The sequence below is a fragment of the Sciurus vulgaris genome, assembly GCF_902686455.1.
Source record: "Sciurus vulgaris genome assembly, chromosome: 13".
Taxonomy (NCBI): domain Eukaryota; kingdom Metazoa; phylum Chordata; class Mammalia; order Rodentia; family Sciuridae; genus Sciurus; species Sciurus vulgaris.
The window spans coordinates 70,940,410-71,011,798 of record NC_136474.1 but is presented as its reverse complement, the minus strand read 5'-3'; the positions used below and the strand labels follow the sequence as shown (position 1 = coordinate 71,011,798).

The 71,389-nt window shown below is 42.1% G+C and overlaps 2 protein-coding genes, 1 long non-coding RNA gene and 1 pseudogene across 4 annotated transcripts in view; 2 read left to right on the top strand and 2 right to left on the bottom strand.

The window, feature by feature from the left end:
- Window positions 1-4,809, top strand: part of LOC306642952 — a 9,233-nt gene extending 4,424 nt beyond the window's left edge. The window contains exons 2-3 of the long non-coding RNA XR_013758734.1: window positions 2,147-2,210; window positions 4,660-4,809. This is a non-coding gene — a long non-coding RNA (uncharacterized lncRNA). The remainder of the gene's footprint in view (window positions 1-2,146; window positions 2,211-4,659) is intronic.
- Window positions 4,810-27,179: 22,370 nt separating this feature from the next.
- Window positions 27,180-53,146, bottom strand: HAUS1 (HAUS augmin like complex subunit 1). The gene is made up of 9 exons (XM_079108802.1): window positions 53,055-53,146; window positions 52,025-52,199; window positions 45,822-45,957; window positions 37,522-37,656; window positions 34,999-35,122; window positions 34,562-34,627; window positions 33,009-33,080; window positions 28,991-29,038; window positions 27,180-27,386 (listed from the first exon to the last, which is right to left on the bottom strand). Exons 1-9 carry the CDS (start codon window positions 53,082-53,084, stop codon window positions 27,336-27,338), a joined length of 837 nt encoding a protein of 278 aa, XP_078964928.1. The 5' UTR covers window positions 53,085-53,146; the 3' UTR covers window positions 27,180-27,335.
- On the bottom strand, window positions 30,260-32,765 carry LOC306643386 (twinkle mtDNA helicase-like; annotated as a pseudogene). The gene has a single exon. The product of its transcript is annotated as a twinkle mtDNA helicase-like (transcript).
- Window positions 53,147-55,491: 2,345 nt separating the features above from the next.
- ATP5F1A (ATP synthase F1 subunit alpha) lies at window positions 55,492-66,230 on the top strand. Its single transcript, XM_079108781.1, has 12 exons — window positions 55,492-55,646; window positions 57,629-57,707; window positions 59,253-59,422; window positions 61,723-61,896; window positions 62,131-62,297; window positions 62,489-62,637; window positions 63,285-63,436; window positions 63,542-63,766; window positions 64,472-64,579; window positions 64,703-64,847; window positions 65,725-65,875; window positions 66,011-66,230. Exons 1-12 carry the CDS (start codon window positions 55,587-55,589, stop codon window positions 66,090-66,092), a joined length of 1,662 nt encoding a protein of 553 aa, XP_078964907.1. The 5' UTR covers window positions 55,492-55,586; the 3' UTR covers window positions 66,093-66,230.
- Window positions 66,231-71,389: the final 5,159 nt, after the last annotated feature.

Genomic DNA, 71,389 nt, shown 5'->3' with positions numbered 1-71,389 from the left:
CAAGACAAAGAGATGTCACGAAAGTGGAGCCAGAAGGTGGTCGAGAGTGGCTGGAAAGAGCATCTCCCTGGGCTTCTCCTGTCCTCTGGGATGGATGATGGTGGCTCTGCTGTCTTGGGTAAAGTGCTCTGGGACTCAGCTCCAATGTCCTCTTTCCAATCAGTGGATCTCGCGAATTCCTGGTACATATGGAAAGTCTTTATCTTCTTCTTCCTTCTTCTTCTTCTTCTTTTTTTTATTTGTACTGGGATTGAACTCAGGGACACTTGACCACAGAGCTATATCCCCAGTCATTTTTATATTTTAATTTTGAGACAGGTTCTCACTAAGTCGCTTAAGGCCTCACTAAGTGCTGAGGCTGACCTTGAACTTGCAACCCTCCTGCCTCAGCCTCTGGAGTTGTTGGATTTACAGGCATACTTTTGCCACACCTGAAATTTCTAAAAAATAAATAAATAAATAAGTAAAAGTCTGTAATTTCTAAAAAATAAATAAGTAAATAAAGGTAAAAACAAATATAAAGGAGAGTTATAAATGAATCAACAAGTATGAATTCACCTCTCTTTTGGTTTTGCCTCTTTTTTCTTTTTTTTTTGATAGTACTGAGGATTGAAGCCAGTGCCTGTCCATGCTAGGCAAGCAATCTGCCAACTAAGCTGTACTGCTAGTGCCCACACACCTTTTTTTTTTTTTTTTTTTTGAGACAGGATCTCACTAAATTGTCCAAAGTAGCCTCAAATAAGATCCTCCTGCCTCAACTTCCTGTGAAGTTGGGATTATAGATGCAGAACACCGTAACTGGCTTCCTCTCATATATTTTAATGAAGGGATCACCCTATGTGATACTGTGCCTGACCCCTGACATCCCATCCAGACTAGCACCCAACTACCCATCACAGCACCCATGTGTTTATCTCCTAACATCCCCCCTCGTGTGTTCCCAGGGGGCATACCCTTTCTCATGCATCTGACAACCAGGGTACAGTCACACAGGACAGAGCCTCTTGTCCTGCTCTGGCCTTCACACCATGACCCCAAGAACATGGGTGGCCATCCGGTGAGTGAAGGAAATATGTTGGAGATTCAGAAACCTGCAAGGAGGAGCCAGGCACCACCACAGCAGGGGACAGAGGCGAGGCGGGAGGCAAGAGGATTGCAAGTTCTAGGTCAGCCTAGGCACCTTAGCAAGACCCTGTCTCAAAAATAAAAATGGAATGGCAGGGAATGCAGCTCAGTGGTAGTGCCCTTGCCTGATATGTATCTCTAGTACTGCAAAATAAAAGGAAAAAAAAAAAAAAAAGGAAGGAAGAAAAGAGACTCCAAGGGATTAAAAAAGAAAGAAAGAAAGAAAGAAAGAAACTCCAAGAATGTCAAAGCAAGGAGACAGTGCCAGGTGTCAAGTGGATGAGAAGCTGGTGGTGGGGACAGTGTGGGTAGACCCACCTGATTAAATGTGTCTAAAAAGGAGGAGGGGACTCTGCCCTCCTCGGCCCCTAGGTGTGCAGCACAGGACCTGGTGGAAAGGATACACTAAACTCATGATGGAGGAACACACATGCAGAGCAGCTGATTTCTTTAGGAGGCAGCAAGAGCCCCTGGGATATCTGGAGGACAAGGACCTAAGGGCCAGGCTGCCCATGGTGGAGCAGCGGAGCCAGTGTTACAGAGCTGGGACCTGCAGAGAAACTGAGGCAGAGCGAAGAATCCCCCTTCAAACCCCACTTACTGCGATCAAGTCAGAAAGATTTTAGATGTGCTGCTCAGAGTAACAGGAATGAATTATTGAAGGGCTAGGAGAAGGGGAAGGGGACTCTCTCAAGGGAAAGAAGGGGCCCTCTCAGAGAGGAAAGGGACCACATGCCTCTCCCACACTCCAGTTTTATTGGGATCCTAGAGAAGTTTTCCAGTGTCCTGCCCAGGACCACCTCTTAACTTTTGACTGGCAGCAAGGTGATGTCAGACTTTCAAATACCCACTGCCCTGACAACTTTAGGTCACTTTGGTTCATACTGACCCGTTCTAATTGGAACCGCAAATTCTTACAGATTTTGTGGTTAGGAGGAATCATCCTTATCTCCCTGAGTTTTGGAAGCTGGACTTAGCTTCCTCTTATCAACATTATTTCCGGTCTGCATTTCTCCTGCAGATTACAGGCCAGTTTGCTGAAGAATGTAACATATCCTGTCCACTTAAGCCTGGCAGGGCAGCAGGTAAATTGCTTCTTGGAAAATAAAGCATGTGGGGGTCAGCACAGTGGACCCATTTTATGGAATTATTCCCTTTATCTTGTGTTCCCTTCACTTATACCTGTCTATCCCCTAACAGGAGGAAAGAGAAGGTTGGAAGGGAAGTCTGGGGTCTGAATGTGAGCATAAAAAGTCTGGGCTTTATTTAACTAATTAATTTTTATTTCATTTTATTTGTTTGTTTGTTTGTTTATTTTTGTGCCGGACATTGAACCCAGGAACACTTAACCACTGAGCCACAGCTCCAGCCCTTTTTCATATTTTGAGACAAAGTCTCCCTGAGTTTCTTAGGGCATCCCTAAGTTGCTGAGGCTGTCTTTGAATTCGTGATCCTTCTGCCTCAGCCTCCAGAGCCGCTGGGATTACAGGTGTGTGCCAGTGGGCCCAGCTTTTATTTTATTTAAAAAAAAAATTTATGTTAATAGACCTTTATTTTATTCATTTACTTATATGTGGTGTTGAGAATTGAACCCAGTGATAGCACCCAGAAACCACTCCAGATGCGGGACTCACGCAAGAGATTTCATTAAGCGGACAGGCAGAGTGTTTGCCTGCAGGGTGAGAGAGAGAGAGAGAATCAGGGGAGCTATTCTTAAGTAGTGGGCTAATAACAACAGACCAATGGCTGGCGAAGAGGTTCTCAGGCTAAAACCCAGGTTGTAAAGTGGTGTGGGGGAGGCCGAATAATGGCAGCAGCAAAACAGCAGATCTCATGCCAACCCCCAGTGCCTCACACAAGAGTCAAGTGCTCTACCACTGAGCCACAACCCTAGCCCTTGATTTCATTTTTGATACTGGGGGTTGTGCCAAGGCCCCACGTATGCTAAGCAAGACTTCTACACAGAAGCAACCCCCACAGCCCCCAGGGCTTTCTTCTTTATTTCCAGTGCTGGACTGGGGACTGAACCGAGGCCCTTGCAGCCCAGGAGGCAAGCCCTGTACACTGAGCTACATCTGCCAGGTCCCTGAGCTTTCTTTTTTAAGCACTAGTGGAGAAGCAGCATGTGATACTTTTACTTAGACTTCCCCCTCGGCTGGGGATTGAACCCAAAAGTGCTCTACTACTGAGTCACATCCCCAGCTCTTTTTAATTTTTATTTGAGACAGGGCCTTGGTAGTTGCTGAGGTTGGCCCCCAACTTGTGATGCTCCTGCCTCAGCCTCCTAGGTATGCAGGATTACAAGTGTGTACCATAGGCAATTAGCCTTACCAAAACTTCCATCTGAGTGCCAAGGTCAAGACCAGCAGGAAAAGAGGTCCTCCCCCAGCCCACTGACAACCTGAAGAAGCAAAGGACTGCATGCTGACTACCCCAGGAGGCCAGAAGAAAAGGATAAAACTGAGGACTGGGGAAGCAGAGAATGGAAAACACTAGGAAGGAGGGAAGGGCCTTCGGCCCTGGACTGCTTCCACATGAGTAGCAGCAGGAGACACCTAGTTCAAGTTCTAGCTCCTATTCACTTTAAAGCCCTTGAACAACCAGGCCTCCACCTCCCACCTCCATCTCCAACAACTATGGTATTTAAATAAGGAAGTCAGAGGCTCTGTGGTAGAACCTAAAAATTATTTACAAGTGAACTTTATCCCAGTTGCTGGCACGTGCTTCTCACACCCTAGGAATTTCCTGATGGGAGTCTTGTGATTCATTAGAAGCCCCTTTTAACCACTTCAGTGTTGATGCTAATGAGGTGATTCTTGGAGGGTTCCCGCCAAGTTCAGAAGAGGGGAGGGTCACCAGAGGATCCCATAGCCTGCCTAGAGGGTTGGGATTTGCAGCCCCACCCTTCTCCCCCATCTCCAGCCCCAAACCTGCCTGATGGGATAGAGCAAAGGGGCTGGAGATGGAATTCAATCACCAAAGGTTAGTGATTCAGCCATGCATACCTGTGTCACGGAACTTGAATAAACTCCCCAAAAGGACAGGAATTGGGGAACTTCCTGCTGTAAACGTGGTGAGGACGTGCTGAAGTGCTGGGAGGGTGGTGTGCGTGGTGTCAGGTAGAACTTGACATGGGCAACGCCATTTTGAAATATATCCTCTGTCTTAGAACAAGAGTCACCTCTTGGGCACTCTGACTCAACCTGACCTAAACCCCAGACAATGTTCCATCACCATGCAAATAAACCCCAAACAGACCATCGCCATAAGAAAGGAAATTGTTATGGAGGACTAAATCCTGAAAACACCCAGTTCATGAAGAAGGTAACACCACAAGGACCCTTTCCTGCCTACTACCCCAGCAGTGACCTAGCCGCCCCACCACCACCCTCCACTCCCCTTTATCTACCTCAGATTGTAAGCAGAAGACGGGTCCAGTGTCTCCAGGCCCCCTCCGCAGCTTTGAATAAACCTGCGTTACCGATGGGCAGCCTCTCCTCTCCTCATTTCCGTGGTTTGCTTTTTTCCTTACAGGTGGAGCGCACATCCATACCTCATTCATCTCTTCAGTGTGGGTTCCTGAGTGGTGTCCTTTGTAATAAACTGGTAGGCCTGAGGATGTGACCCCGTGATAGAGCACTTGCCAAGTGTGCATGAAGCCCTGGGATTGATCTTCAGCACTACAAAAAATAAGTACATAAATAAAAGTATAATAAATGGGTGGGAATAAGTAAAGTGCTTCCCTGAGTTCTGGGAGAGATTGTAGGGAATTTAGCATGGACAAGGCCCTGGGTTACATTTCCAGTGCTGGGGGTAAAAAAGGTTGAATTTTCAAATTTGAGAGGACAGTCATGGAAACCCCAAGATTTACAGTCTGCCGGACATAATTATAATCTGGAGACCCTGCCTGTGGCAGGTGTGGAAGCAGGGGCAGCTTTGGGGATTGATTTGTGAAATTTGCCCTGACTGAGTAAACAGTGTCACAGCATCAGAATGATTTTTCATTTGTTTGTTTTTTGTATCAGGGATTTAATTCAGGAGACCTTTACCACTAAGCCACATCCCCAGCCATTTTTAAATTTTTGATCAAGACTTTCATGGTGGTCTGGCATTCTCTGGGATCTTCAGGTTGGCATTGTCCTCTCTATCTAGGTATTATTTAGCATGTGCCTATATTATGAAGTTTCTTAAAATACATCTCCTTTATTTTATCTAATCTGAAAATATATTGTGTAAGTGAACATTGCACATAAGCTTTAATCAAAATAAGGCAATTTTAGCTGGGCGCCGTGACACAGCCTGTAATTCCAAATACTTGGAGGCTGAGGCAGGAGGATTGCAAGTTCAAGAACAGGCTGAGCAAGACCCTGACTCAAAATAAAAGATAAAAAGGGCTGAGAGTAAAGCAGTGGCAGAGCATCCTTGGGCTCAATCCCCAGTACCGCAAAAAAAAAAAAAAAAAAAAAAAAAAAAAAAAAAAAAAAAAAAAAAAAAAATTGTCGGGGGGGATAATTTTCATAAACGAGTGATTTCACAGTAACTCTAAGATTTGTAGATTTTCCAAGAAATTTGAGAGTGACTGGCCTGGAGGAAAATCAGGTTTGAAGAATGAGTCTGATCATGGGGCTTATGGGGCTTTTAGATTTCCAGTTAGTACTCCTTCCCTTTTGCTGTCTTCTACCTGTTCTTTCTTCTATCCTGCTTCAAATGGGTGAATGGTTGACTTGTCCAGGGCCACCAGCACTAAAAAGAAGAGTTAGTTTTTCTCTTGTGCCTCCAAATTCCAAATCGTTTCTGCTACAGAATACATCTGTGGGTAGCCAGGAGTAGTGGCACATGCTATAATCCCAGTGACTTGGGAGGCCAAGGCAGGAGGATTGCCACTTCAAAGTCAGGCTTAGCAATTTAGTGAGGCCCTAAGCAAACGTAAAAAGGGCTGAGGATGTGGCTCAGTGGTTAAGTGCCCTGGGTTCCTGGGTTCTATCCCTGGGACCAAAAAAAAAAAAAAAAAATATATATATATATATATATGTTATTTATATATACATACATTTGAGGGATTTAGCAATGCCATAGCATGTGTGTGTTGTGAGGCTGGGAATTAAACTCATTATTATGTTTTATAATATGTTGATCATTTCAAAGAACTGGCATGAAAACAATTCAAGCATTCATTAAAGTACTTCAATAAACTGAAAACAGCAACAATGACCTAAAATTAAAAAGTCAAATATTTCATGTGAGCCCTCTCTTGAAGACTTGGTGCAAAGGCATCAGGCCTGGGGGAAAGAGGATGGGCTCTCCAGGAGAAGGATGAAGCAGGGGTTTACAGAGCTGGGGGAGGCAGCAGGGTGGGCGAAGGGGCCCCTAGCCAGCTGGGCAGGCCTGGAGGACCACAGGACACCAGTCAACTTTGAGAGGCCTCCTTCCCTAGAGACCCTCAGTAACCAGGAGGCCTAGAAGTGGACCTTAGAGTCGCTCTCTTATTTTGCCAAAGAGAACACCAAGGTCAAGTAATGGTATCTTTTTACTAACTTCTCTTTTTGGAGAAATATATCCCCGAAGTGTTTAGTAGAACTGCTCCTGTCTGTTAATTCTGCTTGTGGTTTATTCTGTTAGTTCGTCAAGTCACCAGAAGGGCAAAAGACCCATTTCAAAAAGGAGGCATCTCAAAAATCCCTCCCTGGGCTCACAGGGAGACCTCACCACAGGCCAGGATACACATAAAGCTGGTGGTGAGGGCTGGGGATATACCCAGTTGGTCGAGTGCTTGCTTTGCATGCACGAGGCCCTGGGTTCAATTCCTGACACCACCACCAAAATAAAAATAAAAATAAAAACTGGTGGGTGAGCTCCAAAGCTGAACCTGCTACCAGAAAGAAAACACACTCATGAAAACTTGGTATCACATTAAAGGACATTCAAAATGTATAAGGGCCAGTCCTTGCCCTCAGAGAACTATAATGAAATAGAACATTGTCTCCTAAACGAGTTGCCTTCACTCAAGGAATCCTTATCCAAGGCAAAACTATGAAATCAAAGTTTTTCCTGAGTGTATGTTTCCCCACTATGCTCAAGACCCAGCCAATACCTTCTCTTCTCATTTAAGGCCCTAGAACTTCAATCTTCTTGCCGTTCCTCCTTTCAATAACCAAACCTTCCTGGCCTATGACTCAATCTCTAAGCCTGCCAGTCTCCATATTTTAGCATTGATTTATTATGGAAACTAATTCTTACTAGAATGATAACTGACTAATATATTAGCCTCTCATGATGGAATACTTTCCTCCAACTAATACAAACACATCTCTGAAATATATCAAAGAGTGACATACAAGGTAGGAATTTCACATAACAAGACAGGTCAGCTAGGCAGAGTTAGATGTTTTTCTTAGCCAGTTTTACAGAATCCTCAAATCACAGGCTGGGCGTGGTGGCACATGCCTCTAATCCCAGCAGCTCAGGAGGCTGAGGCAGGAGGATCACAAGTTCAAAGCCAGCATCATCAATTTCAAGAGACCCTAAGTAACTTAGTGAGACCCTGTCTGTAAATAAAAATACAAAAAAAGGACTGAGGATGTGGCTCAGTGGTTAAGCACTCCAAAGTTCAATCCCCGGTGCCCCCCAAAAATCCCTCAAATCCTAACATTCTGATGGCATAGAAAGACCAGTTTAACACACAGTCCTCTGTATATTCACATTAATCCTTAATCCCAACTCTTCCAAACCTGGGAAATGCCAATTTCCAGAAACCTGGGAAATAACAAGAAGCTCTAGGATTTACAATCTAAGAAGGCAAGACTAACTTAAAAAAAAAAAAAAACAAAAACAATAAAACAGCTAAATCTGTGCTATAAATTATTAATGTCATAATAATTTAGAGACAGAAAAGATTGCTGTTGTGGGGGGAAGTTTCCCTCTATGAAGGGATAAGACTAGGGTGAAAGTGTAGATAAAGTGAGCATGGTGGTACTGCCTATAATCCCATATACTTGGGAGGCCGAGGCAGGGAGGATTGTAAGTTCGAGGCCAGCCTCAGAAAATTAGTGAGACCCTGTCTCAAAATAAAAAAATAAAATGGGCTGGGTTGTGGCTCAGTGGTAGAATGCCCTTGTGTTTAATCCCCAGTGCTGCCGAAACTAAATAAAATAACAATAGATTATAGTTAGAATCCAAATATAGAATGTTTAGGCCTTTTCAAAAAGTACTGAAAAAGTTTCCCTGGAACACTTACTTGTCCAAAAATTTTCCCAGAGACCTTTAAGACCCTATCTGAAGTCCACCTAAGGATGAGGGCTGTCGGGAGGGGCAACCATAACTCAAACTGGCCCTTTGCTGCAGGACTGCAGGAAGCTGCTCCTGTCCTGGCAGATTCTGATCCTTTCCTGTAATGATGTGTCTTCACATCTGTCCCTTCAGAGAGGTGTGTCCTCAGTCAGAAAAACTCCAGCGATGTTGTTGAACTGGAAGAGCCAGGAATGTCAAGGAAACAGTTTGTCTTCCTGGAGGCCTCAAAGACACTGCCCCCCAGCTACAAAGGGGTGGGACTGTGCATCACTGCCAAGGTTAACCATCCCTGCCTGTGGGCATATGCCAGAGACGCAGGAAAGTCACCGTGACAAGGACTTGCCCCAGCCAGTCAGCAAGCTCTTCTCACATTCTGCTTCTGAGGGACCCCAAAGTGACGGCTGTCCCCCAAATGACAGATCTCCTTCTTCTCTCCTTTTGTCCTGGTTTTCGCTCTTCTCTTTGCGGCTCAGTGCAGTTCTTCTCCTTGGTCTACTAGGAGACAGACCGCGTGGGAAGAAGAGGGAGATTCCATCCCCATCTGGTTCCCTGGGACCTTTGTTCTCACCTTGAGGGCACCAAGGACAGAGTGAGGCTAAAGAGAAGAGGGAAGGGGATGCTCATTGTTTCTAAGGCTTCCCTGGGAGAGAGGAGGTAATTAGTCAAGCCTCAGAAAGATATTGGCCTGTTGCCCTTCCTGGCACATGTTTCCTTCCTTCCTTCCTTCCTTCCTTCCTTCCTTCCTTCCTTCCTTCCTTCCTTCCTTCCTTCCTTCCTTCCTTCCTTCCTTCCCTCCCTCCCTCCCTCCCTCCCTCCCTCCCTGGAAATTGAACCCGGGGGCCCTTTACCACTGAGCTTCCTCCCAGCCCTTTTAATTTTCATTTTGAGACAAGGTGTTGTTAAACTGCCCAGGCTGGCCTTGAACTTGGGATCCTCCTGCCTCAGCATCTCAAGTAGCTGGGATAATAGGCATGTGCCACCACGCCTGACTAGTGGCATCATCCTGCAGGCTGGAGGGATCCTTCTTTCTCTGCAGAGCCCCACCTGGGGTTATTTCTGTGTGGGACTTCTTCCTCAGTCTCCCAGGGGTAGAACTTGACCTTAAGCAGCACCTCCGCTCTCTACTTTCACTGAGGGAATGTAGAATTTTATTTCCTGGGACCTTTGGTCTCTGGGAGGAAGCATCCATTCACTGAAGGGTTCCCCCCAATGCCAGGCTTGCCCCGGGCTGCTATGAGAATACATCTTCAGAATGAAAAAACATTCCCCAAATGACCACATTCCAATCAAGAAGTGAGGGAATAAAATGTTCTGAACCAGTTCAAGATTTGGCAAAATTGAGCCAGCTGTGGTGGTACATACATGTAAATCCCAGTGACTCTGCAGGCTGAGGCAGGAGGATTGCAAATTTGAGGCCAGCCTTAGCAAATTTAGCAAGACCTTAAGCAATTTAATGAGATTCTGTCCCAAAATAAATTTTTAAAAAAGGGCTGGGGATGTGACTCAGTGGTATAGTGCCCCTCAGGTTTAATCTTTGGCAAAACTGGGGGAGATGGGGAGTGAGGGCAGCATTTCAGGAACTAAACAAGGGATTCAGAACTCATTTGTAGTGAATAATCTAATCCTCTAACTCAAATATGCAAGAAATAGTACTTTCTTGGGCTGGGCATGGTGGCATATGCCTGTGATCCCAGCGGCTCAGAGGCTAAGGCAGGAGGATTGCGAGTTCAAAAACCAGCCTCAGCAACAGCAAGGCACTAAGCAACTCGGTGAGACCCTATCTCTAAATAAAATACCAAACAGAACTGGGGATGTGGCTCAGTGATCGAGTGCTCCTGAGTTCAATCCCCGGTACCCAAAAAGAAAAAAAAAAGCATTTTCTTTATTTGCTATAAATCTGTTTCTATTTATTTATGTATTTTGCAATGCTGGAAATCAAGCCCAGGTAAGTACCTGCTCTACCATTGAGTTACATCCCCAACCAAGTCAATTTAGCTTCTACTCCTAAGTTTCCTGTTGTGGGACACAATTTTAAGAACAGACCATCACTACTGAGAAGTCCAAATCTGAGAGTCTTATTAGCCTGCAGACTGACTGTCTCACACAATGCCCAAAGTGGCTATTTGGAGAACAGCCCCATCATAGGGATGCAAGGGTTTTTATACCCTAAGTCAGTACATCAATCATAAGTGTCTGTTGCTATGATTCAAAACTACAAACTAACATCATGAGATCTAAAATTGTAAGCAGAAGGGGAAGTGGGTCAAAATGATCTTAGCTGAGTACAAGTTAAAGAATGGTTACTAATATCTAGACAATCACTGTTGACACGGTACATTGTCTAAGATAAATAGGAATCAAAAAGAGAACAATTTTACATTATATAAAAATTGCCATTTTGTGTTGCCAAACATGCTATGCTAAGCAACTGTTGACGGGTACAGAGGCAGGGTGTTCACATGGGAGAAGCATTTCCTACCTGACATGGAGTCTCAGGGTAAAATGGAGTCTGTTTTGTCATTGCCCATATAGTGTGGCCTGTAACATTTCCATGGAGTCAAATATGTCAACCCGTCGCAGTTCCCACTTGGCAGAGGAGTCCATCTGGGCATTCAGTGCTGAGGCCTTATTCCGCTCCCCTCTCCCTGCCAGGCACCCCCAGAATCCAGGTGCCCAGGAAGTTATGAGGTCTCTAGTCCTCCCTCTGTCCATGTAGATTCCTCATTTTCCAAAACCCAATGATGCACTGTAGCTGGGCTCTGTTTTCATACCATGTGTGAGGAACAGAATTCTTTGCCAAGGCATGAAACCCCGTTGAGGATTTTTACCCATTTATTTATTTGTGGTGCTGGGGATCAAACGCAGGGCCTCCCACATGCGAGGCAAGCACTCCCCACTGAGCTACATCCTCAGCCCTAGTTTTTGTTTTGTTTTGTACCAGGGATTGAACCCAGGGGCATTTAACCACTGAGTCACATCCCCAGCCATTTTTATTTTTTGAGACAAGGTCTTGCTTAAGTTACTTAGGGTTTTGCTAAACTGCTGAGGCTGGCTTTGAACTCATGATCCTCCTGCCTCAGCCTCCTGAGTCTCTGGGATTACAGGTGTGGGCCACCATGCAAGGCCCTAGTTGTGTTTTGTTTTCTTTCTTTCTTTCTTTTTCTAAAGGACAAGAAAAATCATCGGTTTCTTCTGCTTTGTACCAAGCCCAAATCCCTGACACAAGGAATGACCTGCCTGGGAGGACGGTTGAAATAGAAGGAGTAGGGCAGAATATTGTGAGAAAAACACAGTTTAATATGTCAAAATTATATCCCGCCACTCGTTCATCGAAGCAGGAATTTCAGGGCACCTGCTTTGGAGTCAAGCACCATGTTAGTCACCAGGGATACACATGTGACCAAAGGAAGTCCTTCCTCAACCTGGCCTGCCCTAGTGGGGAAGACAGGCATGAAGTCACCTAACATGAGGACTATAATGACAGCACAATAGAAATATGCAACCAGAATCTTAGCAACAGAGACAAGGAAGCTGCAGGTGCAGCCTGGGCCGTTCAGGGAGGACTCGCCCAGGAGGAGGGCTCGGAGCCAGGACTCCAAGAATGAAGAGAATTTGGCAGCACAGAAGAGGGGAACCTGGAAAGAGTCACAAGGAACGAGAGAGTCAGGCCATTCTGGAAATGAGTGCGCCTTCCTCTGGGAATGAGTGGTAGGAGGCACCTGTGAGAGAGGAGTTTCAAAAAAAGAATGAACTCCCCAGGGAAGGCTCACTGGCAACGTGGACTACGATGGGTTGTATTTCTTTTCTCCTTGCTGGGCTGGAAGGGTGTGGAATAAATAACCCTCTCTCTTCCTCTCCTCAAGTTTGCAACCAATGGAGAAATAAGGCAGAGGAAACAGTGGACTTTTAATTTTTTTAAATTTTCACTTATTTATTTATTGGTGCTGAGGATTGAACCTAGGGGCGCTTAGCCCCTGCCCTTTTGAAAATGTTTTATTCAGAGACAGGTTCTTACTCAGTGGCTTAGGGCCCTTGCTAAGTTGCTAAGGTTGGCTTTGACTCTAGATCCTCCTTGCTTCAGCCTTCCCAGCTGCTGGGATTACAGGTGTGTGCCACCTTGCCTGGCTACAGGTGGATATTTAAACTTTATGGCAGATACAGTTCCACTGGAGGACACAGTGTAGATATACAGTACCCAGGGACTTCCTGTTCTGTCATTGCTAAAGCAGACAGACTACTCAGGTACTGGGAGTGCTGAACACCAGCCCTCCCACAAAGGGCAGGTGTTTTGCCTGGCGAGAACATACCCTCTTTTAGAAGCAAGCCCTAAAAGGGTAAAGCAAAGTTTAAGTGAGCACAGTTCCTTCCTGGCAACTTTCCAATTAGGAGAGTCATTCTTCTTCCCAAGAGAGGCCAAGAGAGATTTCAGGAGTGGGACTCAAACAAAACCCTCTCTACAGGAGTCAGGAATGGAGGTTCCATGTCATAATCCACATCAGGAACTCACATTGTTATTTTTTCCTGAAATAGAGAATCACCCCACATTTACTTAAAAAAAATCAAACTTTTTTTTTTTTTTTTTTTTTTTTGCTGGTGCTTGAAATTGAACCCAGGTTTTTGTGCATGCTAAACTCACTACCACTGAGCTGGACTGCCACCCCCAACCTGAAACCAAACTCTATTTGTTTTCTCTTAATTTTTTGGTACTGGGGATTGAATCCAGTTGCTGAGGCTGGTTTTGATCTTTTTTTTGTATGTGTGTGTGGTGCTGGGGATTGAACCCAGGGACTTGTGCATGCAAGGGCAGGCATGCTACCAACTGAGCTATATCCCCAGCTCTAGTTTTGAACTTTTGATCCTGCTGTTTCAGCTCCCAAGTCTCTGGGATTATAGGCATGTACCACCAAATCTGACTTCCTGAAAACAAACTTTATAAGGCACTTTAACATCCTTAGAATAAGAGCATAGAAAGAAAAGGTAGCCAGGAGCAGTGGCGCAGACCTGTGATCTCAGCAACTCAGGAGGGTGAGGCAGAAGAATCGCCAAGTCTGAGGGCCACCTGGGCAACTTCATGACACCCTGTTCAAAAATAAAAAAATAAACAGTGCTGAGGATGTAGCTCTTGCCTAACATGACTGAGTTCCTGGATTCAATACCCTCTTTTCAAACAGTTGTGCTAAACTGTAGGAGAACTAATGTAGAGGAAAGAATACAAAGATGAATAAAGCTTTGGGTTGGGGGCCTTTAAGTCAAATGAATTTGTGACTTTGGGTAGTACCAGAGGACAAGTAAGAGATGCTGAGAGCAACTAACTACTCTGAACGAACTAAGGTGCTTGGTCCAAGAAATGTATTTGTTAGTATTTGCCAGGGTTCAGCCCTTTCATAGACCGCCTGGTGGTCTTACCTTCCATAGGTCAGTTTCTTTGGGTTGAACATACACATGAATAAATGAATCAGGAAAGAGCTGGAAAATGGCAGAAAGGGAAATTTTTGGTTTTAAACTAGTGAAGAGGAATTCTTGAAACAGAGCAGTAGACTTGGCATTGATCTGAGGCTTCTGTTGGGCTTGTATTGTGGCACCAATCTCCATTCTCCAGGGATCTTTAAAGGTCATCTTGGGCTCTTTCCTCTCCATCATCCTCATATCAAATTTGTTTCCAAGTTCTCTTATATCTCCTTCTTTCCATCACTGTGGCCACATCCTGGCCCAGGCCCTTATCACTTGGCGCTGGTCTGGACTCATGTGTCTGGGCAGGGGTGAGCACAGAGTCCTGGGAGGCAGCTGCAATGCTACCTCAGTGGATCAGGCTGCAAGTGGCACTGGGTTTGACCCCCTCCCCCTCCAAGGCCTGGGTCTTTTTCCTTATCAGCTCCGCTCACAGGTACCCCAGCCTCCTCCTTCCAACCAGCACCCAGCTCCTGGCTGGGCCAGACACTCCTCACACTTTCAGGCTTTCTCTGTCACCTCACTGGGGCTCCCCTCCCCCCAACCCCTTCTTCAGGTTTCAATTAACTAGCTGCCCATAGATTGCAGCACATTTATTCTCCCTGAAATAGAAGTGACCCATAACAAGGCTTAATGAGATCATCCCCCAAGGAATTTAATAAGGGACAATTCCTTTAGACAGTCAGATGAGAGCGGCAGCTGTGAGGGAGGATTTGGGGGAGGGAGGACAGAACATGGATGCTCCAGCTTGGGGTGCATGGGGGTCTGGGACCCCTGCAGATGGTGAGAGACACAGGAAGCAAGGAGGCTTGGCAGACTGACTGGGTGGGAAAAACAGAAGCACAACCTCGCTTGCTTTCCAAATTTGCCAAAAGCCAGAAGGAAACCTAATGCCCTCCCTGACTCAGCTCCCCATGAGGTCCCCAGGTTCTAGAGGTCACAAGCCCAAGAGCTGCAGATGCCTGAAGATGAAGATTGCCAAGAGGGGACTCTTCCCCACGCCTAAATTCAAAGAGGCAGGGCAAATGTCCAGCATGGTGGAGCTTGCCTTACAAGCTGGGAAAAGAGAACGTTTGTTTTTCCTGCTCTTGAAAGCTGATCGCCTCTGCAGCCAGGACTGGTGCCAGCTGTGATCAGTGTCCAGCCTGGCAAATGGGTCACTGGAGACTCGAGTCCTTGGCTGCATGCATTTTTCTGTCTGTGCACTAGCCGCCTTAACAGCACACCTCCTTGGCACCCACAAAACCAGGCCCGTCTGCTCGCCCACCCAGGGGAGGCCTGTTCTCCCTTCCCCAACACTACAGCACACAGCATCTGCCACCTACATACAGTCTGCAAAAGCTAGAACCTGAATGGTTCCTAGGTAGACCTAGTCCAGCCATCTCCCTGATGTACAGAGGAGCACCTGGGGCCCAGGGAGGCTAAGGGACATCTCTAAAGTAGTAGTTCTCCATGTTGCTGACAATTATCACCATCTAGCAGATAAAAACAACACACCCATGGCTAGCATGCACAAGACCCTGGGCTCCATCGTTAGCACTGCAAAAAAATAAATAAAACTAACACACACTTAGCTTGGTGTTGTGAACAGGGAGCCTGAGGCAGTGGCTAACTTTGCTCCCAGTTTCACCAGATTGCAATCCAAGTGTCGGCTGGGGCTGCAGGCTCTCCAGAGGCTGACTTGGGGGAACATCTCCTCCCAGGCTCCCTCAGGCTGTTGGCAGAATTCATCTTCTTGCAGTTCTAGGACTGTTTCCTTGCTGGTGCTCACTGGATGGAGTCACAGCTGAAGGTGGCCCACAGTTCCTTGCCAATGGCCTCTCCATTGGTCTTGTACAGCATGGCAACTTCCACAAAGCCAACAACTAAAAGTCTGACCTCAGAAAGGGGTCTGACCCTTCTCTTGAAGTTTTTTGACTGATTAAATCAGGTTCATTTTTTTTTTTTTTGGAGGGGGCAATGTTAAGGAATCAAACCTGGGGCCTTATGCATGCTAGGCAAGCGCTCTGTCATTGGCATTGGATTACATTCTCAGTTCCTTTTATCTTATTTTGAGACTGGGTCTCACTAAGTTGCCGAGGCTGTCCTTGAACCAGCAATCCTGTTACAGTTAGAGCCCTGAGTAGCTGGGAATATAGGTTTTGGGGAATATGCCACCATCCCCAGGTAGATGAGGGGATTTATTAGGGAAATTGACTCAAGTGATTATGGAGGCTGAGAATTCCCACAACAGACCCTGAGATCCCAGTAGCTTTTTCCAAGTTGGAAAGCCTCCAAACCAGGGTAGCTGATGGTGTAACTTTCAGCTCAAGGCCGAGGGTCTGACGACACTGGTGTGAGAGCCTGGACTCCTGCGAGGGCAAGAGGACAAGAGTGCCCTGGCTCAGGAAGGAAGGGCGGGAGGGAGAAGAGGAGGGCCAGAGTTGCCTCCTCTAATTTTTTGTTCTATCTGGATCCTCAGTGGATTGAATGGGATCAATCCCACCCACAATGAGGGCCAACCCCACCTCACATGCCAGTCTTCCCGGGAGACTGTCCTCACAGACACAACCAGAAAGAAAGCTCTACCAGTTCTCTAGGTGCCCCTTAATCTAGCCAAGTCAACTCCTAAAATGAACTACCCCAAGGACCAACTAACACTCAAAAGGAAGGGGTTGGTTATACTGGCATGAGCAGCAGGGGACCTGGACTTTACTACGGACACCCTGGAATCTGTCCACCACATCTAGCGTCGCACGCTAGGTAATAGCAGAAATAAGACAGAGAACCCAGATTTCGTATAGAAGCAGGTACCCAGGGCTAGCTGTGTTTCAGAGCTCAGAATGTTCCAGATTCTAGAAAGCAGGTGATTATTCCAGAAACTCATACCCCTCGACATTTGGGAGGGCACCAGTCCTCCTCCCACGCCTTAGATTCTGGAGTTGACCAAATGGTGGTTCAGGTAAGGTTTTGTTTCCAATGAATTCAGGTCAGATCAGATTTTGCCAACTGAATTATGAAAAACCTTTGGGTTTTAGAGCTTTGGGAGCTTTGGAAATTCCAATAAGGAACTGTGAGCCTGTAATAACTGATGTTCATAGAGTTCACATGCTAGAATTGGGCCAAGGAGCTGCTTACTCACAGCCCTGTGGGGGATAAGATTTTGGACGAATGAACCACTTTCCTCCCTTTATCTCCGCCCCCCTCCCTCCCTCTCGTCTAAGTAGGCTCTGCACCATTGACAGAGGTGAGAGGAGGCTGGGTGGAGCCTGAGTCTCTTGCTTGCTTTTTTTTTTTTTTTTTTTTTTTGAGATAAGCTTTTGCTACTTTGCAAAGGCAGCAAAACTGGAACTCTTGAGCCCAACTGATCCTCCTTCCTCAGCCTCCTGAGTGCTGGAATTAGAGACATGCACACAATCAGGCCCTGTCTGGAGATTGTAACCAGAGCCACTCCAGCACTCAGTTACATCCCCAGCCCACCCCTACTTTTTTAAGACAGGGTCTCCCTCAGTTGCCCAGGCCTCCAACTTGTGATCCTCATACCTCAGCCTCCTGAGTCGGTGGGACTACAGGCATGCTCCGTGAAGCCTGGTTGACAAAACACTTTGGACAAGGTAACAGCAAGCCATCAACCAACTCACCAACCAACCAAAAACTGAAAGTCGATCCCTCCACACCAGCCAAGGAAGTGGAAGGAGAGGAAGGCACTCCTCAGCTGGCAGGACCCCACGGGTGAGGGCTGCTTCTGCTACTTGGACCGGCTGGGGTCTTGGGCGTCCCCCGACTTGCTCACCCTGGAATGGAGGGAAGGGACATCCTGCTGGGTGCTCAGGGCTCAGGCCCTCCTTAGCACTTTCTCATAATGTTCTGCGAGCCAGTCTTCTCTTTGTAGCCAGAACAAATTTATTTGTCTCCAGCCCAATGTCAGAACTGGTTGTTGATTAGAGTAGCTATTGCTCAGTACATGCTCCCTGACCAACGCTTGAGTGTGTGTTTGATGGGTGGCAGGTCTGTGGTGTCCTCGGCCCCCTCCAGGGGTTCCTGTGCAGTTAACTTCCTTGGAAATTGTTTGATTTGGGAGACCCTCTGATCTAGTTCCTCATGGTCCATATCGTGTTTCATTACATCACCCTCCATTTTTTGAGAGAGCAGAACCTCATGACAAATTGGTACAGTCCCAGGCCTGAGTAGGGCAGTTTGGGTACTGGGCTTGTGTCCCTCTAGTAGTGAGTCTCCTCACTGATTTGACTTTGGCTCCAGATCCCCAAGGCACTGGGTTTGTCCTCCCGCTACCCTCTTTGAAAGTATTTTAAAGATATGACTGCCCTCTAGTGGCTAAAATTATACAAGTCGTTGCCCCTACCTTTCAAACATGATTTGGAGGAGTGATCACCATCTGACTGAGAGACTTGCTAGGGAAGGTTACTGAGTTATTTAGGAACTGGGGTGACAAAGTGGGTGGTAAGACTTTTCTCCAAGCCAGGCATGGTGGCACATGCCTGTGATTCCAGGACTCAGGAGGCTGAGGCAGGAGGATCGCAAGTTTGAGGCTAGTCTCAGCAATTTACTAAGAACCTGTCTCAAAATAAAACAATTTGCAAAAGTAGCTCAGTGGTAGAGAGGCTGTCTAGCATGTGTGAAGAACTGGGCTCACTCTCTGGTACAAAAAATAAATGAATGAATGAATGAATGAATGAACTACTCCCTCAAAGGGAACCCCATTCATTTATTTTTACCTTATTTTGCTGTCTCTATGTATACTTCATATATGCTAAAAAGACATTTGAAAAATTCACTGTATGTTATTATTATTATTATTAGTAGTAGTAGTAGTAGTACTAGTAGTAGTAGAAATAGTACTGGGGATTTAACCCAGGGGTGCTTTACCATTGAGCTACATTCCCAGCCCTTCTTATTTTTTATTTTGAGATAAAGATCTCTCTAAGTTGCTTAGGACCTCACTAAGGTGCTGAGGCTGGCTTTGAACTTGTGATCCTCCTGCCTCAGTCTTCGAAATCACTGGGATTATAGGCATGCTGCACCATGCCTCGCTGTATACTTAACTTTTTTTAACTCAAAATTATACCTAGCCCATGCAAGGCCCTGGGTTCAATCCTCCAGCACCAAACAAGCAAAACAAAAACAAACAAGAAACCAGGCACATGCCCATAATCCCAGCTACTGAGGAGAATGGGAATCTCAAATTCAAAGCAGCCCGAGCAACTTAATGAGACCCTGTCTCAAAATAAAATTTTATAAAGGGCTCTGGTAGAGCTCTTGCCTGGTATGTGCCAGGCCCTGGCTCTATCACTGAAAGCTAAAAACAAAATAAAACTTGATAAAAATTAAATTAGATGAACTTCCTTGATAGGATAAATAGACCTGAAGCCAGTATAAAAGGCAAACTTCTTTAGTAGAAGAATTCCACTCAATTCAGGGTGCCATAGACTGTTCCCTTTGACAAACTGTGTTTTCCAAGGTGATCACATTGCTCTTGCAATGTAACACTGACAATCACCCATTGGTGGGGAATCTCTTCAAATTAAGACTATGGACACTACAACATCTACAGAATGTTTTTAAAAAAATTTTTGTTTTGTACCTGGAATTGAACCCAGGGGTGCTTTACCACTGGGCTATAACCCCAATCCTTCCTTCCTTCCTTCTTTCCTTTTTTTTTTTTTTTGTCTTTAAGACAGGGTCTTGCTAAATTTTCCCAGGCTGGCCTCCAAATTATTATTCTCCTGCTGGAGCCTCTCTAGAGTCACTTGGAATTATAGGCATGGGCCACCACATCCTACTGAGAATGGTTTAAACTTTTTAAAAGGATGATACCAAAGATTTTTTGAGGTTGTGGAGCAACTGGAACTCTTACACACAGCTGGTAAGAGTATAAATTAATACGATCTTTTTGAAAATGTTTTGGTAGAATTTTCTAAAGTTATACCAGCAATTTTAGTCTTGAATGAATATACATATGATACGTATATATTATATATAACATATATTATATATATATATATATATATTAATGACATGTGTAAGAATGTATAGTTGGGGGCTGGGGATGTAGTTTAGAGGCAGAGTGCTTGCCTAACATGCACAAGGCCCTGGTTTCCATCGATCAGCACTGCGAAACATAAAAAAAGTACAGGTGCTCCTCCATATCTGCAGGTTCCCATCTGCAAATTCAACCAATCACAGAAAATATTTGTGGAAAGAAGTTGTATTTGTATTGGAAATGTACACCTTTTTCCTTTGTCATTATTCTGTATACAATACAGTATAATAGCTATTCACATAGCACTTGTATTGAGTTTTATAAGTAATCTAGGGACCATTTAAAGTATATGGGAGCATGTATATGGGTCATATGGAAATACTGTACAGATCAGCTTTATTCATAGGAACCCCAGATTAAAATAAAAAAACATTGGGCTGGGATGTAGCTCAGTGGCAAAGCATCTGCCTTGCATTCGCAAAGCCCTGGGTTTGACACCCAGTTCAAAAAAAAAAAGACTAAAAAATAAAAAACATTGGAGAAATGACAGCCTTATTAACACATAGTGCTGGGAAAACTCGTTATCCAGTTATCCCGAAGTGTGGGGGTCCTCTCTGCCATATCCCACATGGGTGAGAAAAGGGTTAACTGCTGGAGGAGGATGTTGGCAGTTTTTCTATCTATTATCCAAAAAACTTATCTACTCAGTGAATACAGAAGAGACAATACTCTTTTTAAATGAGTGAGGGCCTGGGGGGTCTGACCATACCAGCTCTGGCCTCTTAGAACAACTCGCCCAACTCTCTTTTATTTATAACATACAGGTAAAGGGGGCAAGAACCAGGAGCTTCTTCTGTGATGGACAGGATAGGGTGAAGTTAGGGGAGCCATTCTCTTAAGGGAGAATATTCCAGAAGGAGACAGAGAGCACTCCCATGCAGCTCCACATGCTTCCCGGCCATTCCTAAGAAGCCAGGCCTCTGCATCCCATGGCTCAACCCAGTCTGATTCTGCTAAATAAGGATGACTTCCCACACAGAAAAATGAAACTAGATCATTATTTCTCACCCTACACAAAAATCAACTCAAAATGGGTCAAAGACCTAAGAATTACAGCAGAAACTATGCAGCTCCTAGAAGAAAAGTAGGGTCAACACTCAAATATATAAGTACAGGCAACAACTTTCTCAGTAAGACCCCTAAAGCTCAGGAAGTAATGCCACAAGTTAATAAATGGGATGGCCTCAAATTAAAAAGCTTCTGCAAAGCAAAAGAAACCATTAGGAATGTGAAGAGAGAACCTATAGAATGGGAGAAAATCTTTGCTAGCTACTTTTTAATTTTTTCAGGGAGGTCCTGGGATTGAACTAAGGGTCACTCAGCCACTGAGCCACATCCCCAGCCCTGTACTGTATTTTATTAAAGACAGGGTCTCACTGAATTGCTTAGCACCTTGCTCTTGCTGCGGCTGACTTTGAAATCACAATCCTCCTGCCTCAACCTCCTGAGTCACTGGGATTACAGGCGTGCACCACTGCACCTAACTGCTAGCTACTTTTCTGACAGGATTAATAGCTAGAATATATTAAGAACTTAAAAATACTTTACACCAAAAAAATCAAATAACCCAATTAACATATGGGGAAAGAATTAGACATTCTCAAAAGAAGAATTCAAATGGCCAACAATATATGAAAAAAACTTTCAGCATCATTAGCAATTAGGGAAATGCAAATCAAAACTACCCTGAAGATAGTAGAATGAAACACTATTACCCTATGTATGTTTATGATTACATGAATGGTGTGAATCTACATTGTGTACAACCATAGAAATGAAAAGTTGTACCCCATTTGTGTACGATGAATCAAAATGCGGTCTGTAAAAATAAGATTTTAATAAAAAAAAAGCACTGAGATTTCATCTCACATGAGTTAGAATGGCAGTCATCAAGAATACAAATAGGGCTGGGGAGATAACTCAGTTGGCAGAGTTCTTGAGTTACAAGCACAAGTCCCTGGGTTCAATCCCCAGCACTGCAAAAAAAAAAACAAAACAAAAAAAAAACAAATAATAGCCGGGCGTGGTGGTGAACACCTGTAATCCCAGTGGCTTGGGAGGCTGAGGCAGGAGAATCTCAAGTTCAAAGCCAGCCTCAGTAACTTAGAAAGGCCCTAAGCAACTCAATGAGACCTGTCTCTAAATAAAATACAAAAAAGGGCTGGAGATGTGGCTCAGTGGTTAAGTGTCCCTGGGTTCAACCTCCAGTACTAAAAGTCAGAAGATCAAGGGTCTTATGTTTTCTCTCATATGTGGAAGCTAGAAAGGAAAAAGGAAAGATGGGGGCAGGTCTCATGAAAATCAAAGGGAGATCAGTAAAGGAAAGGGACCTAGGAATGGAAGGGATGGAGGGAGGGGGGACATGCTGGGGCATGATATTGGCCAAATTATATTGTTGTATCGCGTGCAATATTGTAAAAGAAAATTCTACCATTAGCTGGGCATATTGGCGCATGCCTATAATCCCAGTGACTTGAAGGCTGAGGCAGGAGGATTTTCAGTTCAAAGCCAGCCTCAGCAATTTAGTGAGGCACTAAAAGACTCAGTGAGATCTTGTCTCAAAATAAAACTTTAAAAAGGGCTGGGGATGTGGCTCAAAGCCTAAGTGCCCCTGGGTTCAATCTCTGTATCAAAAAATTTTTAAAATCTATTATTGTGTACAACTATAATGCACCAATAAAAAATGTGGAAAAAAAATCAAATAGTATAAGCCTGTGATCACAGTTACTTGGAAGGTTGAGGCAGGAGGATGGCGTTTTTGTTTTTTGTTTTTGGTACCAGGGATTGAACCCAGGGGGATTTAACCCCTGAGCCACATCCCCAGTCCGTGTTTTATATTTTATTTAGAGACAGGGTCTTGCTAAGTTGCTGAGGCTGACTTTGAACTGGCAATCTTCCTGCCTCAGCCTCCCCATTGGCTGAGATTACAGTCAGGTGCCACTGTGCCCAGTACTGAATAGTATTTTAATGAGCATTTTTACTGCTGTGACCAAAAGACCCGACAGAACAATTAGAGGAGGAAAAGTATATTTGGGGGCTCGTGGTTTCAGAGGTCTCAATGCATAGATCATTGCTCTGAGGCAGGACACGTGGCAGAACAGGGCAATAGAGGAAAGCAGGTCAGGACATGGCCACCAAGAAGCAGACTGCTCCACTCACCTGGGACAAAATACATCCTCCAAAGGCATGCCCCCAATGATCTACCTCCTCCAGCCTACAGTTATCCTCCCTACCTACCTACAGTTACCACCCAGTTAATCCATCCAATTAGATCAATGCACTGATTAGGTTAAGGCTATCATAACCTAATTGTTTTACCCCTAAACTTTCTTGCACTGTCAAACACAGGGGCTGTGGTGGGACACCCAATCTCTAAATGCCATAACAGGTGGCAAATTTGAGACTAGACTGGATGACTCAGCGAGTCTCTGTCTCACAGTAAAAAACAGAAGGGTTTGGGGCTGTAGCTCAGTGGTAGAGCACTTGCCTACCTTTCTGTGAGGCCCTGGGTTACTCTGGGTTCACTCCCCAGGACCACAGGGGGCAAAAAGAATAGTTGAGAGTTTATGTATTTACTTTTTTGGGCGCTGGGGATTAAACCTGGGTATTCACACATCCAAGCAGGTTCTCTTCCACTGAGCTATACCCCTAGCTCCACTGCTATTTTTTTCTTTAGTATTATTTGTTTGACTGTTTTTACACTTGAGGAGCTTGGACAACCCCGGTTCACTTAACCACTTAGCCACTTCCCTAGCCCTTTTTGTATTTTATTTAGAGACGGGGTCTCACCGAGTTGCTTAGGGTCTCATTAAATTGCTGAGGCTGGCTTTGAACTCTCGATCCTCCTGCCTCAGCCTCCTGAGCCACTGGGATTACAGGCATGGACCACTGTGCCTGGCTCCCAGTCAAGGTTTCTAAAGTAGTTTAAAGCTAACTAGGATGACTGAGACATTATAGGTTAGTCAAAAGCAAGTAATACAGAAGGAAGATCTTTGGGCTGGGAAACAAGCAATCCAGGTTGGGTGTGATGTCTAGGCACTCATTTTCCTCCTTCAAGCCTTCATTTCCTGCCCTAGGACACTAAATTTTGAACTGGACAGTCCCTTCTGATCCAGTAGTCTGTGAACTTACAAAGCAACTCTCTGAGATTGAGGGGAAATTCTTATTTATCCTATAACCCCATTAGCTAACACGTAGTGTTCAGTAATGTTAAGGAACCTGTGAGGGAGGGGTGAGGGAGTGGGGCAGCTGTGCTTTCTATTTGACACCTGGCAGTTTAGCTGATGTCTTTAAGGTCACATTGCTAGGTAGCATTAGGGCTAACTCCCATGCTCAGTGTCTGAACACGATGCAGAAAATCTGGATTCTGAAGAGGTAGAGAGAGCAGCTCTCCTCCCCACACTGTGGAGGAGGCTGTCAGCCCACAACTGCTGCTGCAGAATTTAAAGAAAACTGTAAACGTGGGAGCTGGGCACTGCGAGATAAGGCTAAAAATACACACCTGCACACTGGGAGAGGAAGCTGCGCTCGGATCAGAAGGACGTGTGTGCGTGATGATCCCAAATAAAGCTGGCAGATTGGCCTCTCTGGGCGGTGTCCCATGCAACCCACAACAGCAGCAGTCCAGGCACAGGGCCATAGTCAGCCTGGGGTGAGCCATCTGTCACGTGCTCCTGTGACAACCCACAAGAAAAATTTCCCTGGCAACCAAACAGGCTCCAAGGACATCCACATACAATCCTCGGTCTACTCTTAAAATAGCAGCAGACATACTTTCACGTGGAACATCTCATTCATGCTGCATGTCTTACCCAATATCCAGCTTTACTTGCTTCCCCAGGAGCACAAGCTGTCAGCTGGTTCCATTCTGCCGGTAACCCGAGCCCCTGCCTAGGTCAGTGTTCTTAACTTAGTGTAGGCAAAGGCAAATTTATTTATTTATTTATTTGGTATCAGGGATTGAACTCAGGGGTACTTGACCACCAAGCCACATCCCCAGCCCTATTTTGTATTTTATTTAGAGACAGGATCTCACTGAGTTGCTCAGCGTAGAGCTTTTGCTGAGGCTGAGCTTTGAATTCGCAATCCTCTGCCTCAGCCTCCCGAGCTGCTGGGATTACAGGTGTGTGCACCTTGCTCGGCTTCTAAGCTTTTTTTATCTGGAATCATTTTCAGTTCACTGGGTAGAGGACTCCTGAACCAGGCCTGAGGTTCAACTGCCAAAAAACAAAACTCAAAAATAAGAGACAAAACAAAATATGACCAGAAGCCAGCCCAGTACAGTAGCACAGACCTGTTTTAATTCCACCTTCTCAGGGACTGAAAAAGGACGACTAAAAATTGAAGTCCACCCTATCCTGGTTGCACACTCCTTTAATCCCAGTGACTCCAGAGGCTGAGGCAGGATTGCAGGTTTGAAGCTAGCTTCAACAATTTACTGAGGCCCTAAGCAATTTGGTGAGATCCTGTCTCAAAAAAAAAAAAAAAAAAAAATAATAATAATAATAATAATAAAAAGGGGTGGGGATGTAGGGAAGTAGTAAAGTACCCTGGGATTCAGTTCCTAGTCCCAAGTTCAAGGCCAGTTTCAGTGACTTAGACCTTGTCTCAGAAAAAAATCAAAAAGGGGCTAAAGATGTAGTATAGTGGTATAGCACTTGCCTAACATGTGTGAGCTCCTGATTTCAAGTCCCCAGACTGAAACCAAAACAAAACTGACTTTGCAACTAATACATATTTGGCTAAGGAAAATGGACAGTTTCCAAAAGGATGTAAAAATGTCTTTTTTTGGTTGAAAGTATAGGAAAGGAGGAGGGATCATTTTAATGTTATTTGGATAATTTTTTTTTTTTTGAGACAGGGTCTAAGTTGCTGAGGTTGGCCTCAAACTTGAAATCCTTCTACCTCAGTCTGCCAAGTCTTTGGGGTTACAAACATGCACCTCCACACCCACTCTTTTTAGATAATCATTTAAAAAATGAATTATTTTTTGAATTGCATAGTATAAAATTTAAAATCAAACAAACAAGCATACAGTGAAAAATCTCTTTTCCTTCTTCACTTTACCACATTTGTCATGTACTTGATTTAAATATGAAAGATTTCGCCATGTGGGAATTTTTAATTTCAAAGCAATAGAATAATTCAATTGCTTCAATTACTGCTCCTGGGTTTTGGTCATATGTTTCTTTTCTTTTTTTTTAATATTTTTAGTTGTTGATGGACACAATATCTTCATTTTATTTTATTTTTATGTGGTGCTGAGAATCGAACCCAGTGCCCTACACATGCTAGGCAAGCGCTGTACCACTGAGCCACAACTCCAGCCCCTGGTCATATGTTTCTGACTTTGATTATTTAAAAATCAAAACATTAAAACTATATTGACTTCTTTCAGTATGTTATTTTACTTTTCTATGGCACTGGTGATTGAACCCAGGGGCGCTCTATCTCTGAGCTACATCACCACTAAATTGCCCAAGTTGGCCTTAAACTTGTGATCCTCCATCTCTGAGCTACATCACCACTAAATTGCCCAAGTTGGCCTTAAACTTGTGATCCTCCTGCCTCAGCTTCCCAAACAGCTGAAATGACAGGTGTGGGCCATCCATGCCCGGTTAATACCTTCATTTATTTACTTACTTATTTTGGGTACCAGATATTAAACCTGGGGCGCTTAACCACTTAGTCACATCCCCAGCCCTTTTTATTTTTTATTTTTAAAACTTTGAGACAGGGTCTTGCTTAGAGCCTTGCTAAGTCACTGAGGCTGGTTTGAACTTGTGATCCTTCTGCCTCAGCCTCCTGAGCCACTGGGATCACAGGTGTGTGCCATTTTGCCCAGCCTGGTTAGTACTATTATTAAATTTTTTTTATATCTAAATTTTTGGTCCTTTGGATTATCCTAACATAAAACAAGAAGTACAGATCTCTAGCATCATGTGGTGAACTGTTCATCTTTCTACCACTGATACAAAAGGTCACTTTTTTCATAAACTAAATTCTGCATATTATTAACATTTGGAGGTAGGCAGGTGAGCTGATTAGCAAGAAGAGCAGCAAACCCCCGAGAAGGAAGACAGTAGGCGAAGAAGAACTGGATCTTCATAACCTTCTCCTTTCACTCTAGCTGACCCAAAGAGTGCATGCATGGCTGCTCTCACAGTGCTCTCGGAACAGAGCTCCTGAAGAGTTCCTAACTGCCAACCACAACCACACAGAAAGCAACAGCTGACAGAAATGCTTTTAGTATAAAACAGTGTTTTGGCACAAAAATACTATGCATAACCAAAGCCATTATTCTCTTAATAAGGACATTATTCTTTTATTTAAGAACACAGAAATTATGTTATTAAGGCACAACAAGAGGGAAGAAATTTTTTAAAGTCCTACTCAATTTACTTTGTTAGGAAATAGGATGTTTATTTGGCTGTGGTCACAGTTCCATCATGTCTACTTTCTTTGTAAGTTCTGCTTCAATGGTATCCTAAAGGAAGAAAGAAATCACATAAATAAAGATAAAAGACTGATGCTATAACTTCTAATGTGATTTAAAGTCGGGTAAGCAAAAAAGAAAACCATTAAAACAGATTTTGAAAAATGCCATCATATCAAATATGCTTTGAGACATTCCCATTCCCTTGCTTTTACATTTCCCTTCTCCCTCCCAGGCTCCAAGGCCCAGTTTTCAGATTCCTAATGATTTCATACACCTGAAGGAGGAAGAACCTCTAGAGAGATGCGGTAGTACAGAGGTTCATGAATAGAACAGACTTTTCAGACCTTCCCCCTAAAGCAGCATTCCTCCAGGGTCTCTCCCATAACCTCTTCTCCATTCTCACTGCACGACCTTACTGCTTCTCATCGGGCCTAAATGGGCCAATTGGTTTCTGCAATTTTCTTTCTCTCTCCAATGCATCTTATAACTGGTTAAAGAACAATCTTCCTAAAGCATTGGCCTGATCAAAAAGCTCAGTTTCTTTGTTTTGTTTTTGATACTGGGGATTGAACCCAGGGGCTCTTTACCACTGAGCTATGTCCCCACAGTCCTTTTTTTTCTTTTCCTGTTTTTTTTTTTTTTTTTTTTTGAGACAGGGTCTTACTAAGTTGCTGAAGCTGGCCTTCTGATTCGGCCTCCAACATAGCTGTGATTACATGCAAGCAGCACTATACCAGGCTAAAAAATCACAGTTTTGATAACATTTTTTCTTGAACTTAAGAAACAAGAAGTAACCTTCATTAGCTCCCTACAGCTTCCTCTTTATATTTAGGACCCTTTAGCTCCTGATCCCTTTTATTTTGGGGGGATGGGTGGGGTATTGGGGATTGAACTCAGAGGTACTTAACCAGAGAGCCCATCTCTAGCCCTTTTTATTTTTGATTTTGAGACGGTTTCACTAAGTTGCTGAGGCTGGTTTTGAATTTTTGATCCTCCTGCCTCACTACTCCCAAGTCACTGGGATTGCAGGAGTGTGCCAGGCTTTCAACACTTTTGTTTTGTTTTGTTTTTTCCTCCTGCGATGCTGGGGATTGAACCTAGGGCCTTGTGCTTGCCAGGCAAGCACTCTATCAACTGAGCTATATCCCCAGCTCCCAACCCTATTTTAAGTTGCATACTCCTAAGCAGCTGGACTTCATCACTTGCCACAGCTGGGAAAATTCTTCCAGTTCTTAAGTCTATAGCTGGAACAATAGGCAGGTGCCACAAAAAAGTGCTGTTTTTTTTTTTTTTTTTCGGTGGTGCTGGGGATCAAACAACCCAGGACCCTGCATGTACTGGGTAAGCACTCTGCCACTGTGCCACACCCCCAGCCTGCCATTGCTAGTTCTTTTTGCCAAATACTCTATATCTCTGAATCCCTCTTCTCCACGAGGAAAATCTATGGAAAAACTTAAAAAACAAAAACTGCCACTATGTATTTTTTATGGAAACAAATACACACATATGCACACCAAAAAAATATTAAAAGATGCATGGCAATGACACAGCAACTTTGGGAGGAGGAAAGAAAAGAGTATGAAAGGGGGGCTAGCTATATTGACATGTATTTCTTCTTAAGAAATCTTAAGAAAAAAGTGGGAAGTACTTACTAATTCTCTTTTTGCTTCTTCAATTTTCACTTGAGCAAGTGATGGATTCTTTCAAAGAAAAATAAAACAAGGAAAGGTTATAATGTTTCAATTCAAATGAGGGGGGAAAACGTATAATGATCCCTTTCAAAAAGCAAAAGAAACTACAGAGGAAATATCCAACATACATATAATCCTGAAATTCACCAATGACTCTAAATCCTTAAATATAAACCCACTATTATAACTATTCAGTGCCTTTTTTTTCATGAAAAAAAATTTTTTTTCACTAAAACTTGAAAAAGGCTCTATATTTAAATAAAGTCCTAACTCCAGCTGCTCATTTGAAGTAGCACACAATGGAAACAGTGTCCAGGTGGTGGTCACTCTGGGCTCACAATTTCCTATCATGGCTCCATGACCAAGCAATCAAGCAGGAGGAAGCTCCCATTTCAATTTGAGGTCCTGATATTACAGAGTTAAGCACATAGGATCAATTTTAGCAGGTGCCTCCTCATGCCTGACTGTACAAAGAGCAGGGGGACTTGGTATCCACGTCACCCTTTGACTCTGAAAGCCTAACGGACGCAGTTTCAGCAAGAAGTCTCCTATCCCATTCTAGGTTCAGGGGGTCTGACCTCACTACCTTGAATTGACTTGCTCATTCCCATCTCAGGGTTCTGTGCTTTTCTCTTTGCCTGGATCCTTCTCTCAAGATGCTCACATGATCCACTCCTAGTTCTTGAGGCCCCAGGTCACATGTAGTCTGCTGACCTTTGTAGGCCACCTCATCTATATAAGCCTATGAGCACTCTATCACATTACTATTTTCTTTATAACATTTTTACTAACTAAAACTTTTTTTTTATTTATTCATTGCTTGTTTAGAACACTGGTTCTGTGGAAACACAGACCTTATTTTCCTTTTCAGTACTATATATTCAGGGCCTTGAGAAAAGCCTAGAACACAGTAGTTGTTGGAAGTAGCAGCAATTTCCTCACCATGAAACCCTGCCCTAGGCTGAAAAGGGCCCAAAGCTCAGGGACTACAGGATAGAGAAGTTCTACCAGAGGGCCAAGAAAGCGTCTATGGCCCAGCCTGTCCCACTGAGCTCATTTCAGTGACTGTTCTGCCTTTACTTAAAGGCTTAGAAGTGTCTGGCTGGGAGGGATTGGGGCCCTGGCCTAAGTTAAGTCTCTAAGTTTTGGGGCACAGACCCTTTTTTTGCCAGAGAGCGTTTTTTGGCCACCAGTCCACTGTCATCCTTGATGTTCTTGAGCTGGGCTTTGTTCTTTGGAGGGATGGAGAAAGTGAGAGAGCTCCTGTTGAACTCAAGTGGGAAGACACCCACGTCTCTTTCAGAGTGGTTCTTGGACACCTGCAGATACTGTTTCCCTGGCCCAGTTACTAGTTTCCTGTCCTGTAGGATCAGAACATTCTCTGCTTCTTGGCTTGCTTTGGCTGAGTCAAAAGTGGATGCTGGGGCTGGGGCGATAGCTCAGTTGGTAGAGTGCTTGCCTTGCAAGCACAAGGCCCTGGGTTCAATCCCCAGCACTGAAAAAAAAAAAACAAAGTGGATGCTGTTTGCAGTTCCTTGTCATCACCCTCCTTCCCGGAGTGAATGGTCAGTGTAACGTGGCAGTTGTTGTCTGTTTCAAACTTCTGAAAGGCCCCAATGATGTAGTTTTGAGCTGCAATCCTGTCTATAGATAGCTTTTTGTGACACATCATGAACTGCAAGTTGTTGATGACCATGTGACAAACATCATAGACACAGACTGTATGCTGCATTGTGTCTATTACAGACCTGATGCTTTGCTGCCCGTGGAAAGTCATGAAATAGAGGGGCTAGTCCTCAAAGCAGTCAGTCCACTCTTCACATTTGTCCAGTTGTTCTTCCAGCTGTCCCACAGCAAACTGGGTCAGCATGACCTGGGCTAGTCTCACATTGCTGATCTCAAAGCTATCCCGTAGTGTATACCACCAGGGTACACAAATTCAGGGCATACTCACTGAAGAATGTCACCTTTCCACTGCTTGTTGGCCCAGTGAAGACTGTCAGCTCACCCTTTCAGTGCCCCTTCAAGAGATGATTGAGGTCTGGGAAGTGGCTCCAGTGGACCCCAGCTGCTTGCTCCACATTTGACAGTCCTCCTAGCACTTCTTCCCGAAGCTGCTGGGAAGACACAATAGATTTGTGCCAGGCAGGCAGGGCAGGATGAAGAATATGAGAAAGAGTTAAGCCTTGGTTCATGGCCTTGAGAGGATGGGGCTATTGGTTTCCAGGATGCACCAAGGAGTAACACTTGGGGTTCAGTTTTCTGGCAAACAATCTAGCAGCTTCCCATGACTGAAGGTCATCCCCTAACCAGAAGGTGACTTGTCAGAACTGTTCAAGGTAAGGGAGTAAAGCAGGGGGTAAGCAGACAGTTGTTTGTGGGAGGGCAAGAGTGGGCAGCTCCACAGACTGGTTCAAGACCAGGGTGTCCAGCTCATGACTGGTCAGGACCACCTCAACATCTCAACAGCTGATCAGTGATAATCCAAACAGGTTGTGGTAGGCACCACGCTGGGGAACAGTGGTTTCCATGTAGTGCACTCCATCTCCCTGGCCTTCAGCCCCCAGAAGCTTCAGGGCTCATAATCCTAAATCCAGGGGGAGAACCAAGGGAAGACCATGTTGCGAGCAGGTCATAGATATTGAACACCAAAACACAAGTGTGTCATCTGTCACTTTGGTAAGGCCAAACATTAAACAAGCCAACTGGGCTTCTTCTGGGTCAGGCAGCTCCCAGAGAAATATTGCTTGGCCAGATCCTTCATACCTCTGTATTGTCCTTAGCTTCTGGGGCCTGACGAAGCAGGGCCCCCTTTGGCCCCATTTCTTTGTCCCTCCATGCTGGCCTGGAAGTCTGTCCAGCTGCCCTCTGCTAGGCTCCAGTCATGCAGAGAAGGCAACGTGTGGTCTTGTCAGTGAAGAGGCTGAAGGAAGTGGCATCACCAGTCTGATCCTTGAACTCTGAAGACCCCAGAAAGGAGCATGGTATTCAAAGGCAACCGTAGCCATCCTGGAAGGGGATTCCATGTGCCCACAAGTACTGCCAGAATTTGGATGTAGTTCTAGGCAACACTGGTACCTCCAAGGCTGGGAGACCTTCCTTCCTATACTTGCAACGAGGAGAGCCTGGGACTAAACTTGGGGCAAACCCCTCTGACCCATCCACTCCCCATGCAGGAACAGCAAGATCCAGAGCAGGTATGCCCCTTGGAGAAGGACCCACAGTCCTAGGAGAGTAGGAAGTCACTACTTGAAAAGCCTTAAATGCCTGGTTTGGGTGCCTTCAATAGGTCAACCCTAGGGAGCACTCCACAGAGTGTACTTTAGTTGCCTTGTCTTCCCTAAAACTTGTCAGAAATATTCCCCTGAATCTTCCTCAGTCTTTTCGCATTGCCACTTCACATCTCTGCCCATCTATATGACCTTTCATATGTGTCCCTCTATAAAGGCTCCCTTACCTCTAGTGTTCTTTAACAGTTTCTCTCCACCACCACCTCTGTGACCCTCTACTCGGTCCTTGCTGCTATGGTTTCTCTGTAACCATTTCCTCATATACCACCCCCCATGCTGTGCTCATCTCTACCGTCATAGTCATCTGCATCCTTTTTGTGGTCTCTCTGTTCTAGGACCTAAGCGGAGACCCTCTTCGCAGCTCCTTCCCTTTCACTAGGACCCTCCACACAGCTGGGATGCTACCCTATGATTCCTGCCAGTCCCAGAAGAACATGCCCCCTTCCACTCTCCCTGTGTCCTTCCTCTGTTGTTTCCAGAAGGTCCACGGTCCGGCCCCTGGCCAGGCATTATGCCTCATCTCTCCCCTTTCGTCTACAACGTGGGTTGTCTGCAGACGCCACTCGTGGTAACCTCAGAAGCAAAACTTCCGATCTGGTGCTTTTGGTGAATGTTAAAGACAATCACTTAGCACGGGCACTACACACACACACACACACACACACACACACACACACACGAATAATTACCGGCATTAAATCTAAATAGGACTCCAACTTTTTCTTCAAAGGTACAGTCTGTCGTTTTAGTTCTGCCAGTTTCTGGGAGTGAAATAACAGAGTCACAGTGTAACACAGGCATTCACACTGCAAAGAGACACTGCCAGTTTCTATGTATTTATTTATCTGGTACTGGGGATTGAACCCAGGGCACTCTATCACTGAACTACATCCCCAGTATTTTTTTTTTTTTCATATAGAGATAAGGCCTTGTTAAATTGCTTAGGCTAGCATCTGACTTGTCATCCTCCTGTCTTAGCCTCTCTCTCTTTTTTTTTTTTGCGGTGGTGGGGATCGAATCCAGGGCCTTGTGCATGCAAGGCAAGCACTCTACCGACTGAGCTATCTCCCCAGCCCCTGTCTTAGCCTCTCGAGTACCTGGAATTATTGGGCCTGTGCCATCACTCCTGGCACAATGTCCTTTTCTGAAATAAAATACAATACAGCATTAACATTGGGATGTTCTATTTACTTATTTGGTGGTGATGAACATTAAACCCAGGACCTTATACATGCTAAGTAAGTGCTCTATAACTGAGCCACACCCCCAGTCTAAGGATATTTTAAATAAAATTACCAAAGAGGTTGACATAGATAAACTCACTTCCAGTGGAAACAATACTTACAAGATGCTTAATATAGGAAAGTTCTACTCCACTCCCATTTATTAAGAATAGGACTTTAGTATGCTGCCTAGAAACACCAAAGAGTGTAATTAAAAGGAATCACAATGTAAAGGAACAACTAGAGTCTCAAATACATATTTATGAGTTGTCAACTTTAGATTCCAAGGAACAGGGCATGGTAGCATAGGCCTGTAATCCCAGCTACTTAGGAGGCTAAGGTAAGAGGTTCACAAATTTAAAGATCATCTGAACAACTTAGAAAAAGGTTGAGTCAAAATTTTTAAAAAATTTAAGAAGGGCTAGGGGTGTAGCTTAGTGGTAGAACACTTGCCACAATGTGGAAGCCTTGGGGTTTGATCCTCAGCACCACACGCATACAAAAAATGCTATGAGCTGGGCATGGTGACACATCTACAATCCCAGCTACTCAGAAGGTTGAGGCAGGAGGATTGATGGAATCCAGGAATTCAAGACCAGGCTGGGCAACATGGCAAGACCGTGTCTTAAAAATAAATAATTAAATCATATAAAATAAATAAACAAATGCTGTGGTTTGACTGGGTCCTCCAAAACGTAAGCTGAAATCTGACTGCCATTATAATGATATCAAGTGGTAGAAAACTTTAGAAGTGATTAGGTCATGTTCTCATGAGGGACTAAAGTCATTATGGTGGCAGTAGTTTCCCAATGAAAAGGACAAGCTCAGCTTTTTTCCTTCTCTGACTCCTGCTTACTTGCCCTTCTGCCATCTTATGATACAGCAGAAGGCCCTCACCAGAGGTAGCCCTCTCTGATCTTGTACTTCTCAGCCTCCAAATAAGTTTCTATTATGTATAAATTACCCATCTGTGGCATTCTGTTACAGCAGCAGATAACAGACGAAGACAAGAAGCTCACCTCTGACAGTGCTAGCAGTGACTGATGAGACAGAGAAGCATCCATGCCCCTAGCTGAAAGTTGTTCCTATAGTTACAAAAGAAGGAATTTGGGTAAGAAAATAATTCTGAAAATGATCATCATGAAGTATTTTTAATACATAATACAGTGAAGAGAAGCTACACACCACAGATGAAAAATTACACATGCATCTAAGCCTTCTGTTACGTGTGAATCCTTTCCACACTCATAAATGTGACAAGATGGATACAGGGTTCAAAGGCCTTTGTGCTTCAGTGTCTGAATGCCTGACTGAATCTGGATCCACTGCTAAGTAATTATGCAACCTTGGGCAAGTTACCTATCTTCTCTGTACATACATAAAAACTGACTAATATACTGCCTAGTTGTAAAAATGAAGTTCAAAGAGAGCTAGCTCTATTTGGTCCTTCACAAACCTCTGTAGCTTTGATTCCAAATCTGAACTCCTCTGACTTGGCTTTTAGGAAATCCATGTTCTGAAGACGATTGTCAACTTTGGCCCTTTCAGTAGACAGATGCAGTTCTGCCTTCTTGAGATCCCTTTAAGAAACAAAATTAAAAGCATTTCTCCTCATCCTCAATGAAATAATTATTTAAAAAAAAAAAAAAAAACCCAAACTTTTTGGATTCAACACTGGCTTAGCCAATAATAGCTAGCCTACTTGCTGGATTTTCGACCATAAATCTTATATCCCAGACTAGTATACATTCTTTCAGGGCACCTTCCTCACTATACTGCCACAAGATTTTTTTTTCAGGAAATACTACATAATTTTAAGGTTAACTTATGCTAATTATTCACTGAGATAGTAAATCTGCTACTCAAAAAAAAAAAAAAAGAAAATAGCTTGTATGGTGTTGCATGCTGTAATCCAGCTACTAAGGGACTGAGGTAGGAGGAATGAAAGTTTGGGGTCACATCAACAACTTAAGGAGACCCAGTCTCAAAATAAAAATTTAAAAAGGGCCAAGGATTTGTTTCAGTGGGAGAGTGCCCCTGGGTTCAATCCCTGGTGACATGCTATACACAAAGAAAAAGAGAAAAAGTGACAATAAATCCTAAAGTCAACATTGTGTTCTGGGAGTCCCAGACTCAGTGTGGGAGGGGCAGGTCTCCACTACCCACAGGCTGCTCTAGAGTGTTTTTTGGTCAGGGGATGCTGGTCTGGTTCCTGTAAGGAGGCATCCTCCCTTCAGTTTCAGACTCAAATTCTTTTCACCAGTCTTCCACAGCTACTGGACAGTTCTGTTTTGTTCACATACTTTTTTTTGTGGGGAGGGGGATCAAAATCATTAAAATCAAATGAACTCAGTTACATTTCCATTTCTACTCCTTTAATCTTGTTGCTAAAACTTGAGCAAATGTCTGTCTACAGTTAATATTAGACAGTTATGACAGGTGCTTGCTAAACGTTCTCTTGAACCCGGGAAACTGCCAGCCAGAAATTAAAAATGTAGATTCCCAAACTGGGAGCCCTGTCAATGAAGCGAACCCTAGATGCCAAGGTCACTGGGGCCAGGGCACTCAGTTCTCTGCACCTGGGCCATCACTCAATCTTTTAACTATTAGTTGGTCTGAGAGAAGGGGATCATTAAAAAAAAAAAAAAAAAAGAAAGAAAGAAAGAAATACACACACAACCACACACACCCTAAAGCCCATTTGATTTTTTTTTTTTGCGGTGCTGGGGATTGAACCCAGGGCCTTGTGCTTGGGAGGAAAGCCCTCTGCCAACTGAGCTATATCCCCAGCCCTAAAGCCCATTTGAAACATGAGGTCCCAAAGTCCTTTATACTAAATGTGATTATGACACAGTGCCTTGCATATACATTGTCAATGTTTGAGTATTTTCACATACCACCAATTACTTGTGTGTTTATATACATAATCTTTATTCACAGGCCCAAATCTCTGGGGCAACAAGGACCTTAAGAAGGACCACAGCATCAAAGAAGGACATCAATCCCATAGTAAAAAAGTTCAACAAAATACAATGTGACTTTAAGCTGTATGGTAGTTTGTAAATTAAAAAAAAAAAAAAAAAAAAAAAAAAAAAAAAACATATACAGCTGAGTGTGGTAGTGTAAGCCTGTAATCCCACTGATTTAGGAGGCTGAGGCAGGAAGAATCCAAGTTCAATGACAGCCTGGGCAACTTAGCAAGAGCCTGTCTCCAAATAAATATTTTCTTTCTTTTCTTTTTTTTTTTTTTTTGCGGTGCTGGGGATCAAACCCAGGGCCTCATGCTTGCGAGGCAAGCACTCTACCAACCGAGCTACATCCCCAGCCCCTAAAATAAATAATTTTTTAAAAAGGGCTGTGTGGGGCTGGGGAGATAGGTCAGTCGGTAGAGTGCTTGCCTTGTTCAATCCCCAGCACCGAAAAAAAAAAAAAAAAAAAAAAAGGGCTGTGGATATAGCTCAGTAGTAGAGCACCCCAGGGTTCAATATGCAGTACCAAATGAAAAAAAAAAGTACATTTTGAAAATTATAAAACCTACAATATTTGTAAAACAAAAACAAAGGTAATAAATTATATAAAGTAGAAGGTAAAAATTTGCATATGACCATTCCACACCTCCATTAAAGTTATTTTCTACTAAAAAGAAAAATGTTTTATGGATCTCATTTTCTCATGTAGTTTTTTTGGTCCTAGGGAAGAAGTGCTTCACCACGGAGTCACATCCCCAGCCCTTTTTATCTCTTTGAGACAAGGTCTTACTAATTTGCTTAGGGCTTTGCTAAATTGCTAAGGCTGGCTTTGAACTTGAGATCCTCCTGCCCAGCCTCCCAAGTTTCAGATTATAGGCATGTTCCACAGTGTCTGGCTTCCCTCATAGTTTTGAAAATCATACCTACTGTCAAAACTAAGTCTCATAATGTTCCATTCCATTACTGTCTTTATAATCAAAACTGTCAACACTTTCAACTCATTTACTTACTCTTGAAGACATTTTTCTAATACTAAAGTTGCAGTTAGATTTTTTTCAAGTTTTCCCAATTCAAGCTTTATCTCTTCATTTTTGGATTTGGTACGAAAAAGATCAGAGGTCAAATCATTCACTGCAGGGATAAAACTAAAAGAAGAATCTGGTTACATCATAAGTTGAGAAAATAATGATACATATTTATCATTAAAAATGATCTTATCTCTATGTAGGTTCTGATATAATCACACTGTTTCATATCTTTATGCATTTTTTTTTTTTTTTTGCTGTGCAGGGGATTGAATCCAGGGCATTGTGCTTGTGAGGCAAACACTCTACCAACTGAGTTATATCCCCAGCCCTCTTTAAAACACACTCCTCAGCATGTTTTGCAGGTTGTTTCCATTGCCTGGAATGATCTTCTTCAGCTGGCAAAGTTCTATTTGTCTTTCAAAACTCTGCTGATCAGCCTACATGTTCTTACACCTAAAATGCTGCTCTGAGCATTTATTTACCTTGGTAATTAAACAGAACAACTGTGTAAATCACTGATTATGATAAGTTGTAATGGTAGTCCTAGCTGAGAAATGACCACCAGTGAGAGTCAGATGAACTTTGGAGACTGGGTTAGGATCCCAATTTGCTATTTACTAGTTTGGAGAAGCTTTTACCTACCCCTTCTGATCCTCAGTTTCCTCTTAGGGTTGCTGAATCATGTGTATACATGTATAGGCAACTGTCAAAAAGAATGAAGGTCTCTACCTTATTCTACTCAATAGAACAATAGGTACAGACCAAGATTTACCATGCTTGGGCTGGGGAGGTAGCTTAGTGTAAAGTGCTTGCATAGCACGTGCAAGGCTTTGGGTTCAATCCTCGGTGCTGCATAATATAAAACAAAATTTATGCTGTCAGACCACATTATTTAGCCACACTTTCTTATTGTTTATAGGGAACAGCGTAAATTATACCTAATCCTTCTCCAAATAAACATGCAAGCCAACCTTTGCAACCTAATCCTAAAAGAAGAAAATATCAAAAATTTACCCATGACAGGCCCTGGGTCCTGGGTTCAATCCCCAGCATCACCAAAATAAATAAATAAATAAATAAATAAGAGAGGTTTCAAGATGGCGGCCTAGAGGGTGGCTGCATTTCATGTTGCTCCAGGACTCAGGACTCAAAAGAGGAGATATTGAGACGCTTGGGACCAACTCAAAGCAGCCGGGTGACTCTCACCCGTTGGGAAGGCGTCCCGGATGGGATGGTGGTCCCGGAACGCAGGAAACTTTGTGAAGTAGAACTGCCGGCGAGACGCCCCTCCCCCCGCTGGAGCAGTGAACTCGGACAGCTGGGAGTGCCGTAAAGGAGGCCGCTCAGCACAGCGCTGGGACTCGGAGCAACCACTGGGGCTCCGGCGGCTGCCCAGGGGAAGAGTGGCGAGGAGAGCTGTGTGGACTCAGGACACCGGGGCCTGCCCTGAGGAGGAGGAGGAGGAACGTGGCCACTTGGATTCGGAGTGACTGCACCAGAGCTACAGGCAGTTGCCAGAGGAGAAGCCGCGCGGCGAGCTGTTTGGACTCAGAACGACGCTTCTGAACCCCGGGGCCTGCCCTGAGGACGAGGAGGAGGAAGAGGAGCGCGGCCGCTTGGATTCGGGGTGACTACACCAGAGCTACAGGCGGTTGCCAGAGAAGGGGCTGCGTGGCGAGCTGTTTGGACTCAGACCACTTCTGAACCCCGGGGCCTGCCCGGAGGAGTAGGAGGAGGAGGAGGAGGAGCGCGGCGGGTCCTTTGGACTCGCAGTGGCTGCATTAGCGCTCCAGGCGGCTGCTCAGAGGAGAAGGCGAGTGGTGAGTTGTTTGGACTTAAAGTGACAGCTCCTGAACACAGGGGCGCTGCCTGGAGGAGAAGCGTGGTGGGACGCTTGGTCTTGAGTGGCTGCACCAGAGCTCCGGGCGGTTGCCCAGAGGACCCGTGCTGCGGGTCACGTGGACTCAGAGCCACTCAGAGCGACCGCTCCTGAACACCCCGGGGGTTATCTGGAGAAGGAGGAGGAACGGGGAGGGTCACTTCGACTCGGAGTGATTGATTGCCCAGGGCTACGGGTGGTTGGTGGAGGTGGAGGCACGCAGTGAGTTTCTTGGACTCCTAGTGACCCCACCGGAATACTGGGTGGTTGTCTGGAGGAAGAGGCGTGTGGCGGGTCTCTGGGATTCAGAGCGATTGTACAGGGCCCCAGGTGGCTGCTCAGAGGAGGGGCCGCATAGCCAGGCGATTAGGTGCAGAGCAGGGTCCCAGGATCTAGGAGGCTTCTTGGTGGAAGAGCCGCACAGAGACAGGCTTAGGGCGGAGCGAAGGTTCCAGGCCTGCGGGCAGATTCTCTGAGGAAGGGCAGCCTAAGGAGAGTCATCTGCAAAGGGTGAGGCTCCCAGGCCCAGGAGGTAGGGCCGGGCCCCTGGGAACTTTGCAGAGGAAGGCAGCCCAGCCCAGGCGGTAGCTGTAAATTGAGGGGAACCTCTAGGAGGGAACTGACCAGTGAAACCTCCCCACCGGGTGAGTCTTCCCTGCTGGGTGAGGTTTCCCCACAAGGACGGTAAAACCAGAGACTCAGGCCCAAACAGGCCTTGCCTCAGCCCACAGCCTAGGTCCCCTTTGGATGACCATTGGTCAACAAGTGGAGGCACCTCTGCCCACTAGCAGGGATTATACCCCACCTGAAGGCCACCACTCCTAGAGAGGCAGCTTCCTTGTGGAGCACCGCATTATCAACTTCCTCCAAGACTTCAGCCTACTGAAGGCTAAGGGGGGATATATATAGAAATCTTCAGGGACATTGTAAGTCAATAGAGGAAATCTGCAATATCTCAGCGGTCCTCTGATACCTGAACAATATGAGAAAACAAGGAAAGAAAATGCTGCAAACAAATCTAGATGTTACATCAATAAAACCCAGTGACAGCATGGCAGAAGAAATGACAGAAAAGGAGTTCAGAATGTACATAATTAAAATGATCAGAGAAGCAAACGAGGAGATGAAAGAGCAAATGCACGCACTGAATGATGAGATGAAAGAGCAAATGCAAGCATTGATTGATCGCACCAATCGACAGTTAAAGAGCAAATACAGGAAGCAAAAGATCATTTCAATAAAGAGTTAGAGATATTGAAAAAAAACCAAACAGAAATCCTTGACATGAAGGAAACAATAAACCAAATTAAGAACTCCATAGAAAGCATATCCAATAGGATAGAACACCTGGAAGACAGAACCTCAGACATTGAAGACAAAATATTTAACCTTGAAAACAAAGTTGAACAAACAGAGAAGATGGTAAGAAATCATGAACAGAATCTACAAGAACTATGGGATATCATGAAAAGGCCAAATTTAAGAATTATTGGGATTGAGGAAGGCCTAGAGAAACAAGCCAAAGGAATGAACAACCTATTCAATGAAATAATATCAGAAAATTTCCCAAATCTGAAGAATGAAATGGAAAATCAAGTTCAAGAGGCTTATAGAACTCCAAATACACAAAATTACAACAGACCCACACCAAGGCACATTATAATGAAAATTCCAAACATACAAAATAAAGACAGAATTTTAAAGGCTGTGAGAGAAAAGAACCAAATTACATTCAGGGGGAAACCAATACGGATATCAGCAGATTTTTCAATCCAGACCCTAAAAGCTAGAAGGGCCTGGAACAACATTTTTCAAGCCCTGAAAGAAAATGGATGCCAACCAAGAATCTTATACCCAGCAAAACTTACCTTCAAATTTGACGATGAAATAAAATCCTTCCATGATAAACAAAAGCTAAAAGAATTGACAAAAAGAAAGCCAGCATTACAGAACATTCTCAGCAAAATATTCCATGAGGAAGAGATGAAAAACAAAGAAGCAAATCAGCAAAGGGAGGAATTATCCTAAAGGAATTGTCAAATAAAGGAGGAAACAAGTTGTGTCAAACAAACAAATAAATAAAATTTAAAAAATGAACCAAATGACCGGGAAACCAAATCATATCTCTATAATAACCCTGAATGTTAATGGCCTGAATTCATCAATCAAAAGACATAGACTGGCAGATTGGATTAAAAAGAAAGATCCAACAATATGTTGCCTGCAAGAGACTCACCTCATAGAAAAAGATACCCATAGACTAAAGGTGAAAGCATGGGGAAAAACATACCATGCACATGGACTCAGCAAAAATGAGTATCCATCCTCATTTCAGATAATGTGGACTTCAAGCCAAAGTTAGTCAGAAGGGATAAAGAAGGTCATTTCATACTGCTTAAGGGAAGCATAAATCAGCAAGATATAACAATCATAAACATCTATGCCCCAAACAGTGGCTCATCCATGTATGTCAAACAAATCCTTCTCAATTTCAGAAACCAAATAGACCATAACACAATAATACTAGGTGATTTTAACACGCCTCTCTCACCACTGGACAGATCTTCCAGACAAAAATTGAACAAAGAAACCATAGATCTCAATAACACAATCAATAATTTAGACTTAACGGACATTTATAGAATATACCATCCAACCAAGAGCGAATACACTTTCTTCTCAGCAGCACATGGATCCTTCTCTAAAATAGACCATATATTATGCCACAAAGCTAATGTTAGCAAATACAAGAAGATAGAGACACTACCATGTATTCTATCAGATCATAATGGATTGAAGTTAGAAATAAATGAAAGAGTAAAACACAGAAACTATTCCAACATCTGGAGATTAAACAATATGCTATTATATGATGAATGGATAACAGAAGATATTAGGAAGGAAATTAAAAAATTCTTAGAGGTAAATGAGAACAAAGAAACATCATATCAAAATCTCTGGGACACTATGAAAGCAGTACTTAGAGGGAAATTTATTTCATGGAGCGCATTTAATAAAAGAAGTAAAACTCAACAAATAAACGACCTAACACTACAGCTCAAAGCCCTAGAAAAAGAAGAACAGAACAGCACCAAAAGTAGTAGAAGACAGGAAATAGTTAAACTCAGAGCTGAAATCAATGAAATTGAAACAAAAGAAACAATACAAAAAATTGACAAAATAAATAGTTGGTTCTTCGAAAAATAAACAAAATTGATAAACCTTTAGCCACACTAACAAAGAGAAGACGAGAGAAAACCCAAATCACTAAAATTCGGAATGAACAAGGAAATATCACAACAGACAGGATTGAAATACAAAACATAATTAGAAGCTATTTTGAAAATCTATACTCCAAGAAAATAGAAAATTTTGAAGGCATCAACAGGTTTCTAGAGACATATGAATTGCCTAAACTGAACGAGGAGGACATAAACAATTTAAATAGACCAATTTCAAGTACTGAAATAGAAGAAGTCATCAAAAGCCTACCAACAAAGAAAAGTCCGGGACCAGATGGGTTCTCAGCCGAGTTCTACAAAACCTTTAAAGAAGAGCTCATTCCAATACTTCTCAAAGTATTCCATAAAATAGAAGAGGAGGGAACCCTCCCAAACTCATTCTATGAAGCCAATATCACCCTGATACCTAAACCAGACAGAGACTCATCAAGGAAAGAAAATTTCAGACCAATATCCTTAATGAACATCGATGCAAAAATTCTCAACAAAATTTTAGCAAATCGCATACAAAAACATATTAAAAAGATAGTGCACCATGATCAAGTTGGTTTCATCCCAGGAATGCAAGGTTGGTTCAACATCAGGAAATCAATAAACGTAATTCACCACATTAATAGACTTAAAGTCAAGAATCACATGATTATTTCAATAGATGCAGAAAAAGCATTTGATAAAATACAGCACCCCTTCATGCTCAAAACACTAGAAAAAATAGGGATAGTGGGAACATTCCTTAACATTGTAAAGGCCATTTATGCTAAGCCCATGGCTAATATCATTCTAAATGGTGAAAAACTGAAAGCATTCCCCCTAAAAACTGGAACAAGGCAGGGATGCCCTTCACCACTTCTATTCAACATCGTTCTTGAGACTCTGGCCAGAGCAATTAGACAAACCAAAGAGATTAAAGGGATACGAATTGGGAAAGAAGAACTCAAACTATCCCTGTTTGCTGATAACATGATTATATATTTAGAGGAACCTGGAAATTCCACCAGAAAACTCTTAGAACTCATAAGTGAATTCAGTAAAGTAGCAGGTTACAAGATCAATGCCCATAAATCCAACGCATTTTTATACATAAGTGATGAATCTTCAGAAAGAGAAATTAGGAAAACTACCCCATTCACAATAGCCTCGAAAAAAATAAAATACTTGGGAATCAATCTCACAAAAGAGGTGAAAGACCTCTACAATGAGAACTATACAACACTAAAGAAAGAAATTAAAGAACACCTTAGAAGATGGAAAGATCTTCCATGTTCTTGGATAGGAAGAATTAATATTGTCAAAATGGCCATACTACCTAAAGTGCTATACAAATTCAATGCAATTCCAATTAAAATCCCAATGATGTACCTCACAGAAATAGAGCAAGCAATTATGAAATTCATCTGGAAGAATAAGAAACCCAGAATAGCTAAAGCAATCCTTAGCAGGAAGAGTGAAACAGGGGGTATTGCAATACCAGATCTTCAACTCTACTACAAAGCAATAGTAACAAAAACGGCATGGTATTGGTACCAAAATAGAAAGGTAGATCAATGGTATAGAATAGAGGACACGGACACAAACCCAAATAAATACAATTTTCTCATACTAGACAAAGGTGCCAAAAATATGCAATGGAGAAAAGATAGCCTCTTCAACAAATGGTGCTGGGAGAATTGGAAATCCATATGCAACAGAATGAAACTAAACCCATATTTCTCACCATGCACGAAACTAAACTCAAAATGGATTAAGGACCTCGGAATCAGACCAGAGACCCTGCAGATTATAGAAGAAAAAGTAGGTCCAAATCTTCACCTTGTTGGTCTAGGATCAGACTTCCTTAACAGGACTCCCATAGCACAAGAAATAAAAGCTAGAATCAACCACTGGGATAGATTCAAACTAAAAAGCTTTCTCTCAGCAAAGGAAACTATCAGCAATGCGAAGAAAGAGCCTACAGAATGGGAGAATATCTTTGCCAATCATACTTCAGATAGAGCACTAACCTCCAGAATCTATAAAGAACTCAAAAAACTCTACTCCAAGAATTCAAATAATCCAGTCGACAAATGGGCTAAGGAAATGAATAGACACTTCACAGAAGAAGATCTGCAAGCAATCAACAAACATATGGAAAAATGTTCAACATCTCTAGTAATAAGAGAAATGCAAATCAAAACCACCCTAAGATTCCATCTCACCCCAATTAGAATGGCGATTATCAAGAATACAAGCAACAACAGGTGTTGGCGAGGATGTGGGGAGAAAGGTACACTCATACATTGCTGGTGGGGCTGCAAATTAGTGCAGCCACTCTGGAAAGCAGTGTGGAGAGTCCTTAGAAAACTTGGAATGGACCTACCATTTGACCCAGCTATCCCACTCCTTGGCCTATACCCAAAGGACTTAAAATCAGCATACTACAGAGACACAGCCACATCAATGTTCATAGCTGCTCAATTCACAATAGCCAGACTGTGGAACCAACCTAGATGCCCTTCAATTGATGAGTGGATAAAGAAACTGTGGTATATATATACAATGGAATATTACTCAGCCATAAGGAATGATAAAATTATGGCATTTGCAGGCAAATGGATGAAATTGGAGAATATCATGCTAAGTGAGATAAGCCAATCTCAAAAAGCCAAAGGACGAATGATATCGCTAATAAGTGGAGGATGACACATAATGGGGGGGAGGGAAGGGTTAGTGTTAGGGTTAGAGTTAGGGTTAGGGAGGGGGGCAAGTATGGAGGAAGGAAGTACTGTATAGAGGGTAAAGAGGGGTGGGAGGGGTGGGGGGAAGGGAAAAAATAACAGAATGAATCAAACAACATTACTCTATGTAAATTTATGATTACACAAATGGTATGCCTTTACGCCATTTACAAACAGAGAAACAACATGTATCCCATTTGTTTACAATAAAAAATAAATAAATAAATAAATAAATAAATAAATAAAATAATTAATAAATTAAAAATTTACCCATGGCAATTTCATCTGAACTAATCTTACTTACTAGCAAAAATAAGCAGTGAGTTAAAATGGCTTTTGTATTTATTGCTAAGATTTTCTATACAAAATTACCCTGAGAACCAAAAAGTCTACAGGTCAAGACGTTACAACATATATGACTACAGAAATTACGTTGGTCACAATTACCTTGCTAGTGAAGTGTCCTTTGTTTCAAGGGCCACTGCACTGTCAACTAAAGCATTCAGATACCTGGAACCAGTGTTAGACAGATTGGCCGGGGAAAAGTTCACACTCTCCATGAGAAGGTCTTGAAGATGCTTGGCTGAAAAGAGAATTTCATGATGACTAAGATGTTTTGTCTTTTTTGTTTTCTTAAAACTTTTAACATCTTTACTGAATTATAACTTATACCATACAAACTGCCCACCTAAAGTATATAATTTGATGGATTTTAGTATATTGATTTGTAAACCTATCGACAACTCTATTCTAGAACATTTTCATCACTCCCCTAAAATAAACTACATATCCCTTAGTCATGACTTTTCAATCTCCTAACCCACAAAGCCCTAGCAGCCACTTATCTCTATTCTGAACATTTCATATAAATGTATCATATAGTATGTGGTCCTCAGTGACTTAGCATAATGGTTTCAAGGTTCATTCATGCTGCAGCATGTGTCAGCATGTTCATTCCCTTTTGTGGCTGAATAATATTCTGGGGTACAGAAAGAATTTCTGTTGTATGGGTATGCCACATTTTGTTCATCCATTCATTCATTAATGGACATTTGAAAAATAAAAAATTCTGCTATAAATATTGATGTGTAGGTTTTGATATGAACATACACTTTCACATCTCTTGGTATATACCTTGGAGTTAAACAGCTGGTCATAAGGTAACCCTACTTAACCATCTGAGGAACTACTGAAATGCATTCCCAAATGACTATGCTTTTACATTCTCACCAGAAATGAACGAGGTTTCCAATCTCTCCACGTCTTCCCCAAAAGTTGTTATATCTTTTTGATTATAGTTGTCCTGTTGGATATGAGGTGGCATTATAGTTTTGACTTGCATTTCCCTGATGGCTAATGACGCTGCTTGTTAGCCATTTGTAAATCTTCTTAGAGAAATGTTTATTCATATTCCTTTTGCATTTTAATAATGGGTGACTTGTCTTCTTATTGATTCATAAAAGTTTTTTATATTTTACAGATGTAAGTCACTTATCACATAGGTGATTTACAAGTATTCTCTTCCATTCTGTCAATTATTTTTTTTCATATTCTCTCTCTCTCTCTCTTTCTCTCTCTCTCTCATGTGGAATGGGGGATTTAATCTAGGGGTGCTCTACCAACCCTTTTTTATTTTACTTTGGGACAGGGTTTCAAGTTGCTGAGGCTGGCCTTAAATTTGCAATTCTCCTGCTTCAGTGTTCGCAATTACTGGGATTATTGGCATGTGCCCCCTGATCAGCTTGAGTTAATCCTTATGAATGGTGTGAGGTAAGATTCAACTTAATTCTTATATATGTGGACATCCAGTTGTCCCAGCACCATTTGCGGAAGACTATTCTTTCCTTTATTGAATTATACTGTCATACTTAGCAAAAATCAATTCTCCAGGAGACCATTTCCATCATGAATCAGGACCTGTTGCAGGCCTGTTTTCCAGTGAAAATTATAAAACACAAACAAACAACCATTGGAAGACTCTGAAAATAGTCCTAAGGGCAAATAGCAAATGAAGAAGCACCCACTCAATAAAATCTATGCAAATTCAGTAAGGAAGGTGAGAGTTTGTGGCATTTGAATCATGACTACTCCCTCTCTCCTCCCTTCTAGCTTAGTGAGGTACCTCCGCTGGCAATTGTTACAGTCAAGAGTACAGGGCTCCCTCTGCTCCTAGCTCCTAGCTTGAGGGCTTTCTTCCTGGTAGGAGCAGGACTACAACATTTTGGGTCTTGCTGTAGCCATCTGTTGCTGAGACCAAGTCCCAGATGACCTGTCACTGCTTCGAGCAGAGTAGTTCAACCTTGGATGAGGTATAATGAGGCTCCTGTAGCACCTAGTGAGGCAGAGAATCCACTTCAGGAGAGGCAAGCCAAGATGACCTAAGACTGCTGCACTTCCCCACCGCTCAGCATCCACAGTGAAGGTGCCACTCAGAGAGAAGCTTGCCATTGCCCTACTCCCAAACCCAGAGCCCAGGCTCAGAGGTTTTGCCTGGATGGTAGGGGAGAAGCAAGTCAAAATGGATACCTCACCCTCTCTTCCTAAAAGAACTAACTTTGTTTGCAACATAGCATGGAGAAGTTCAAGCCTAAGTGCATGTTTAAAAATGTTAGAAACTGCAGTAAAAGGCAATTGGGAGCACAGTCAGGCCAGTGAGTTTGTCGAAGAGAACCAGGGAATAAGATATCTAGGAATCATCCTGAAGTTAGAACAACTATTCAATGGACCTCAAAAACTATTCCTTTAATATATGCCAAGTATTTAATAGTGATGATGTACCAGTAAAATTTCTCCAGAGAAACAGAATTATCAGGCTTTACTAGGATACACACACACACACACATTTATCTATATCTGCCTTATATGATGGTGTGGGCTGGCAATTCCAAAATATACAGGAAAGCCAGCACAGGTCTCTGATGGTATCATACCAATGCAGAATGTTTTCCTCAGGGAATTCTGTCTTGCGCTTAAGGTCTTCGATTGACTGGATGAAGTCTGACCAAACTAAAGAACATAACTCCTGTATATACAGGCAGCTGATCATAGATGTCAATATCTATAAATTATTCTCATGGTTGTACCTCCTAATTATTTTATAGATTTTGTTGTATGCATTACCTCTATTGTGAAATCTCTCATGTGACTAACAGATTATTCCTTTTTTGCTTTTATGATAGCCTGTGTTATAGAATATTTCATGTTTTAGGATAACTGGCATTTATCTACATTTTTTTATACTTCTTGTGGAAGATAATGTTGAATCTTTCAAAGTATGTACTTCCAGCAGCATCAGACACAGAAACCATTCTGAATAATTAAAAATAAGTACTTACAGTTATTTGCAAAACAGGGGGAAAAAAACTCTATTCCTTTAAGAGAGTCAGATTTCAATTAATTTGTAGAGCAACTTATGCCTCAGGGCATTGTTAAAAACAAGTGTCAGCTATCGATTAGTGGAATTTCACAGGTAGGTGCTCAGTGAGAAACAGGAACAGAGCCCTACCAAACCATCATCATCCAAGGGTGACTGGGCATACTGAAGCACGTATCTCCCTGAGGAGCAGCATCAGAAGTTTAACACTGTTGAAGGCAACCAGACCTCACTAAAACAATCGCCAGTCACTAAACAAATAAAAAATAAAAAAAATAAAAAAGCAAATAACAATAAGAGTAAGGGAAAGAGAGAAAAGAACCCAGCATTGATATAATATATTATCTATAATGTCTAGTTTCCAACAAAAACTATGAGGGTAGGGGATGGGGATGTAGCTCAGTAGTAGAGTTTTTGCCTAGCATGTGTGAGGTCCTAGGTTCAAACCCCAGCACTGCAAAAAAAAAAAAAAAGAAACAAACGAAACAATGAGGGATAGAAAGAACATGAACATATGACCCATAAGCTGAAGGAAAAATCAAAAAATAGCAAGCAACAGCTGGGCATGGTAGTGCAGGCCTGTAATCCTCGTAAATTGGGAGGCTGATGCAGAAGGATCACAAGTTCAGGGCCAGCCTTAGTAACTGAGCAAGGTCCTAAGCAACTTAGCAAGACTCTGTCTCAAAAATCTAAAAAATAAAAAGGGCTAGGAACATGGCTGAGTGGTAAAGTGCATCTAGATTCAACCTCCTGCACAAAAAAAAAAAATAAGAGCAAACAACAGAAATTGTTAGACTTATCAGAAGACCTCAAAATCTCCAAAATAAGTATGTTCACAGAACTAAAGAACACCAATTTTAAAAGTAATAAAAGGTCAGGTGACAATGCTGCATCAAATAGATAACATCAATAGAAAGCTAAACATTTTTTTTTTTTAAACTAAATAGAAACTTGGAATTAAGGAGTATAATAATTGAACCAAAAAATTCACTAAAGGGCTGAGCATGTAGGTCATTGGTGAGGTGCTTGCTTATCACCCTGGGTCTGATCCCCAACACCGCCAAAAATTTTAAAAGTAAATCACCAGGGAGAACTAACATTGGGTTGAAATGGCAGAAGAACGAGTAAATGAATTTGCCAAGCACATGCCTATCATCCCACGGATTCAGGACGGAGGCTTAGATAGGAGGATCACAAATTTGAGGCCAGTCTGGGCAACTTAGTAAGATCCTATCTCAAAAAAAATTAAAAATAAATACAAAGGGCTGGCTATGTAGCTTAGTGGTAGAATGTCCGTGGGCTCAATCCCATTACTAGAAAAAAATTTTAAAAGACAGAAAATGAAAAAAGGAAAAAATAAACAAGAAATAATACCTAAAAATTTACCACTTTTACTGAAAAAGAAAAACTTTCACCATCAGGAAGCCTAACAAATCCAAGTAGGACAAACGCAAAGAGATTCACAAATAGACATTAAATAAAAATGTTGATATAACAGACAAGCAGAAGAATCATAAAAGAAGCAAAAGAAACCTACTTGTTACAAGAAAACCTTATAACAGACTAACAGCTAACGACTGGGACCACACGTGGCATAACATACAAAATGTTCAAAGATTAAAAACCGTCAACCAAGTATCCTACATCTAGCAAAAGTACTTTATGAAAATGAAGGCAAGAGCTGGAGGTGTATCTCAGTGGTACAGCACTTGCTTAGCAAGTGAGGCCCTGATTTCAATCCTGAGCACCACAAAAAAGTGTCACTCGGAAAGGTTTAAGGTCAGAAAAATAACCATACTTTGAAAATCCTTAAAATTTTAGTTACAGGATATAGACGAAAAGAAAGCTCCTACAAAATGAGATTATTCTGGACTCCAAGTCCCCTTTTTAATGTTGTATTTTTTTTTCTTTCTGTTTTTTTTTTTCTTTCTTATTTTAATGTTGTATTTTACTAACTACAAAAATGATTATTTAAAAATAGGGCAATTTTAGAAGAATATGTACAGGAGAATCTGACTACAAAGGAGTAACACACAGGAGTGATGGAACCACTCTGCATCCTAATTGTGGGGGTGGCTCTAGACTCTACATGTGTTAAAACAGTACATAAAACAAAGACTCAATTTTACTAAATGTTTTTATGAGTTTCTTTTTTGTGTGGTGCTGAGGATTGAACAGTACCTCATGTGTGTGAGGCAAGTGCTCTACCACTGAGCTACAGCCCCAACCCAGCTAAATGTTAATTTGATTTTATATTTTTGGTACCGGGGATTGAATCCAAAGGTACTTTATCACTGAGCTACAACCCCAGTCCTTTATTTATTTATTAATTTATTTATTATTTGGGGTCCTGGGGATTGAACTCAGGGGCACTCAACCACTAAGCCACATCCCCAGCCCTCTTTTGAATTTTATTTAGAGTCAGAGTCTTACTGAGTTGCTTAGCGCCTCGCCATTGCTGAAGCTGGCTTTGAACTCAAAATTCACCTGCCTCAGCCTCCCAAGTTGCTGAGATTACAGGCCTGCACCACCACACCTGGCCCTTTTTATTTTTTGAGACAGCATTTCCCTAAATTGCTTAGGGACTTGATAAATTGCTGAGGCTGGCCTTGAACTTGTGATCCTCCCACCTCAGTGAGGTTGCTGGGATTACAAAATTAACTATATGTTAATTTTAGTAAGAAAATTGGAAAAGTACATGTGCAGTACCATCTACTTGTTAAAAATAGGGTAAATGTAAGTTTTACTTCCTTTCTGTTTGGTATACTTCCAAATCTAAAGACTTTTGTCAATCTTTAGTTTAATGGTTTATATTATGAAACAATGAATATCTTGAATGTACTTTTTCACATAACATGTCCAACAGAAAATTCTAGTGCAACTCCCTGATACATAGCCATAGGTTATTGTCTAAGTCTCCCACTTTATGGTTGCCACCTCAGGTGTCCTGAAAGCTCCTTATGACTAAGGCATTGGGGCTGGAAACAGACCAAACAAATATGTAAGGAAAAAACACACAAGGTATCTGTACATGAAGCTAATACTTTTGGACTCTCATTATTTTAGGGCTCACTAATGTTCTATCAGAGTACCAATAAAACATTTACTACAATGAAATATGTGATTTTGAAAATTACTACTGTAAAATCATGACAGTAGAAGACAAATCTGGATAAAATAAAGAAGCAAAACAAGTAGTATACACTAATCTTGAATACTCGTGTTATACAATTTGGTTACTTCTATTATCTCATTCATAAATTCTAGACAATCTCACCTTCAGATTCATATTCACTTGCTTTCTGTTTCAAGTCTTCTATTACCAGGTGGATGTCCCTGTCCCGGACCCTGTTGCGTTCTGAAAGGTGATATAAAATCTCTGTGGTCCGAGGGTTCACCTCATACTGTGGAATGGGATGATCTCCAAATATTTTTTTCAACCACGCAGCGACCTAACCATTAAAAAGAAGGCAAATATTAAAAGCCTTGTTTGTTGTAATGGCACGCATGATGCGACTATGACAAAGAAGCAAACTAAACGCTAAGCCTATTCTGGTGTCCTACTTCACATTCTAATTTGTCTTTGGGGATATACTAGATGGCAGGACATAAAAAGCAAGCAATCACAATGAAAAAATCGTTCGAAAGTCAAAATGAGCCTGGTGCTGTGGCGAATGTCTGTAAACACTGCGAAGAGGGAGGCTGGGACAGGTGGATCACAACTTTGAGGTCAGCCTCAATAATTTAGCGAGGCTGTGTCTCAAAATAAAAATAGAATTCTTAGGATGTTCAGTGGTTCAATCCCCAGTGGGGGTAGGGGGAGAGTCAAAATGACCAGATAAAAATCCATTCTTTCCCAAAGTTGCAAAAGTAGTATAGGCTAAAAATCTGCCTTCCTTGGAAAACCTTAAAGCTTAGTACGCGGAAGAGTTTTGCCACACACCATAAACCCCGCAGTGTCAGGAGCACCGAGGGTCGGGATGCAGCTCTGGTGGAAAAACTCTAGTAGGAAGCAGTAAAGAACCTCAAGCTTGGAGGGAAGGTGGGTTTGAATTCAGAAGTCCCACTCCAGTCTTCCCGGAGGGGGTTTGAGACAGTGGCTGGGTCCCAGCAAGGAAAGGCCGGAGAAGGGAGGGAAACGTCCTTTTCCAGGGGTCTTAACAGACGTGTGCTCGCAGATCGGGAAGGCGGTTTAGAGTTTGGGAGAGAAAAAGTAGACATGGCGTGCACCGGACATCAGTCGGCGAGTGGATGTGCCAAAGATGAAGTGTCCAGGAAACCGCAAGATCCCGCTCCCGCCCCATCACCTGCGCTTCTTTTTCCTCCCGCGCCTCCATCACCGCAGCCCCCGCCACTTCACGCGCCACTCCTCGCGGGAGAAACGCTCCCTCCGAGGGCCCCGCCCACAGCCATTGGCCCCGCCCTCTCCGGAGCGGTGATTTCTGGGAGTTGTGGTTTTTATTCTGACTCCAGGCCGCAGAGTCCCTGGACAAGGCTGGTCAAGACTACCTCTGTAGCCTCCCCTCCTTGCCACCTCCCTGCTCTCTTTGCCCTTTGTGGTCTAATCTCCAGGTATAATCTGTCACACTGTATTTAACACTATGAGAGGGGTTTTATATAGCGATGTTTAATTTTCTATACATTTTTATATTTTTGTTTGTTTACAGGAACCCTGTAAAATAGGTGGACACAAATTATTTTACCTATTTTCACGTTAAAACATCCCTACATGGATTAAATGACAACCAAGATTAGGTAGTAGAATTAGAACCTTCCAAGTGTTTTGGTTGCAATAAGGAATTTCAGTCTCCACACTGCTGCTAATAGCCTCCTATAGTGTGTACTGTGTTCCTAGGAAGAACAGAGTGCTCAAAGGTCAGTGTACTTAACTTTTTGTGATATATGATTTAGTGTGAAATTGTGGATCAGACTTATCATCAAATACCTCCTAGATGGATTATATGCCTATTTGAAATGATTAAGTCTTTCTTTTCAAAGGAGTCTTACTGGCTAGCCAAAGCTATATTTTATGCCTTCCTTATTTTGTTTCTGATACAACTTTGCTCAGTAAACTAAATTTCAGATAAGTTGGTGCAATCACTATGTATGGAGAAAATAATCTTTAGCCCTTTGTCCACTTTTTTTTTAACAAATTTTGCAATTTTGTTTTACATGCCTTTCTCCCCCAGGGTACTGGGGACTGAACTCAGGAGCACTCTACCATTGTGCTACATCCCCAGTCTCTTTTATTTTTTCTTTCAAGACAGAATCTTGCTAAGTTGCCCATCCTGGTCTTGAATTTAACAGTCCTCCTGCCTCGACCTCCTGAGTTGCTGAGATTACAGACTTGCCCTACCATACCCACTTGTATGCGGGCTGTGTGTGTGTGTGTGTATAGTTTTTTTGTTTTGTTTTGTTTTTTATTTTGGGGACTTAAGATTTAACCTAGGGGCATTTTATCACTGAGCTGCATCCCTAGCTCTTTTTTACTTTTTACTTTTTGAGACAGTTTTGTGCTTATGGACTCTCTAAATTGCTGAGGCCAGCCTTGAACTTGAGATCATTTGCAGCACTGCCTTTTTTTTTTTTTTTTTTTTCTTTCTTGGTCTATTCCTCCTCACCCTTGATTCCAGTGAAAAGGATTGCCATGTTTATCCACGGCTTACCTGGAAAAGAAGTAAAACAGCAGAGAAAAGAATTACTGACCGTTTGTAAGCCATGTTTCAGGACATGATCCTTTTAACCCACATTATTCATAAGGTCTTAGGTGTAAGCAGAATTTGGTCGATGGAGCTGAATTGCCTCCTTGAATAGTGAAGTGAAGTGAAGGTAACCTTAATCGTCTCCACTATCATATAATACCCAGCATCACACACAAAAAAATATGAATATGTCACAAAAATCTCAATATCATGAAAATTCAGGGGGTGGGGGAAGCCCCTTCCAATTTTATAGGGTAGGTAATTTTATAGGTGTGTGTGCATGTGTTTTACTCATCTTCATTTTATCCCCTCCGAAAAAAACAAGTCCCCAATGAAATAAAACTAGTTGCTGGCAAAGGAAAACTTGAGTTCTAATGGGTGTACAGTGTGAACCTCTGATTTGGATCATTCTCTAGGTTTGCCAACTGCTCTACTCAGACTCCTTGAAATTGTTAGAACTTTTAAACGATGTTCTCTAATTCAAACGGGATTCTTTTAGATAGAATCTTACCTGCAACTCTTTAACCTGAGAGCCTAAGGATCACCTAGAACAGCGGAGGTGTTTGTTAAAAGCTGCCCCCATAGCTGAACTCGGGGTCTGGGGTGGGGCCAGGAACTGCGGATTAGCCGGGTGGGGGACGCCAGGTAGATAGATGTCCTGGGGAGTGACTGTCCCCCATTGCTACAGCAGCACGGCTTCACAGCAGGGCACTACCAGCCCTTCTCAGGGTCAGCCAGCGCATCCCTGGACAGGGTGACGCCCACATCGCTGGCTCCCGGGACAGGCCTGGGAACCGCTTCTCAGCAGGTTCCGCTACTCACGTGGTCTCCCAGGGCGACCAGAAGGTCGACTGGAAATGTCAAACTAAATGTAAGATGAAGGCGGGGCTGAAGCTGGCAACAGGCTAATCATTCATTTTGAGGTTTCAGCTAAAGGAAAAACAAAAACAAAAACTTAAAAAAATAAAGAATCCCCCCACCCCTCAAAAGGAGCAGGTTCGCATCCGGTGAAAGCGAGGGGTAGTACTTCCGGGTCAGGTGGGCCGGCTGCCTTGACCTTCCTCGGCGCTCGGCCATTTTGTCCCAGTCAGTCCGGAGGCTGCGGCTGCGGAGGAACCACCTGAGGACAAACCGAAGATGCTGTCCGTGCGCATCGCCGCGGCAGTGGCCCGCACCCTTCCTCGGCGGGCCGGGCTGGTGAGCGCCGCGGGGCTGAGCGGGGCGGCTCGACGGGGCGGCAGCGGGTGGCGGTGCGTTGACTCGGGAGCTTTGCAGCGAGAGTGAAGGGCCGTGGCGGACGCCGCCATCTTGCTCCCGTGGCTGCTCGGCTGGGAGGTTGCGCGGGCAGCCGAAGGGCCCTTTCGCTCGCCACCCATGCGAAATGGTGCAGAGTGGTGCCGGGGAGTTAGGGACCTCGATGTTGCCCTGATACGGGGTCTCGTTAGAATTCTGGCCTTGGGCCAAGAGCGACCAGAGCAGGGGCCTTGGGCGAAGGTCAGGGGTTGGGTCCTGGTGCTCCAAGCCCTGTTCTAGGGCTGGTTTCGGCTGGTGGGCCTCATCTGTCTCGTCTGAAGGTCAGAGAACTGCTGTCAGCTCTTGCTGAAGCGAGTCAGGGGAGCCTGACATTGTATGAAGGTCAGCAGGCTCCGGCTTTATACTACTTCTCGGAGGTCAGTTCAGAGCAAAGCCAACGTTTTTTGAATTCTTCCAGAGGCGACTTGTTAGTGCTGAATTCTGAAACGGTCGTCGACACACCGTGCGGATGCAAAAACAAACAACAACAACAAAAAAAAACCTTTCTGTGTGCCACTGTGTCCCAGCATTGAGGCTGGTTCCAAATTGTGTCGGTTTCACTGAACACTGCTTGTGATTCCTTGACGTGTACAGATTTCGCCCTTGAGTTGTTCACCTGGTGGTTTGAGGACTTGTTGGACAGTGATAAGAATTCAAAGAAAATAGGACATAAAGTTGGAAAATGCCTCTAAGAGACAGTGCCCTCTGTTACTTATCTCTGTTTGAGTATGAACCTTAAAAAAAAAAAAAAAAAAAAAAGAGTGGGCTGGGGAGACAGCTCAGTCGGTAGAGTGCTTGCCTTGCAAGCCAACCCTGGGTTCGATCCCCAGCACCGCAAAAAAAAAAAAAAAAAAAAAAAAAGAGTATGACATATTTACATTTACCTCTTTTATTTCAAAAGTAACCTGAATTTGAAAGTTGAAATAAATATACTAGCCATTTTGCTGCCCTAACACAACCCCTGCTAACGTCTTGTTAGCTAAAAAGCAATTTTAGCTATTTTCATCTGTCCTCTCAAAATTGACAGTGACTGCAGGGTGTGGTGGTGAATGTTTGTGATCCAGGTGGCTGAGGCAGGATGATCCAAAGTTTGAGGCCAGTCTGAACAACTTAACTGGACCCTGTCTCAAAATAAAAAGGCCTGGGCTGGGGAGGTGATTTGGGTAGTAGAGGGTCCCATGTTCAATCCCTAGTCCAGTAAATACAAACATACCAGTCAGTATTCTAACTCAAAGGAAAGAGAAGGAGCAATCCAAGTTACCACAGGATTTATTCATGACAGTTAAAAAAAAAAAAGTCTACATGCCTTAGTTCGAAGTTTCTTCATGTAGCTCTAGCATTATTTACTTAGTTTTTGTTTGCTAGTCATTTTCTATAAGTAAAATATAGAATGTATTGAGATTGTATTGCGATTTGTTCCATAGGATGCTCTACCATTGAGCTACATTTCAAGCCCCTTTTTAAATTTTTGAGTCATGGTCTCACCGAGTTGCCAAGGCTAGTCTCCTGAGTAACTGGGATTACAGGCTGTACACTGTGCTCAGCTAGGAAGAAGTTTTATTGAGAATTTCCATAACTCAAGTAAAATCTGAAGTCAAAATTTGTCCTTGGATGCCTTTAAAGGGAAAGATACATGTACTTTATTAATAGCTGCTTTTTAAAATAGACTCCATTTTAAAAGAATTCTTTATAAAGTGCTAATTGTATACTAGGAAGTTTATTGTATATTCAACATATACCTAAAGGTACTTTCTCAAATGAATAATATTCTTCAAATTTTAAACAGAATATTTAAATATACTTTACCTTTTTACCAATAATTTGATCAAGTTATGCCTGCATTTGTTGAAGCTGGTCAGTTTCATGAATGAATATTTTTGTACTAGGTCTCCAAAAATGCTTTGGGGTCATCCTTTATTGCCGCAAGGAACCTCCATGCTTCTAACACCCATCTTCAGAAGATTGGTAAGTCTGTGTATACGTTTACTAACTACCTACCTCATCATTAAATGAATATATAATTTAGGAAGGTTGCAAAACTGTTGTTTTTTTTCATTTATTCCTTCTCTCATTTTTAGTTACTACAGAATCCCTGGTTCTTAAACCTATGTGCCATTCAGCTTTGTCTTGATATAGGTTCTGTTGTTCTAGTGAAATGAACTCTAGTTATATATTTCTCTTTTGATATTTGTACAGCTTCTTTGTTCTGGTAATCCCTGTGCAAAAATAAAGTACATTGTAGTAGGCACCTTTTCTGATCTATGAAAGATTTCTTTTTTCTCGTCTAATAAGCATTAGAAAATAATGCTTACTGCTAGGGATTTTCAAAGGCAGTAACTGTTCCTTTATACCTGGCAGTCTGAATTTTGAAATTGCAAATGCAGTAGAGAAGTGGGGGAGGTGTATACGTTTACTAACTACCTACCTCATCATTAAATGAAAATATAACTTAGGAAGTTATATTCCTAAAATATAGGAATATTTGAACATGTGTAGTGGGGCTTTTGTCTTGTCCTTTTTTTTTTTTTTTTTGATACTGGGTATGAACCCTGGCCTGTGCATGTTAGGCAGGTACTCTGTTACTAAGCTAAATCCCTATTCTTTTATTTTGAGATAGGATCTCTCTTAGTTGTTGAGGCTGGCCTTACGTTTGTGATCCTCCTACTTGACCCTCCTGGGTAGCTGGGGTTACAGTCATATGTCACTATACCTGGCTAAATGCTCTGTGTTTTAAACATGCTTTTTTGAATTTTTAAATTTTTTGTGGTGCTGGGGATCAAACCCTACATAGCTTTGCACATTCTAGGCAAGTACCACTGAACTATACCCCACCTTCCAGCCATAAAACTCACCTATGTTTTATGTGGATTTTAGCCAGAAATTCAGATTTCAACATAGGTATGAATTCCTTAAAAATTAAACCAGAGGGCCAGGTGTGGTGGCTCATTCCTTTAATCCCAGCAACTCAGAATGCTGAAACAGGAGGATCACAAGTTTGAGACCAGCTTGGGCAACCTCTTAAAATTTTAAAAATTTTAAAAGGGTTTATGGATGTAGCTCAGTGGTAGAATACTTGCCTAGCATGCTTGAGACCCTGGGTTCCATCCCCAGTATTACAAAAAAGAAAAGAAAAAAGAAAGAAAACCAAAGGAGGAGGTAGAACATTTACTTTAAGGGTAATGTTTAGCTTTATTAATTTCTTGCCTGTTTGTCTTATGAAGTACATGACTTTGAAACATTTGAATCTCTCATTTTCATAGGGGTAGCTATCCAAATTTTTGTAGAATTTTTTAAAAATAATCGTTAATAATAGTTAATATGTATTTAATTTAATAATAGCTAATACTTATTTTTGAGGGGTAGAGTCTTACATTACATTTTAGATTGTAATTTGATTATCATGATCACAAAACTACTTTTTATGTTGTTGGAAAATGGGTTTTGAGACGATCTTAGGAATATATAAATATATATATATATATATATATTAATTGAATTATCCTTTCTCAGGCACTGCTGAGATGTCCTCTATTCTCGAAGAGCGTATTCTTGGAGCTGATACCTCTGTTGACCTTGAAGAAACTGGGCGTGTCTTAAGTATTGGTGATGGTATTGCCCGAGTTCATGGGCTGAGGAATGTTCAAGCAGAAGAAATGGTAGAGTTTTCTTCAGGCTTAAAGGTAAATTATAAAATGAGATTTTGGTATTTTAGGATCTAGTTATTCTTGGTTCCAGAGATCGTGTAAGATTTTTAAAAACTTTTTTGTTATTCTTAGGTATGTGTGACAGTAGGGTGTATTTTGATATACTATACATACATAGAGTACAACCCATTCCAATTAGGATCCCATTCTTGAGGTTGTACATGATGTGGAGGTATATGAGCATAGGAAAGGTTTTGTCCAATTGATTCTACTGTCTTTCCTATTCTCATCCCCATTGTCTAATCCAGTAAACTTCTCTTACTTCCCCTTCCCTATCCTCCCTTGTTGTGGGTTATCATCTACATATCAGAGAGAATATTCAGCCTTTGGATTTTTGGAACTGGCTTATTTCACTTAGCATTATATTCTTCACTTTTATCCTTTTACTGGCAAATGCCAAAATTTCATTCTTCTTTGTGGCTGAGTAATATTTTTTAAAAACTTGTCTCAATTTGCTTCAGGGTCCCTCTTCCCCATTGCCCTGGTTATTATGGATTAGAAAGTTTTTGTGTGTGACACTATTGGAATGGAACCTGGAGCCTGTTTCATACTAGGCAAGCACTCTACCAGTGAGCTATATCCCTGGCCCTTTTTATTTATTTATTTATTTATTTATTTATTTATTTATTTTTGAGACAGGGTTTTTTTGTTGTTATTGTTATTAAGTTGCCCAGGCTGACCTCAAACTTGTGATCCTCCTATCTTAACCTCCCAAGTAGCTGTGATGACAGGTGTGTTCCACTATACCTGGCAAGAGAATAGTCTTGCAGGGTTTTTAACTATAAGCAGATTTAGTCACACTGCCTCCAAAATATAAAATTTTAGTAAACCTTTGCCCAAATTTCAATAAGTTCAAATGTGGTCTTTTTTTTTTAAACACTGCTGGGGATCACTGCTAGGTTTATTTCCTAATTAAAATCATCCATGTAAAAGCATTAGATAACTTCAACTAAATTAATTTCTGGTATGAAGTTGAAAGTTGGTGACTTGGTATTATTGATAGTGGTGTAGCTGTCAGAAACTCTGATGATACAAGTCAGCTTTCAATTAGGTTGAACCTAATTGGCCAGTGGAAATGAGAAATAAAAGTTGTAGGAGTCATGGGTTCTCTAGGGGAAAGCAGAAGATAATATCCAAGGTGGGCCAGGGGCAGTAGGACTATGTACTAAGCACACAGATAAGGAAAGAGATGATTATCCTTTCTTAAGTATATGTAAGGATAAAGAACCACTTGAAATAGACTATAGAGGTGACGTTACCACTTTGACCCCTCCTTTTTGTTGGGGGGTGGGTACCAGGGATTGAACTTGGGCACTTGACCACTGAGCCACATCCCCAGCCCTATTTGTATTTTATTTAGAGGCAGGGTCTCACTGAGTTGTTTAGTACCTCCTCCTGGCTGAGTCTGACTTAGAACTCATGATCTACTGTCTCAGTCTCCTGAGCCACTGGGATTACATGCATGCACTACCTCGCCCGGCCCATTTTGATCCCTCTTATGTTCAGTGTGTACATATTTGAAAGATGAGATTGAAATAGATGTACACCCTTAGCTCCCCACCCCCACACCCCCGATGAGGATTTTATCTATGACCTTGAACATGCCAGGCAAGTACTCTACTGCTGAACTGTATCCCTAGTCTCCTTTTTAGCTTTTGAGTCCAAAGATTTATAACAATACTCTCCAATAGAACTTTACTGCACTGAGGGAAATATTTTATGTGTTGTCTCTGTTGCTATTAAGCATGTAAACTGTGACTAGTGTGCCTGAGGAACAATTTTAATTTTAAAATTTTGACTTTAAATAGCCATATGTGGCTCGTGGATACTGTATTAAGAGGTAAAGTGTAAGTTCTTACTCAGGTCTTTCATTATTAACCATACTGTTGGAATAGCCTTTGTGCTTCAAACATGACTTGGGAACCTGATGTCTTAACTAATTTGAAACAGTTGTAATGATGAGAGATGACTGGTGTGTTATCAAAATTCGTTCTTGACTGGGTATAATATAAGCTTTTAATAATTTTTTTTTTACTGTCCTGAGGGGGTAAAAGGTCTCATTACTCTTTTTAAAGGCTTAACTAAAGAAGATTGGCTGTTAGTTGGAAAAATATTCAAAACCAAATGAAAAGGAGAATTCTCCTCATTTCCCTCTATTTGCATATGCTATTGGTGTATTGGGAGGAGAGTCCCTCCACCTTTACTGGTGTTCAGTTTTGTCTTTCAGTTGTCCCTCCACCTTTACTGGTGTTCAATTTTGTCTTTCACTTGTTCAGGGTATGTCTCTCAACTTGGAACCGGACAATGTTGGTGTTGTCGTGTTCGGGAATGATAAACTAATTAAAGAAGGAGATATCGTAAAGAGGACAGGAGCCATTGTGGATGTTCCAGTTGGCGAGGAGCTGTTGGGTCGTGTAGTAGATGCCCTTGGTAATGCAATTGATGGAAAGGTGGGTTTAATGTTGATTAGATCTGGTTGCATCTTCTAATAAACATTGCAATTGATTATTTGAGGACTCCTTTTATTTTTAAAATAATATTTTATTTTGTTTGTTTCAGTTTTTGAGATGTGGTGTTGCTATGTTGGCCAGGCTGATCTTTAACTCTTGAGCTCACATTATTCTTGCTTTTCAGCCTCCTTCAGTAGCTAGACCTATAGGCTTATTTATTTCTTTTTTTTACAGGGTCCAATTGGTTCCAAGACCCGTAGGCGAGTGGGCCTGAAAGCCCCTGGAATCATTCCTCGAATCTCTGTGAGGGAACCAATGCAGACTGGCATTAAGGCTGTGGATAGCTTGGTGCCAATTGGACGTGGTCAGCGTGAACTGATTATTGGTGACAGACAGACTGGGTAAAGACTTAAGCCTGTTGAAAGTTCTAACTAAAATTTGCTTTATGCAAAGATTACTTTTTCATTTTTGAATGATAAATGCTTTGGCTATACTGGGGACAGTTGAATGTGATATGAAGATTAGTAGTAAAATTTTAGTAGTAGTAAAATTCTTTGAAGTGTTTAGTAACATTTGTTTCCTGTCTCTTAAGGAAAACATCCATTGCTATTGACACAATTATTAATCAGAAACGTTTCAATGATGGATCTGATGAAAAGAAGAAGCTGTATTGTATCTATGTTGCTATTGGTCAAAAGCGATCCACTGTTGCCCAGTTGGTCAAGAGACTTACAGATGCAGGTATTAAAGAACTCAAGTCCCATTGCTGGTTTTTTTTTTTTTTTATTTGTGGTCCTAAGGATAGATCCAGGAGTGTTCTACCACTGAGCTACATTACATCCCCAGCCCTTTATACCTTTTTATTTTTTTTGAGGCAGGGTCTTACTAAGTTGTCAAGACTGGCCTCAAACTTGGTGATCCTCCTGCCTCAGTTTCCCTAGTCTTTGAGATTACAGGCACACACCACCATGTCTGGCTCCATTGCTGTTAACATCTATTGCTGCTCATCTTAGAACTTCTAGTTAGCAAAGACTGATTTTTGCTTACTCCCTAATGAACTGAATTTTGTAATATAAATTAACAGGTAAAACAAAAATAAGAAAGTAACATAAAATACCAATAAATGTAAAGTTTTTGTTAGTGTTTTTTTTTAAAGTGAATGTTGTTTGACTCTGGAAGTTCTTAATTTTAGGTCAGTCTTTTTTACTACTTGGTAATTTTTATTATAGTAACGTCTGATTTATAATCAACTGGTCTGAGGGTGCAGCTTAGTGGTAGAGTGTTGCCTAGCATGGGCAAGTTCTGGGGTTCAATCCCTGTTACTGCAAAAAATAAATAAGTAAGTAGTATTGATAACCTCATGAAATGTAAAACTTTTTTCTCCTCAGATGCTATGAAGTACACTATTGTGGTGTCAGCCACTGCTTCTGATGCTGCCCCACTTCAGTACCTGGCTCCGTACTCTGGCTGTTCTATGGGAGAATATTTTAGAGATAATGGCAAACATGCTTTGATCATCTATGATGACTTATCCAAACAGGTCAAAGAAACTATTTAATCTCTTTGTATGTTTGCAGTACAGTGGAAGTTGACAAATGTAATTTCTTGTCATTAGGAGAACTCACAGCCCTCTTCTATATCATAGGCTGTTGCGTACCGTCAGATGTCTCTGTTGCTGCGCCGTCCCCCTGGTCGTGAGGCCTATCCTGGTGATGTGTTCTACCTACACTCCCGACTGCTAGAGAGAGCAGCCAAAATGAATGATTCCTTTGGTGGTGGCTCCTTGACTGCTTTACCAGTCATAGAAACACAGGCTGGTGATGTGTCTGCTTACATTCCAACAAATGTCATTTCCATCACCGATGGACAGGTATTATTCTAATGATTAACTGAAAAGGGTTTGGATAAATCTAAGGCATTGGGTGAAACTAGTAGCTATGAACTGACTTGTTAAATGTCTTTGTTTTTTATTATGAAACTTTTAAATGTATATAAAAGAATAATAATGAAGGCTTACATATTTGTCACCAGTTATCATTTCAAGGAGTAGAATGCTTTATTCTCTACCATACATAATTTTGAAGCATATCCCAGAGAGAACTCTTCCCTTGTATTTATTTCTTTTTACTGGTGATTGAACCCAGGGGTGCTTAAACCACTGAGCTATATCCCCAGTCCTTTCTATTTTAAGACAGGTCTTGCTAAGGTATTGAAGCTTGCCTCAAACTTGGAATCATCCCATTTCAGCGTCCTGAGTTCCCTTGTCTGTATTTCAATATAAATTTGTTATTTATATATATGTGGTGCTGAGGCTTAAACCCAGTGCTTCCCATGTGCTACGCAAATGCTTCTCCACTGAGCTACAGCCCCAGCCCCTTTTCCCCTAATCTTAAGCACATCTGATCTCAACAGTAGGTCATGTAGGCCAGTTTGGATTGTGCAAGATACTGGGACCTCTACCATGAGAAGTCATTTAGCGTTCTCTCAAGTTTTGGGTTTGTTGGTATTTTAATAACTTAAATTTGAAAATAATTTATTTCTTTAAGCTTTCTAGCATATGTTTTTTGCATTGTAGATCTTCTTGGAAACAGAATTGTTCTATAAAGGTATCCGCCCTGCTATTAACGTTGGTTTATCTGTGTCCCGTGTCGGATCTGCTGCCCAAACCAGAGCTATGAAGCAGGTAATTTTTTTATCACTTTGGCAGGGAGGGGGTATTAGATTAAAATCTTGAAGTATTTCAAAATCAGCTATATTTGTACAGTGCTCTGTGTCATTGTTAATACCAGTAATTTCTGTGTTTCAGGTGGCAGGTACCATGAAGCTGGAGTTGGCTCAGTATCGTGAGGTTGCTGCTTTTGCCCAGTTTGGTTCTGATCTTGATGCTGCCACTCAACAACTCTTGAGTCGTGGTGTGCGTCTGACTGAATTGCTGAAGCAAGGACAGTATTGTGAGTTCTTTCGTTTGGTTGTTACTATTAGATGTTGGGGTCTTTCCAGACCTAGAGTTGCATCACCTGTCATAGGATATTATCTTTTATGAAAGATATTGCCTTTGGAGTTCAGCGAGTGTCTGTTTTACCTAAGTAAAGTCCTTATCATTATTTGGATGTAAACACTATGAAATTAGTGAAGGAAGACTAGGTTATCCTTTTTGGGAGGTGGGATGGGGGTAGTGGAGATTAAACCATTGAGCCACATTCCCAGCCCTTTATTTAGTTTTTCCTTTGAGACAGTCTTGCTAAGTTGCTGAAGGCCTCACTAAATTGCTGAGCCTGGCTTTGAATTTGGCAGTCTTCCTGCCTCAATCTCCCAAGCCACTGGGATTATAGGCATGTGCCATTGTGCCTGGCATGGTTCTCCTTTTTTATGTGTATATTTAATACCTATTAGATTTCCCTGTTCCCTTGGCTATATGAATATGGAATTTGGCAGATTGTAAAGGAATCTCAGTAGGTTGGGATGTGGTTTAGTGGTAAGGTGCTTGCCTAGCATGTGTAGCACTCTGGGTTCCAGCACTTAGGACTGAAGATAAAGAATGTTACTGTGTTTTTACCTTGCCAAAAATTTTCAGTGAATTATTTACACCCAAAATAGTATTAACACTGCCAGATTACAAGTAATGCTTTTTTGGGTTATACTCAAAGTTGATGCTTCTGTTTACTGGGGAGGAATGTGAAAAGGAATGTTCAAGTGGAGTTATAGGGCTGTGAGAATGTAAGAGTAAAGTGATCTATAGGGATATGTCAGTAATTGGAAAAAAAAAGTTTCTCTGTCCTTGGTAACATGACATTTAAGCAACTCACTTTTTCTTTTGGTTCTTTTTAGCTCCCATGGCTATTGAAGAACAAGTTGCTGTTATCTATGCGGGTGTAAGAGGGTATCTTGATAAACTGGAACCCAGCAAGATCACAAAGTTTGAGAATGCTTTCTTGTCTCATGTGATCAGTCAACACCAAGCCCTCTTGGGCAACATCAGGTATGAATACAGTTGGTGGCCTCTTTTTGAAAGCAGTTAAATTTTAAGATATCAAAGTCTTATTCCTTTTCAGTTCTTTAGTCAGTGAATTTTTGTCCAGGTTGGACCTAAAGATCTGCTTTTATTTCCTAATAGGGCTGATGGAAAGATCTCAGAAGAGTCAGATGCAAAGCTGAAAGAGATTGTAACAAACTTCTTGGCTGGATTTGAAGCATAAAATATGGATTCACATCAAATACTGGTTTGGTTTTGTCATCAGTTCTTCTAGTAACATTGTTTCCATTTATAAAAGAAACTCTAATACTCCTGCTGTACAGAAATCACGTTAAAAATAAAAGTTCCATGTTGTGTGGTAGTTTTCTGTTTTTCTTTTGCATGGTACTGGGAATTGTACCCAGGGGTGCTTTACCATACCACCAAGCTACATCCTCCAACCCTTTTTAATTTTTATTTATTTATTTTAAAATATTTTTAATTATAGGTGGATATAGACCTTTCTTTATTTTTATATAGTGTTGAGAATTGAACCCAGTGCCTTACGTGCTAGTCAGGTGCTCTACCATGAGCTACAACCCCAGGCCTTTTTTTTTTTTTTTGGAGGCAGTGTTTCATCAGGTTGCTTTGGGCCTCACTGAATTGCTGAAGCTGACCTTAAACTTATATCCTCCTGCCTTAGCTTGCTGAGTTGGTGGATTTACAGGCATGTGCCATCACATCCAGCTAAAATGATGATTTTATAATTCCTTTTATATTTATTACCTGCCATACTGTTAAAGCTTTCTTACCAGTTTGTACTCAAATTTTTTTTTTACTCAGTATGATGTGGAATAGGTTATAGATTTTGACAAGCAGAAAATGGAAGATCAAGGACAATAAGGGCATAGACTTAACTGCATACACAAAGGGATGAAAATAGCAGTTATTTAGGGAGTAGTGACTTAACCTGCTTACAGCACACAGTTTGCATGCCAGGATTGTGTTTATACATAGGGGCCTTGTTTTAGAGAGGGCTTTGAATATTTGATAAATAATGAGAAGTGTTGAAGATATTTGAGTAGGGTGCAGACATGATTAGAGCTACTCCTTAGGAAAATAAAAAGCCCTCATGCTTTAACCCAGGAAAATAAGCCAGTCCAGAATTCCTGGAAAAAGTGTGCAGAGGAAGTAAAAGTATATTTGAGGGACATTATTTTGAAGTATTTTGTAAGACTAGAAATTGCAGACTTATGAAAAGAGAACATTGATAGTGACCAGAAAATAGGAAAAATAGGTGGAAGTTATCCTTGTTTATTTGGACAAGTTACCAGTTTATTGGAGTTCATATCTCAGATGCTCTATAGATTTGACATAGGCCAGAAATTTCTGATAATCCTCCAGCCCTTTTTTATTTAAAAATAAATGTTTTTTATTTAAAAATAAATAAATGGTTTATACCAAGATGTAATTTTGAAGAATCATCTCTATTGTGGGAGCCAATACTGTCTAGAAATAGTCTCTTATGTGACCTAAGACCCTTAAGTTCCCATAAATTCTATTAAAGCAGTTTTTGATGCACAATGAGTGACACATTAAGATTTCACTTACATACTCCACATTTTTCAATTCCTTTAAGTGATTTCCTCATCTCCAGCAAGGAACATTGTTCTGAGTCCATAAAAATGGATGGCAGGATATTCTTCAGTTTGGCAGCTTTTTCAAACATTTGTCCACCACTGTGTTAGGAAATAAGAATGTATCCTGACTTTTCCCTCAAAGGGTTATATTCTAGGAAGGTGAGATACATGTATCAAGGATGACACTTGAAAGTAACAACAATGGAGCACTAATGTGTCTTCTTCTCAAGTCACTTGGTCCAAGAAAGTTTTGCTGATATTATTGGGATTGAAGAAATGTATTCCAATATGGGACATCTGCTCTTTCTAGCCTAAGCTTAAGATATTGTTTTTTTTTTTTTTTTTTTTCTGATGGATTTTTTGTTTTTATTTCCCTTGAAAATTTTGTTTCCATGCTTAGGTCTGTGTGTTGGGAGTTCCCAAGATCACACCCAGATTCAGTGGTTGGCTAGACCTTGGATTCAGCATGTAGTTAGGTATACTCAGTGGTTTGATGTATTAAAGTGAAAGGGAACAGAGCAACATGAGTCATGGGAAAATGCTGAGGGGGTAGTCTGGAGAAGAGGTACAAACTTTCAAGAGTTCTCTCAGTGGAGTCACAGTGCACTTAAACAGCTCCAGTAATGAACAAATGTGAAGAGTAACCTACCAGGGAAGCTCGTTGCTCAGAAGTTTTACCAGGGCTGGTCTTGTAGACAACCTCTGTCTACCATGTACCAAAATTCCAGACCTTTAGAAGGAAAGCAGGGTATTCAGGACATTTTTTGATCAAATAGTTCAGGCACACTGAGCCACTCATCTTTTAGGGAATATTAATTGTAGGGAAATATTTGTCAGGTGCTTTTAGTCAGCTTTGCATTGCTATGACCAATATACCCAACAAGAACAATTTAGAGGAAAAGTTTGAGACATGATTTTGGACGTCTCAGTCTGTAGATGGCTGATTCTACTTCCCTGGGCCCAAGATGAGGCAGCATGTCATGGGTAAAGGGACCCGTGGAAGGTCGCTGCTTCACTCATGGTTGGGTCAGCGAGCTGAGGGGAAGAGAAGAAGGGGCCACAGAAAGATGCACCCATCATGGTGCACCCCCAGTAACCCACCTCTTCCAACTGTACCCCACCTGTCTAGTTACCTCTCAATCAGTCCATTCAAACTAGGATGGACTGATGAGGTTACAGCTCTCATAAATGAATATTCTACATGAATGAATCCATGCTGGAGATTTGGAGGGATATCTCAAACTCAAACCTAACACTGGGCAAATTCTCAGAAACAACCAAGGGCTAACCTTGTTGCAGGCTTTTCTCAGAATAGCAGTCCCAGGCCTGTAATATTAATGTTATTCTGCACAGCATCTTCGTAACAAAATTATCCGTAGGCCCCTATGTGTTGCACATCATATACCTGCAGTTTTGATCTCAGTTCTGCTTTCCAGGAGTACTTCATTTAGCCACTCAGAGCAAATCAACCAATAAAGATGGATTTTTAAAAAGTCAATTGGCTTCTCAAGTTTCTGTTAACCTTTTCTTTCTAGCCAAAGACATATCAACTCCGGCACAGCATAACCCTGACCAGTCAGTTAACCTGAATGTCTTCTGGCCTGAGGTAGTTTCATGATAGAACATTAGTACATTTATTGCAACAAAAGAACCAATACTGATACATTACTAATAACTAAGGTCCAGAAATTTCTAGTTTTTAACTACTATACTTTTCCCCAGAATTCCATTGAGGATACCATGTAACATGGTCAGATCTCCTTAGGCTGCTCTAGGCGCAGACTTTTTCTTGCTTGTGATGACTTAGAGTCTTGAGGCATATTGGTCAGGAATTATCATTTTGGTCTGATAGTTTTCTTCTGGTTGAACAGAGATTATGGACTTTATACCAGGTAACATACCATTCTCACCTATGATATAAGGATAATATGAATTATCACTGTTGATTTCAATCTTGATCACCTTTCTGAGGTGGTGTTTGTCAGCCTTTTCCATTGTAAATGTACTTTTTCTCCATCATGTTCCTACTGGATTCTTTGGAAGTCAGTCACTATTCAAAGCTCCCACTTCAGGAGTAGGGAGTAATGCTCAATCTCCTTGAATGGGATAAAGTATACATAAATTATTTAGAATTCTGCATGAGAAATTTGTCTACATGGATAGTCAATCATTTTTATCATGTGGATTCATTAATTTTATATTTTGGATTATAACCCAATATTGTATTTATTTTGCACTTTAGGTTATTTTGACTTTGGCCATTGGGAACTTTTTCATTTGCTGTGTTCCTTTGCTATACCCCTGATTGTGTGTGCCTTGTGTATGTGTCTGTGTGTGCTTTTTGGCACTGCAAGCTGTTCCAGGCTTATCTTGTATATTTTGGCCCAGACCTAGAAACAGTTTCTGTGGTTATTCTTTTTTTAAATATGTAGTCTCCCCTGCCCCCAACTTTGGGTTTATAAGCTCTTTATATGCACACACAGGATATAAGTTCTTTGTAGGATAAATGCATCATAAATTTCCTCTTCTAGTTTGTGGCTTGCCCTTTACCTCCCTCTCCCTGACTCCAATACTGGTGATAAACTCAGAGTTTCTTTTCTTTTTAATTAATTAATTATTTTTTTGGTACCAGGGATTGAACCCAGGAGCGCTTAACCACTGAGCCACATCCCCAGCCCTTTTATATATTTTATTTATAGACAGGATCTTGCTAAGTTGCTGAGGCTGGCTTTGAACTTGTTATCCTCCTACCTCAGCCCCCCACGCCGCTGGGATTACAGGTGCGTGCCACTGTGCCCAACTGAACCCCGAGTTTCATACATGCTAGGCAAGCACTCTACCACTGAGCTACATCCCCAGCTTTAAAAAAAAAAAAAAAAAAAAATCATTTTGAGTTGTGGTCCTGCTAAATTACCTATGCTGTTCTTGAACTTGCAAACTTCTGCTTCAGTCTTTTGAGTTGCTGGGTTAGAGCATGTGTCACACCACCAGGCTACCTTTGACTTTTTAATGATGGCTTTTGATGAAAAAGAGCCCTTACATATGTAGATTGTCCTTTGTGACAGTAGTTATCAGAGTTTGTCACTCTGTAATATTCTGTCCAGGGATAGATCCTTTGAGTCCCTTTCTCTACTCATTACTTTCTTTCTACCTCCTCAGCTCTGCTTCACTCATTTCAATAAAAATTTAAATTGATGCTGTCTCCCCTAACCCTTGTTCTTACACTGGCAAACCTCAAAACCTACCAAGCAGCTAGCTCTAACCTTAGCCTCCTTCTGGATGTTTATCCCTTGTATCCCATTCCTGTGCTGGCCTCACTCACTGTTCCGTTCCTCAGCTTAGTGACAACATCCAGCCTTTCCAATTCTGACACCAACTCAGCATACCTGATACCCAGTTCACCCTACTTTTCTTTTTCCTTTTTTAAATTTTTTTAAATTTTTTGGTATTGGGAACTGAACCTGGGGGCACTTAACCACTGAGCAACATCCCAACCCTTTTTTTATTTTTTATTTTGAGACAGATCTCACTAAGTTGATGAGGCTAGCTTTGAACTTGTGATCCTCCTAAGTCACTGGGATTATAGGCATGCGCCACTGTGCCCAGCTCAGTTTACCCTATTCTTGTTACCTTGATACCACAGTCACTGCTTGGCCAGGTCCTGGTCCCTGGGATCTCACCTAACTTTAGCTACCTGGCTACTAGGACCCCTGCCAGGTTTGCTTGTCTCCCTAGAAGGGAGAGGTCAGATGACGAGAACTGAAATAAAAATGAGTGCTGCTGTTGATAACAAGGGAGAGCTTATTGAATCCTTAGTTAGCTTTACATTGTCCAATCTGTGTGATTACACGAGAAAATACCCTTATCTTGAGGGGCTTTCAGTCTTGGTAAGGATTCCAAG

What these genes read in the sequence shown, in the direction of transcription:
- ATP5F1A (XM_079108781.1), top strand. Translation starts at nt 55,587, where the DNA reads ATGCTGTCCGTGCGCATCGCCGCGGCAGTGGCCCGCACCCTTCCTCGG. An exon ending in TTCCTCGGCGGGCCGGGCTG is followed by an intron (nt 55,647 to 57,628) that starts GTGAGCGCCGCG and finishes TTTTTGTACTAG; the next exon opens with GTCTCCAAAAATGCTTTGGG. An exon ending in GTAATGCAATTGATGGAAAG is followed by an intron (nt 61,897 to 62,130) that starts GTGGGTTTAATG and finishes TTTTTTTTACAG; the next exon opens with GGTCCAATTGGTTCCAAGAC.
- HAUS1 (XM_079108802.1), bottom strand. Translation starts at nt 53,084, where the DNA reads ATGGAGGCGCGGGAGGAAAAAGAAGCGCAG. An exon ending in TTAGAAAAATGTCTTCAAGA is followed by an intron (nt 35,123 to 37,521) that starts GTAAGTAAATGA and finishes TGTTTCTTAAAG; the next exon opens with GGATCTCAAGAAGGCAGAAC. An exon ending in CCTATTTAGATTTAATGCCG is followed by an intron (nt 29,039 to 33,008) that starts GTAATTATTCGT and finishes TTTCTTTGAAAG; the next exon opens with AATCCATCACTTGCTCAAGT.